Source organism: Misgurnus anguillicaudatus, chromosome 7 (assembly GCF_027580225.2).
Source record: "Misgurnus anguillicaudatus chromosome 7, ASM2758022v2, whole genome shotgun sequence".
Taxonomy (NCBI): domain Eukaryota; kingdom Metazoa; phylum Chordata; class Actinopteri; order Cypriniformes; family Cobitidae; genus Misgurnus; species Misgurnus anguillicaudatus.
Genome location: NC_073343.2, coordinates 13,908,279 through 13,980,367, shown reverse-complemented (window position 1 = coordinate 13,980,367; position 72,089 = coordinate 13,908,279).

The following is a 72,089-nucleotide window of genomic DNA, read 5'->3' as shown; positions in this document are numbered from 1 at the left end:
TTTCTAGTCAGTTTTGCAACCGTGCTGAAGAGGAAACGAGGGTTATTATGATTCTCATTTATAAGCCTGCTAAGATAGGTAGATCTGGCGGTTTTAATTGCCTGTCTGTATTGTTTAACACTCTCTTTCCATGCTGCACGCCATACCTCTAACTTTGTGCTTCTATAATTTCTTTCCATTTTCCTAGTTGCCTTTTTGAGTGCTGCGGTGTGATGATCATACCATGGAGCTGGCGGTTTTTCTTTGATTCTCTTTTTTCGAATGGGAGCAACGGCATCCAATGTGTTAGAACAGACATTGTTTAGGTTTTCTATTACAATATCTAGATCGTCACAGTTATCTGCTACATGTTTAATTTGGGACAGGTCTGGAAGAGTGCTAATAAATCTATCTTTAGTGGTGGAAATTATTGTTCTGGCTAATCTGTAGCATGTTGTGGATTGACTGATCCTATCTAGAAGTACAGTGTATGACACAAGGTAATGGTCAGAAACTGCATCACTCTGAGGTGATATTTTGATGTCATTAATATTGAGCCCGAGTGACAGAATTAAGTCTAATGTGTGCTTACGAGTATGCGTTGGCCCTGTCACGTTTTGTCTAATATTGAGAGAATTTAGAACATCCATAAATGCACGTCCTAGTGCATCTTTTGGGTTATCCACATGAATATTAAAATCACCAACGATAAGAGCTTTATCTACAGTGACTACAAGCTCAGACAGGAAATCTGCTATTTCTTTAGCTTCTTCCACCCTGAAGCTATTTTGGGGATTTTCGCCTGGATTTGGCCTACCCAATTTCAAAAGCTTCCCATACCCACATGCAGAGGTTTACATACAAATGTTTGGTATCATTTTACAGGAAACCCTTTGAAATTACATAAAACACTGTTGAAAGTGCTAAACATGGTTGTATGTGATGTCAGTCCTTTTTTTCTAAAGTTTTTATTTAAAAGTGTATAACTCTGGCCCTGAGTGCCTCAGCTCCCTGCAGACAGTTTTGTTTGATTCCAGCAATTACCAGCTTACAGAGGAAAAAATATTTTTTTCTCTATCATAATCTATGCAAAAGTTATTTTACTCCAACTGATGGAAGGAATAATACCCTTTTTGTATACAATTTCTGCCTAAAACATTTGAAGTGCTCCCATAACCACATACAGTGGAATAAATGCAATTGCTTTATATCATTTTAAAGAAAACCCGTTGAAGTTACATAAAAAGCTGCTGTTTGTGACAAATAGTGTTATTTATGTTGTTTTTCATATGATGAAACACCAAATTTTCTTTTTATATGTTGTAAATACTGCCTCTGATAGTGTATAACTCTGGTTCTGGGTGCTCTAGCAGACTGCAGACAGTTCTGGTTGTTACCAGCAGCGGACAGTAAACACCCAAAAAAAGAATGATCTCTTTAGCTTGTCGCATTTAAAAGTTATTTTCATTTTACTGAAGTGTCCGAAAATACATTTTTCATATAAATATTAATTTTTTGTTTTGGACATATAATAAATAACAAGGGATTATTCATGCACACAACCTAAGAAAATGCTGTGAATGGACTCATTTTTTAGAGTAGGACCTAAGATAAAAGATGGTGTATCATTTGTGGCTATATGTGCTATCTGAGGCAGTCCACACTCAATTTTCCCATATGTTTACAAAAGACGATTTTTTACCTTATTATTCATTCAACTATTGTTGGATATGTGTTGATAATAGAACAAAAATAACGCTGTAGCCTTATTCCTGAGAATGAGAGCTTTCATTTGATATAAGACTTGCCCATGTTTGTCATACTTGAAAAATATGAAATATGTGAATATTAAATCATATAAAAAATTATGGGGGGGGTGATAGTGTAAATTAAGTGTAAATAACTTTCTTACAGTAAAAGATTTCTCAAAGTGATGCATATCTGGAGAAAGTAGAGAGTCTAAGCTTTCAAACAGTATCTCATATGTGTTACTGGGGTCCATGATGGACCATTAAAGATTAAAAGAATATTTTATTTGAGTCAAAATACGAATTTTTGTACCCGGGACTGGGTCCTCAGGGTTTAAGAGGTTAGGGAAATCTGCATGGTGGCCCGGAGGTCTATATATTGTAGCTAAGGCAAAAGAGAGCTGTTTGTGGTTACGATCGGTTATTTCCATATTTAACAACATTAGTTCGAATGATTTAAATTTTACTTCAGATTTTTGGTTTACTTTAAAAATTTTATTGTATATTGTAGCTACACCACCCCCTCTCCCCTTTAATCGAGGTTCGTGTTTATAATAATAGTCTTGTGGGGTGGATTCGTTTAAACTAATGTAGTCGTCTGCTTTAAGCCAGGTTTCTGTTAAACAGAGTGCATCTAAGTTTTGGTCTGTAACTATTTCATTGACAATAGGTTCTTTATTGGTAAGCGATCTAATGTTAAGAAGGCCGAATTTTAATATTCGAGGTTCATCTGTTAAAGTATTGTTGTCTAATTTTATATTAATCAGATTTGTACCAGATGTGGCAAGCGGTGCTCTGTATTTATTTGTTCGGGGAACAGATACAGTTGAAATGTGTTGATATTCTGGTAAGATTGACTCGAAGTGCTGGGATATAAGTGATCTTGACATATCACGGCATCTAACAGGTGGACGGTTAAGCCGATCCGTCTGTTGTCTGACTTGTACCCTGGATAGTCAGACTGTATTCGAAGTAAGACTATTGGTCAGATTTATAGAGAGAATCGCACTTCCTTCCTGAGATGGATGGAGGCCATCTCTCTTTAGCAGGTCAGGTCTCCCCCGAAAATGCTTCCAATTGTCTATAAACCCTACGTTATGCTGAGGGCACCATTTTGACATCCAGTCGTGAAGAGACAATAATCTACTGTAAGTTTCATCCCCCCGGTAGGCGGGGAGGGGACCAGAGCATATTACATTGTCTGACATTGTTTTAGCAATTTCACATATCTCTTTAATATTATCTTTGGTGATCTCCGACTGGCGGAGTCTGGTGTCATTCGTGCCGGCGTGAATAACAATTTTAGAAAACTTACGCTTAGCATTAGCCAGCACTTTAAGTTTTGATCTAATGTCTGAAGACCTGGCTCCCGGTATACAATCGACTATGGTGGCTGGTGCCTCAATGTTTGCGTTCCTAAGTATCGAATCTCCAATGACCAAGGCACTTTTAACAGACGTCTCAGTCGGTGTGTTGCTTAGAATATCGAACCTGTTTGAAATTACCAGGGGGGTCTTGGGTGGGCACCGGAAACGACTTTGCCGCCTGACAGTCACCCAGTTAGTCGGCCCCCTTGACTCAGATGATGGAACCGAGCTATGTGTATTACGTTTAACACTAGGCGCACCCGAAACAGTGTTTGTAGCATTAGCGGTATTAGCGTTTGTAGCATTAGCGGTATTAACGTTTGTAGCATTAGCGGTATTAGCGTTTGTAGCATTAGCGGTATTAGCGTTTGTAGCATTAGCGGTATTGCTGTCATCAACTAGCGTTTGGATGCGCGCTTCTAGTTCTGCAATCTTCTCCGTCAGCCTTACTACTTTAATACACTTAGCACAAGTAAACCCCTCTGTGCTGATGGAAGAAGCTAAACTGTACATGTGGCAAGTAATGCAGGTTACAATAACAAGCGGAGTCTTACCGCTTTCATGTTGGGTGATGGCGTCTTCGGTCACCTGGACGCGGTCCGTGAAGCTACATCGCGAGGGAAGCTCACTCGCAGCACGCCCCGATCGCTTGCGGACGTCTGTAGTCAGTGTGATGTGAGGCAAGCTGAATCTGCGACGGCCGGGCAGCGGCTCCTCCACGGCTTCCCGATCGCTTTCATTCTGGGCGATGGCGTCTCCGTTCCCTCGAGCGCGGTCCGTGAAGCTGCACCGCGTAGGGTGTTCGCTTTTTGCACTTCTCGGCCGCTTGTGGATGTGTGGAGCCTGGGTGAACTGGGCGCTGTACTTCGCGTAGGATCTGCGATAACCGGGTATCAACTGCTCCACAGCTTCCCGCTCAGGTGAGGACAGGTCTGAATAGCATACAGTGGATGAGTCCGCCATTAGATCGGCTGTTTGTTGATGTTAGCGGGCTATATGCTAACACTGGGTGTTTAGCAGTGATAAATCGTTTCACGTGGTAGTACTGCTCAATAGTCGTCACGGTAAAGTATTCTTGAGATAAACGAATATGTTATATTATATAAATAGGAACAAGGTAGTCAGAAAATAGGATTTGGATGATTTGGATGATAAACTCGACGGAGCTCTGATGCACGACGCTCACTCTGACTCTCACTCTGACGTAATCCTCTGACGTGACCAACACGTAAATGTTGTGATAGACTATGTAAGAATAAGTATGAGCAATAGTAATAGTGATGCCTTGCATAAATGCATAAATGCAAGCACCACTAACTAGACAGGTACATTTCCTGAAGAAAATGTGAGTGGTGCTTGCCGTGGCAAAATTCTGGGGAACATATATGATTATACTCCAAGCCTAAAGTAAAACGATCCAACTCCCGTGTCTCTACGATGTTCTGATGCGGAGATATAAGGCTGTGTTTACTCTGTTGCTAGGGTACTGTATTTGGTTGCTAGGGGGAAAATTGGCATTCACTAGTGATTACATGCCGAGTCACAAGTAAAATGGTCCAACCCCTGTGTCTCTACGATGTTCTGCTGCGGAGATATAAGGCTTTGTTTACACTGTTGCTAGGGTACTGTATTTGGTTGCTAGGGGGAAAATTGGCATCCACTGGTGATTACCCTCTGAGTCACGAGTCAAACGGTCCAACCCCCGTGTCTCTACGATGTTCTGATGCGAAGATATAAGGCTTTGTTTACTCTGTGGCTAGGGTACTTTATTTGGTTGCTAGGGAAAAAAATGGCATCCACTAGTGATTACCCGCCGAGTCACAAGTCAAACGGTCCAACCCCCGTGTCTCTACGATGTTCTGATGCGGAGATATAAGGCTTTGTTTACTCTGTTGCTAGGGTACTGTATTTGGTTGCTAGGGGAAAAATTGGCATCCCATAGTGATTACACTCTCAGTCACGAGTCAAACGATCCAACCCCCGTGTTTCTAAGATGTTCTGATGCGGAGATATAAGGCTTTGTTTACTCTGTTGCTAGGGTACTGTATTTGGTTGCTAGGGAAAAATTGGCATCCCATAATGATTACACTCCGAGTCACAAGTAAACTGGTCCAATCCCCGTGTCTCTATGATGTTCTGATGCAGAGATATAGCTGTTTGAATTTTATGTTGCTAGGGTGCTCAAAAGTGGTTGCTAGGGGCGTGGCTTAAAAGCTTTGGGACTATACTGATAGTCTGATTGAATGTCTGAGTAAAATGAGCCCACCCCCTTGTCTCTACGACATTGTAAAGCAAAGATATCCCATCTTGAACTTTTTATTCCCTTATATGGGCATGTTTCCTGCCCCATTATAAGTCAATGGGAAATTTCGGGTGCCTCTCACACCCCAGGGGTACAACTTACACCCCATTGTGATCCATGTTCTTACATAGTCTACCACCCTCTTCAAATAATGTAACCCACATGTTTCTACAAAATCCTTGAGCGGAGGTATGCCCCGTCAAAGTTCTGCCCAATGTTAAGTCAATGGGATTTTTTCGGGTGGTTTTTCGCCCCCCTTTCGGAAATCCTGCACCCGATCCCTTATAAAAGTCATAGCACACCTCTCCTCAATAAACCGGTCAATTTGAGCCCTTATTCGTGTGTCTACGACAAACCGTGCGGGACGAGTTACGCGCCGAAAAAGTGTGCAGACATAAGAATAATAAGATACTAGATAGGTACATTTCCTAAAGAAAATGTGAGTGGTGCTTGCCGTGGCAAAATTCTGGGGAACATATATGATTATACTCCAAGCCAAAAGTAAAACGATCCAACTCCCGTGTCTCTACGATGTTCTGATGCGGAGATATAAGGCTGTGTTTATCCGGTTGCTAGGGTACTGTATTTAGTTGCTAGGGAAAAAATTGGCATCCACTAGTGATTACATGCCGAGTCACAAGTAAATGGTCCAACCCCTGTGTCTCTACAATGTTCTGATGCGGAGATATAAGGCTTTGTTTACACTGTTGCTAGGGTACTGTATTTGGTTGCTAGGGAAAAAATTGGCATCCACTAGTGATTACATGCCGAGTCACGAGTAAAACGGTCCAACCCCCGTGTCTCTACGATGTTCTGATGCGGAGATATAAGGCTTTGTTTACTCTGTTGCTAGGGAGCTGTATTTGGTTGCTAGGGGAAAAAATGGCATCCACTAGTGATTTCCCTCCGGGTCACGAGTCAAACGGTCCAATCCCCGTTTCTCTACGATGTTCTGATGCCGAGATATAAGGCTTTGTTTACTCTGTTGCTAGGGTACTGTATTTAGTTGCTAGAGAAAAAATTGGCATCCACTGGTGATTACACTCCAAGTCACAAGTCAAACGGTCCAACCCCTGTGTCTCTACGATGTTCTGATGCGGAGATATAAGGCTTTGTTTACTCTGTTGCTAGGGTACTGTATGGTTGCTAGGGATAAAAAGGGCACCCACTAGTGATTACCCTCTGAGTCACGAGTCAAACGGTCCAACCCCCGTGTCTCTACGATGTTCTGATGCAGAGATATAAGGCTTTGTTTACACTGTTGCTAGGGTACTGTATTTGGTTGCTAGGGAAAAAATTGGCATCCACTAGTGATTACATGCCGAGTCACGAGTAAAACGGTCCAACCCCCGTGTCTCTACGATGTTCTGATGCGGAGATATAAGGCTTTGTTTACTCTGTTGCTAGGGAGCTGTATTTGGTTGCTAGGGGAAAAAATGGCATCCACTAGTGATTACCCTCCGGGTCAGGAGTCAAACGGTCCAATCCCCGTGTCTCTACGATGTTCTGATGCCGAGATATAAGGCTTTGTTTACTCTGTTGCTAGGGTACTGTATTTGGTTGCTAGAGAAAAAATTGGCATCCACTGGTGATTACACTCCAAGTCACAAGTCAAACGGTCCAACCCCTGTGTCTCTACGATGTTCTGATGCGGAGATATAAGGCTTTGTTTACTCTGTTGCTAGGGTACTGTATGGTTGCTAGGGATAAAAATGGCACCCACTAGTGATTACCCTCCGAGTCACGAGTCAAACGGTCCAACCCCCGTGTCTCTACGATGTTCTGATGCGGAGATAAAAGGCTTTGTTTACTCTGTTGCTAGGGTACTGTATTTGGTTGCTAGGGAAAAAATTGGCATCCCATAATGATTACACTCTGAGTCAGGAGTCAAACGGTCCAACCCCCGTGTCTCTACGATGTTCTGATGCGGAGATATAAGGCTTTGTTTACTCTGTTGCTAGGGTACTGTATTTGGTTGCTAGGGAAAAAATTGGCATCCCATAATGATTACACTCCGAGTCACGAGTCAAACGGTCCAACCCCCGTGTCTCTACGATGTTCTGATGCGGAGATATAAGGCTTTGTTTACTCTGTTGCTAAGGTACTGTATTTCGTTGCTAGGGAAAAAATTGGCATCCCATAATGATTACACGCCGAGTCAGGAGTCAAACGGTCCAACCCCCGTGTCTCTACGATGTTCTGATGCGGAGATATAAGGCTTTGTTTACTCTGTTGCTAGGGTACTGTATTTGGTTGCTAGGGAAAAATTGGCATACCATAATGATTACACTCCGAGTCACGAGTCAAACGGTCCAACCCCTGTGTCTCTACGATGTTCTGATGCGGAGATATAAGGCTTTGTTTACTCTGTTGCTAGGGTACTGTATTTGGTTGCTAGGGAAAAAATTGGCATCCCATAATGATTACACGCCGAGTCAGGAGTCAAACGGTCCAACCCCCGTGTCTCTACGATGTTCTGATGCGGAGATATAAGGCTTTGTTTACTCTGTTGCTAGGGTACTGTATTTGGTTGCTAGGGAAAAATTGGCATACCATAATGATTACACTCCGAGTCACGAGTCAAACGGTCCAACCCCCGTGTCTCTACGATGTTCTGATGCGGAGATATAAGGCTTTGTTTACTCTGTTGCTAAGGTATTGTATTTCGTTGCTAGGGAAAAAATTGGCATCCCATAATGATTACACTCCGAGTCACGAGTCAAACGGTCCAACCCCCGTGTCTCTACGATGTTCTGATGCGGAGATATAAGGCTTTGTTTACTCTGTTGCTAGGGTACTGTATTTGGTTGCTAGGGGGAAAATTGGCATCCCATAATGATTACACACCGAGTCACGAGTCAAACGGTCCAACCCCTGTGTCTCTACGATGTTCTGATGCGGAGATATAAGGCTTTGTTTACTCTGTTGCTAGGGTACTGTATTTGGTTGCTAGGGAAAAATTGGCATCCCATAATGATTACACGCCGAGTCACGAGTCAAAGGGTCCAACCCCTGTGTCTCTACGATGTTCTGATGCTGAGATATAAGGCTTTGTTTACTCTGTTGCTAGGGTATTGTATTTGGTTGCTTGGGAAAAATTTGGCATCCCATAATGATTACACTCTGAGTCACGAGTCAAACGGTCCAACCCACGTGTCTCTACGATGTTCTGATGCGGAGATATAAGGCTTTGTTTACTCTGTTGCTAGGGTACTGTATTTGGTTGCTAGGGAAAAAATTGGCATCCCATAGTGATTACACTCTGAGTCACGAGTCAAACGATCCAACCCCCGTGTCTCTACGATGTTCTGATGCCAAAATATAACTGTTTGAATTTTATGTTGCTAGGGTGCTCAAAACTGGTTGCTAGGGGCGTGGCTTAATACCTCAATAAGGATCCTGAGAGACTGATTGGATGCCTGAGTAAAATGAGCCCACCCCCATGTCTCTATGACACTGTGGTGCAATGATATCCATCTGGGCATTTTATAATGGCAGTCTATGGTATAGGTTGCTAGGGTGCCCAAAATGGTTGCTAGGGTAACCTTACACCCCATTGTGGGGGACGTCCTGACAGAGTCTAGCACCTTCTTTAATTTTAACAACCCACATGTTTCTACGAAATCCTCGCTCGTACCTATGACCCGTCAAAGTATTTGCAATGTTAAGTCTATGGGATTTTCGCCCCATTGACTTTTCATTGGGGCACTTTTGGGCGCCTCTTACACCCCAGTGGTACAACTTACACCCCATTGTGATATATGTTCTTACAGAGTCTACCACCCTCTCCAAATGTTGTAACCTACATGTTTCTACAAAATCCTCGAGCGGAGCTATGAATCGTCAAAGTTGGGCTCAATGTTAAGTCAATGGGATTTTTCGGGTGGTTTTTCGCCCCCCTTTCGAAAATCCTGCACCCGATCGCTTATAAAAGTCATAGCAGTCGTGTCCTTAATAAGCCCGTCGATTTGAGCCCTCTTTCATGGGTCTACGACAAACCGTGCGGGACGAGTTAGGTGCCGAAAAAACGTGCAGATGTAAGAATAAAATATAACTAGATAGGTACATTTCCTGAAGAAAATGTGAAGTGGTGCTTGCCGTGGCAAATTTCGGGGGACACTATATGTTTATACTCCATACCACCAGTAAAACAATCCAACCCCCGTGTCTCTACGATGTTCTGATACGGAGTTATAAGGCTTTGTTTAGTCTGTTGCTAGGGTACTGTATTTGGTTGCTAGGGGAAAAATGGCATCCACTAATGATTACACTCCGAGTCACGAGTCAAACGGTCCAACCCCCGTGTCTCTACGATGTTCTGATGCGGAGATATAAGGGTTTGTTTACTCTGTTGCTAGGGTACTGTATTTGGTTGCTAGGGAAAATATTGGCATCCACTAGTGATTACATGCCGAGTCACGAGTAAAACGGTCCAACCCCCGTGTCTCTACGATGTTCTGATGCGGAGATATAAGGCTTTGTTTACACTGTTGCTAGGGTACTGTATTTGGTTGCTAGGGAAAAAAATGACATCCACTAGTGATTACACGCCGAGTCACGAGTCAAACGGTCCAACCCCTGTGTCTCTACGATGTTCTGATGCGGAGATATAAGGCTTTGTTTACTCTGTTGCTAGGGTACTGTATTTGGTTGCTAGGGAAAAAATTGGCATCCCATAATGATTACACGCCGAGTCAGGAGTCAAACGGTCCAACCCCCGTGTCTCTACGATGTTCTGATGCGGAGATATAAGGCTTTGTTTACTCTGTTGCTAGGGTACTGTATTTGGTTGATAGGGAAAAATTGGCATACCATAATGATTACACTGCGAGTCACGAGTCAAACGGTCCAACCCCCGTGTCTCTACGATGTTCTGATGCGGAGATATAAGGCTTTGTTTACTCTGTTGCTAAGGTATTGTATTTCGTTGCTAGGGAAAAAATTGGCATCCCATAATGATTACACTCCGAGTCACGAGTCAAACGGTCCAACCCCCGTGTCTCTACGATGTTCTGATGCGGAGATATAAGGCTTTGTTTACTCTGTTGCTAGGGTACTGTATTTGGTTGCTAGGGGGAAAATTGGCATCCCATAATGATTACACACCGAGTCACGAGTCAAACGGTCCAACCCCTGTGTCTCTACGATGTTCTGATGCGGAGATATAAGGCTTTGTTTACTCTGTTGCTAGGGTACTGTATTTGGTTGCTAGGGAAAAATTGGCATCCCATAATGATTACACGCCGAGTCACGAGTCAAAGGGTCCAACCCCTGTGTCTCTACGATGTTCTGATGCTGAGATATAAGGCTTTGTTTACTCTGTTGCTAGGGTATTGTATTTGGTTGCTTGGGAAAAATTTGGCATCCCATAATGATTACACTCTGAGTCACGAGTCAAACGGTCCAACCCACGTGTCTCTACGATGTTCTGATGCAGAGATATAAGGCTTTGTTTACTCTGTTGCTAGGGTACTGTATTTGGTTGCTAGGGAAAAAATTGGCATCCCATAGTGATTACACTCTGAGTCACGAGTCAAACGATCCAACCCCCGTGTCTCTACGATGTTCTGATGCCAAAATATAACTGTTTGAATTTTATGTTGCTAGGGTGCTCAAAACTGGTTGCTAGGGGCGTGGCTTAATACCTCAATAAGGATCCTGAGAGACTGATTGGATGCCTGAGTAAAATGAGCCCACCCCCATGTCTCTATGACACTGTGGTGCAATGATATCCATCTGGGCATTTTATAATGGCAGTCTATGGTATAGGTTGCTAGGGTGCCCAAAATGGTTGCTAGGGTAACCTTACACCCCATTGTGGGGGACGTCCTGACAGAGTCTAGCACCTTCTTTAATTTTAACAACCCACATGTTTCTACGAAATCCTCGCTCGTACCTATGACCCGTCAAAGTATTTGCAATGTTAAGTCTATGGGATTTTCGCCCCATTGACTTTTCATTGGGGCACTTTTGGGCGCCTCTTACACCCCAGTGGTACAACTTACACCCCATTGTGATATATGTTCTTACAGAGTCTACCACCCTCTCCAAATGTTGTAACCTACATGTTTCTACAAAATCCTCGAGCGGAGCTATGAATCGTCAAAGTTGGGCTCAATGTTAAGTCAATGGGATTTTTCGGGTGGTTTTTCGCCCCCCTTTCGAAAATCCTGCACCCGATCGCTTATAAAAGTCATAGCAGTCGTGTCCTTAATAAGCCCGTCGATTTGAGCCCTCTTTCATGGGTCTACGACAAACCGTGCGGGACGAGTTAGGTGCCGAAAAAACGTGCAGATGTAAGAATAAAATATAACTAGATAGGTACATTTCCTGAAGAAAATGTGAAGTGGTGCTTGCCGTGGCAAATTTCGGGGGACACTATATGTTTATACTCCATACCACAAGTAAAACAATCCAACCCCCGTGTCTCTACGATGTTCTGATACGGAGTTATAAGGCTTTGTTTAGTCTGTTGCTAGGGTACTGTATTTGGTTGCTAGGGGAAAAATGGCATCCACTAATGATTACACTCCGAGTCACGAGTCAAACGGTCCAACCCCCGTGTCTCTACGATGTTCTGATGCGGAGATATAAGGGTTTGTTTACTCTGTTGCTAGGGTACTGTATTTGGTTGCTAGGGAAAATATTGGCATCCACTAGTGATTACATGCCGAGTCACGAGTAAAACGGTCCAACCCCCGTGTCTCTACGATGTTCTGATGCGGAGATATAAGGCTTTGTTTACACTGTTGCTAGGGTACTGTATTTGGTTGCTAGGGAAAAAAATGACATCCACTAGTGATTACACGCCGAGTCACGAGTAAAACGGTCCAACCCCCGTGTCTCTACGATGTTCTGATGCGGAGATATAAGGCTTTGTTTACACTGTTGCTAGGGTACTGTATTTGGTTGCTAGGGAAAAAATTGGCATCCACTAGTGATTACATGCCGAGTCACGAGTCAAACGGTCCAACCCCCGTGTCTATGATGTTCTCATGCGGAGATATAAGGATTTGTTTACTCTGTTGCTAGGGTACTGTATTTGGTTGCTAGGGAAAAATTTGACATCCCATAGTGATTACCCGCCGAGTCACGAGTCAAACGGTCCAACCCCCGTGTCTCTACGATGTTCTGATGCGGAGATATAAGGCTTTGTTTACTCTGTTGCTAGGGTAATGTATTTGGTTGCTAGGGAAAAATTTGACATCCCATAGTGATTACAAGCCGAGTCACGAGTCAAATGGTCCAACCCCCGTGTCTCTACGATGTTCTGAAGCGGAGATATAAGGCTTTGTTTACTCTGTTGCTAGGGTACTGTATTTGGTTGCTAGGGAAAAAATTGGCATCCCATAATGATTACACTCTGAGTCACGAGTCAAACGGTCCAACCCCCGTGTCTCTACGATGTTCTGATGCGGAGATATAAGGCTTTGTTTACTCTGTTGCTAGGGTACTGTATTTGGTTGCTAGGGAAAAAATTGGCATCCCATAATGATTACACGCCGAGTCACGAGTCAAACGGTCCAACCCCCGTGTCTCTACGATGTTCCGATTCTGAGATATAAGGCTTTGTTTACTCTGTTGCTAGGGTACTGTATTTGGTTGCTAGGGAAAAAAATGGCATCCCATAATGATTACACTCTGAGTCACGAGTCAAACGGTCCAACCCCCGTGTCTCTACGATGTTCGGATGCTGAGATATAACTGTTTGAATTTTATGTTGCTAGGGTGCTGAAAAGTAGGGTTTCATCCCGAGAAACGGGATTCCCGGGAAATCTTATCAAGACTATTTCCCGATTCCCGGGAAAAGTTATGACGGGAAACGGGAAATTTATATATATATTTTTTTATATAAACGTGCGCTAGATTAGATTTGCAGCTGGCTTTTTCAATGACCACTAAGCCAGCCTCAGAGGAAATGAAAGACGGTGACTTCATGAGCATTCTAAACAAAGAGTTTTCCCTCTTCGAAGCCACCAAAAGGAGACCAACCCACCTGCAACAGCTGTTTGATGCTCTTAGCACTATTCAGGCTACATCTGTGGAGGTGGAGAGAGCGTTCTCTATTTGCGGCCAATTTGTTACAAAAATACGAAACCGCCTGAGTCCATCGACGCTCTCTGCTTTTTAAAAGCACATTTCCAAAAAAATTAAATAAATCAAGGGCAAGGTGAGAAATAAAAATGGTTTGAAATGCAATGCTGATAATGTGAGTGACACTTTCGCTTGTAATTGCCCTATTGCGGCAGTTTTACTGTTTGTGTTTATGCTTTTGTTTTAGTTTTTTAAATTATTATTTAAATTCAGTTTTAGTCTACATAGGCCTGGCCCTGTCTTTAATATTGCCGTGCACAGTTGCACATTTCTGTGGGTCGTTTGCTTTTATTTAGTTTAAATTTATGTTTAAAAGAAAAATATATGAAGAGTTTCGTTACAAAACGAGATAACCACCGTTTTTTTAATTGTTCAGAAATCACGTTTTTTGGTTGTGCATTCCAAATAATTTCAATTCAAATGCAGTTGGTTTGTTTTGATTTAAACCTTCATAACTTAACAAATACGGCTAAGTAGCACCATAAAACAAAATAATAACATGATAACATTATATTAAACATGTTTTGACAAAAATGTTAAAAATGGATTTATCTCGTTTTGCAAGAAACTCTTCATATCTGCCCTAATAAAGAAATTGTTGCTTAACTTGTGAGTGACAGTTTTGCGCGAAATTGCCCTATTGCGACAGTGTTACTGTTTGTGTTTATGCTTTTGTTGTAGTTTTTTAAATTATTATTTAAATTCAGTTTTAGTCTACATAGGCATGGCCCTTTCTTTAATTATTGCCGTGCACAGTTGCATTTTTCTGTGGGTCGTTTGCTTTATTTAGGGTAGTCAAAACTTGTAGCCTATATTTATTTAAAAGAGAAATATACCTGCCCTAATAAAGAAATTGTTGCTTAACTTCGAGTGATTATTCCTCAGTTATTCTAAATTATAGTTTTATAATTTTAAAGATTTTCAGAAGTCACAGACAATCCACCTGGCATTTCGCTATGGCAGGCTGTCACGCACGCAGCTCACTTGATCCGCAGCAGAATTGATCATTGCAAAAAACGTTGTTGATATGGACATAAACTGTGTTTCTTGCCCTAATAATGATACAAATAATATAAAACATGTTGGGAACGCATATTTGAATGATATTATTGATAAATTACTTGTGCAAAAAAACAGCTATTTCCCGGGAGTCCCGGGAAATGGGTCGTCTTTTCCCGGGATGTGATTTGATCTAATTTTTCGGGAAAATATTAAACCCTACTGAAAAGTGGTTGCTAGGGGCGTGGCTTAGTAAGTCTTTTCCAATCCTGAGAAACTGATTGGATGCCTGAGTAAAATGAGCCCACCCCCATGTCTCTATGACACTCTGGTGCAAAGATATCCATCTGGGCATTTTATAATGGCAGTCTATGGGAGATGTTGCTAGGGTGCCCAAAATTGTTGCTAGGGGCGTGGCTTAATAGCTCTGAGATGATCCTGAGAGACTGATTGGATGCCCGAGTGAAATGAGCCCACCCACTTGTCTGTAGGACATTGTAAAGCGAAGATATCCCAGCTGGAACTTTTTTATTTCCTTATATGGGCATATTTCCTGCCCCATTATAAGTCAATGGGGCACTTTTGGGCGCCTCTTACACCCCAGGGGTACAACTTACACCCCAATGTGATGTATGTTCTTACAGAGCCTACCACCCTCTTCAAATGTTGTAACCCACATGTTTCTACAAAATCCTCGAGCGGAGCTATGACTCGTCAAAGTTGGGCGCAATGTTAAGTCAATGGGATTTTTCGGGTGGTTTTTCGCCCCCCTATCGGAAATCCTGCACCCGATCGCTTATAAAAGTCATAGCACACCTCTCCTCAATAAACCGGTCGATTTGAGCCCGCTTTCATGGGACTACGGCAAAGCGTGCGGGACGAGTTACGCGCCGAAAAAGTGTGCAGACATAAGAATAAGATATAACTAGATATTAAAGTTTGAAGACAAACTTTATGTTGGCTTGAAAAAGCGTAGCTTGAACGTTTAAAACGGTTTGACAGAAGTTTAGTTTAGTAGGCTATCTGGCTGTTAGAATGTTTAAGTATGAAGGTAGCATGATTAGCATGAAGTAAGCCTGATGTTAGCATGATTAGCATGAAGCTAACATGATGCTAGCATGATTAACATGAAGCTAGCATGATGCTAGCATGATTAGCATGAAGCTAGCATGATGATAGCATGATTAGCATGAAGCTAGCATGATGCTAGCATGATTAGCATTAAGCTAACATGATGTTAGCATGATTAGCATGAAGCTAGCATGATGCTAGCATGATTAGCATGAAGCTTACATGATGCTAGCATGATTAGCATGAAGCTAGCATGATGCTAGCATGATTAGCATGAAGCTAGCATGATGCTAGCATGATTAGCATGAAGCTAGCATGATGCTAGCATGATTAGCATGAAGCTAGCATGATGCTAGCATGATTAGCATGATGCTAGCATGATTAGCATGAAGCTAGCATGATGCTAGCATGATTAGCATAAAGCTAGCATGATGCTAGCATGATTAGCATGAAGCTAGCATGATGCTAGCATGATTAGCATGAAGCTAGCATGATGCTAGCATGATTAGCATGAAGCTAGCATGATGCTAGCATGATTAGCATAAAGCTAGCATGATGCTAGCATGATTAGCATGAAGCTAGCATGATGCTAGCATGATTAGCATGAAGCTAGCATGATGCTAGCATGATTAGCATGATGCTAGCATGATTAGCATGAAGCTAGCATGATGCTAGCATGATTAGCATGAAGCTAGCATGATGCTAGCATGATTAGCATAAAGCTAGCATGATGCTAGCATGATTAGCATGAAGCTAGCATGATGCTAGCATGATTAGCATGAAGCTAGCATGATGCTAGCATGATTAGCATGAAGCTAGCATGATGCTAGCATGATTAGCATGAAGCTAGCATGATGTTAATATGATTAGCATGAAGCTATCATGATGTTAGCATGAAACTAGCATGATTCTAGCATGATTAGCATGAAGCTAGCATGATTCTAGCATGATTAGCATGAAGCTAGCATGATTCTAGCATGATTAGCATGAAGCTAGCATGATGTTAGCATGATTAGCATGAAGGTAGCATGAGGCTAGCATGATTAGCATGAAGTAAGCATGAGGTTAGCATGATTAGCATGAAGCTAGCATGATTTAACGTGAAGCTAGCATGATTAGCATGATGCTAACATGATTAGCATGACGCTAGCACTATTTAGCGTGCAGCTAACAAGATTTAACATGAAGTTAGCATGATTTAGCATGAAGTTAGCAAGATTTATTATGAAATTAGCATAAAGCTAGCATGAAACTAGCATGAAGCTAGTATGACTTAGCATGGAGCTAGCATGAACCTAGCATGACCCAAAGACCCAACCCCCATGTCTCTATGATGTTCAGACCAAGAGATATAAGGCTTTGTTTATTATGTTGCTAGGGTGCTCAAATTTGGTTGCTAGGGGCGTGGCTTAATGCCTCAATAAGAATCCTATTAAGACTGATTGGATGCCTGAGTAAAATGAGCCCACCCCTATGTCTCTATGACACTCTGGTGTAAAGATATCCATCTGGGCTTTTTATAATGGTAGTCTATGGGAGATGTTGCTAGGGTACCCAAAATTGTTGCTAGGGGCGTGGCTAAATAGCTTTGGGGCGATCCTAAGAGACTGATTGGATGACTGAGTAAAATGAGCCCACCCCCATGTCTCTACGACACTCTAAAGTAAAGATATTCCATCTGGGACGCGTTTATTCCCTTATATGGGCATGCTTCCTGCCCCATTATAAGTCAATGGGAAATTTTGGGGGCCTCTTACACCCCAGGGGTACAGCTTACACCCCATTGTGATGTATGTTCTTACAGAGCCTGTCAGCCACCTTAAATGTGGTAAGCCACAAGTTTCTACAAGTTTCTCACTCGCAGCTATGACGCGTCAAAGTTTGTCTCAATGTTAAGTCAATGGAAATTTTGGGGTGTTCGAGACCCCCGTTTAGGAATTCGGAAGGTCCCATCAGTTAGAAAAGATATAGCACACTAAGACCAGTCTGAAGGTCTGTGGAAAATTTGGTGCATGTAGCTTGAAAGCCCTAGGACGAGTTAGTTGCCGAAATTTTGGGGGGAGAAAAAGAATAATAATAACTAGATATTAAAGTTTGAAGACAAACTTTATGTTGGCTTGAAAAAGCGTGGCCTGAACAGTTTCACAGGATAAACGTAAAGTTAAGACGTTCAATTTAGTCTAGCTGGTTGTTTGCATGATTAAGAATGAATACAGCTTGATTTATCATGAAGACAACATGATTGGAATGAAGTTAGCATGATTAGCATGAAGTTAGCATGATTAGCATGAAGCTAGCATGATACGCATGAAACTAGCATGATGTTAGCATGATTAGCATGAAGCTAGCATGAAGTTAGCATGATTAGCATGAAGCTAGCATGATTAGCATAAAGCTAGCATGATTAGCATGAAGCTAGCATGATTAGCATGAAGCTAGCATGATTAGCATGAAGCTAGAATGATTAGCATGAAGCTAGCATGATTAGCATGAAGCTAGCATGATTAGCATGATGCTTTCATGATTAGCATTAAGCTAGCATGATTAACATGAAGCTAGCATGATTAGTATGAAGCTAGCAAGATGCTAGCATGATTAGCATGAAGTTAACATGATGCTAACATGATTAACATGAAGCTAACATGATTAGTATGAAGATAGCATGATGTTAACATTATTAGCATGAAGCTAACATGATGCTAAAATGATTAACATGAAGTTAGCATGATTAGCATGATTAACATGAAGCTAGCATGATTAGCATGAAGCTAGCATGATTAGCATAAAGCTAGCATGATTAGCATTAAGCTAGCATGATTAGTATGAAGGTAGCATGATGTTAGCATGATTAGCATGAAGTTAACATGATGCTAACATGATTAACATGAAGCTAACATGATTAGTATGAAGATATCATGATGCTAACATGATTAGCATGAAGCTAACATGATGCTAACATGATTAACATGAAGCTAACATGATGTTAGCATGATTAGCATGAAGCTAGCATGATGCTAACATGATTAGCATGAAGCTAGCATGATGCTTAGCATGATGCTAGCATGATTAGCATTAAGCTAGCATGAAGCTAGCATTAAGCTAGCATGAAGCTAGCATGAAGCTTACATGATTAACATGAAGCTAACATGATGCTAACATGATTAGCATGAAGCTAACATGATGCAAACATGATTAGCATGAAGCTAGCATGATGTTAGCATGATTAGCATGAACCTAGCATGATTAACATGAAGCTAGCATGATTAGCATGAAGCTAGCATGATTAGCATAAAGCTAGCATGATTAGCATTAAGCTAGCATGATTAGTATGAAGCTAGCATGATGCTAGCATGATTAGCATGAAGTTAACATGATGCTAACATGATTAACATGAAGCTAACATGATTAGTATGAAGATAGCATGATGCTAACATGATTAGCATGAAGCTAACATGATGCTAACATGATTAACATGAAGCTAACATGATGTTAGCATGATTAGCATGAAGCTAGCATGATGCTAACATGATTAGCATGAAGCTAGCATGATGCCTAGCATGATTATCATGAAGCTATCATAAAGCTAGCATGATTAGCATGAAGCTAGCATGAAGCTAGCATGAAGCTTACATGATTAACATGAAGCTAACATGATGCTAACATGATTAGCATGAAGCTAACATGATGCAAACATGATTAGCATGAAGCTAGCATGATGTTAGCATGATTAGCATGAACCTAGCATGATTAACATGAAGCTAGCATGATGTTAGCATGATTAGCATGAAGCTAGCATGATGCTAGCATGATTAGCATGAAGCTAACATGATGCTAGCATGATTAACATGAAGCTAGCATAATGCTAGCATGATTAGCATTAAGCTAACATGATGGTAGCATGATTAGCATGATGCTAGCATGATTAGCATGATGTTAGCATGATTAGCATAAAGCTAGCATGTTGCTAGCATGATTAGCATGAAGCTAGCATGATGCTAGCATGATTAACATGAAGCTAGCATGATGCTAGCATGATTAGCATGAAGCTAGCATGATTAGCATGAAGCTAGCATGATGCTAGCATGAAACTAGCATGATTAGCATGAAGCTAGCATGATTCTAGCATGATTAGCATGAAGCTAGTATGATGTTAGCATGATTAGCATGAAGCTAGCATGAGGCTAGCATGATTAGCATGAAGTAAACATGAGGTTAGCATGATTAGCATGAAGCTAGCATTATTTAACGTGAAGCTAGCATGATTAGCATGATGCTAACATGATTAGCATGACGCTAACATGATTAGCATGACGCTAGCACTATTTAGCGTGCAGCTAACAAGATTTAACATGAAGTTAGCATGATTTAGCATGAAGTTAACAAGATTTATCATGAAATTAGCATAAAGCTAGCATGAAACTAGCATAAAGCTAGTATGACTTAGCATGGAGCTAGCATGAAGCTGACATGACCCAAAGACCCAACCCCCATGTCTCTATGATGTTCAGACCAAGAGATATAAGGCTTTGTTTATTATGTTGCTAGGGTGCTCATATTTGGTTGCTAGGGGCGTGGCTTAATGCCTCAATAAGAATCCTATTAAGACTGATTGGATGCCTGAGTAAAATGAGCCCACCCCTATGTCTCTATGACACTCTGGTGTAAAGATATCCATCTGGGCTTTTTATAATGGTAGTCTATGGGAGATGTTGCTAGGGTACCCAAAATTGTTGCTAGGGGCGTGGCTAAATAGCTTTGGGGCGATCCTAAGAGACTGATTGGATGACTGAGTAAAATGAGCCCGCCCCCATGTCTCTACGACACTCTAAAGTAAAGATATTCCATCCGGGACGCTTTTATTCCCTTATATGGGCATGTTTCCTGCCCCATTATAAGTCAATGGGAAATGTTGGGGGCGTCTTACACCCCAGGGGTACGGCTTACACCCCATTGTGATGTATGTTCTTACAGAGCCTGTCAGCCTCCTTAAATGTGGTAAGCCACAAGTTTCTAAAAGTTTCTCACTCACAGCTATGACTCGTCAAAGTTTGTCTCCATGTTAAGTCAATGGGAATTTTGGGGTGTTCGAGCCCCCCGTTTAGGAATTCGGAAGGTCCCATCAGTTAGAAAAGATATAGCACACTAAGTCAGACCAGTCTGAAGGTCCGTGGAAAATTTGGTGCATGTAGCTTGAAAGCCCTAGGACGAGTTAGTGTCGGAAATTTTGGAACAGAAAAAGAATAATAATAAGATATAAGTTTAATAGCAATAACAATATATTGGCTTTTTCAAAGCCAACATAATAACTAGATATTAAAGTTTGAAGACAAACTTTATGTTGGCTTGAAAAAACGTAGCTTGAACGTTTAAAACGGTTTGACAGAAGTTTAGTTTAGTAGGCTATCTGGCTGTTAGAATGTTTAAGTATGAAGGTAGCATGATTAGCATGAAGTTAGCCTGATGCTAGCATGATTAGCATGAAGCTAGCATGATGCTAGCATGATTAGCATGAAGCTAGCATGATGCTAGCATGATTAGCATAAAGCTAGCATGATGCTAGCATGATTAGCATGAAGCTAGCATGATGTTAGCATGATAAGCATGAAGCTAGCATGATGCTAGCAGGATTAACATGAAGCTAGCATGATGCTAGCATGATTAGCATGATGCTAGCATGATTAGCATGAAGCTAGCATGATGCTAGCATGATTAGCATGAAGCTAGCATGATGCTAGCATGATTAGCATGAAGCTAGCATGATGTTAGCATGAAGCTAGCATGATGCTAGCATGATTAGCATGAAGGTAGCATGATGTTAGCATGATTAGCATGAAGCTAGCATGATGTTAGCATGATTAGCATAAAGCTAGCATGATTAGCATGAAGCTAGCATGATGTTAGCATGATTAGCATGAAGCTAGCATGATGTTAGCATGATTAGCATGAAGCTAGCATGATGCAAACATGATTAGCATGAAGCAAGCATGATGCTAGCATGATTAGCATGAAGCTAGCATGATGCTAGCATGATTAGCATGAAGCTAGCATGATGCTAGCATGATTAGCATGAAGCTAGCATGATGTTAGCATGATTAGCATGAAGCTAGCATGATGTTAATATGATTAGCATGAAGCTAGCATGATGTTAGCATGAAACTAGCATGATTCTAGCATGATTAGCATGAAGCTAGCATGATTCTAGCATGATTAGCATGAAGTTAGCATGATTCTAGCATGATTAGCATGAAGCTAACATGATCCTAGCATGATTAGCATGAAGCTAGCATGAGGCTACCATGATTAGCATGAAGTAAGCATAAGGTTAGCATGATTAGCATGAAGCTAGCATGATTAGCATGATGCTAACATGATTAGCATGACGCTAACATGATTAGCATGACGCTAGCACTATTTAGCGTGCAGCTAACAAGATTTAACATGAAGTTAGCATGATTTAGCATGAAGTTAACAAGATTTATCATGAAATTAGCATAAAGCTAGCATGAAACTAGCATAAAGCTAGTATGACTTAGCATGGAGCTAGCATGAAGCTGACATGACCCAAAGACCCAACCCCCATGTCTCTATGATGTTCAGACCAAGAGATATAAGGCTTTGTTTATTATGTTGCTAGGGTGCTCATATTTGGTTGCTAGGGGCGTGGCTTAATGCCTCAATAAGAATCCTATTAAGACTGATTGGATGCCTGAGTAAAATGAGCCCACCCCTATGTCTCTATGACACTCTGGTGTAAAGATATCCATCTGGGCTTTTTATAATGGTAGTCTATGGGAGATGTTGCTAGGGTACCCAAAATTGTTGCTAGGGGCGTGGCTAAATAGCTTTGGGGCGATCCTAAGAGACTGATTGGATGACTGAGTAAAATGAGCCCGCCCCCATGTCTCTACGACACTCTAAAGTAAAGATATTCCATCCGGGACGCTTTTATTCCCTTATATGGGCATGTTTCCTGCCCCATTATAAGTCAATGGGAAATGTTGGGGGCCTCTTACACCCCAGGGGTACGGCTTACACCCCATTGTGATGTATGTTCTTACAGAGCCTGTCAGCCTCCTTAAATGTGGTAAGCCACAAGTTTCTAAAAGTTTCTCACTCACAGCTATGACTCGTCAAAGTTTGTCTCCATGTTAAGTCAATGGGAATTTTGGGGTGTTCGAGCCCCCCGTTTAGGAATTCGGAAGGTCCCATCAGTTAGAAAAGATATAGCACACTAAGTCAGACCAGTCTGAAGGTCTGTGGAAAATTTGGTGCATGTAGCTTGAAAGTCCTTGGACGAGTTAGTGTCAGAAATTTTGGAACAGAAAAAGAATAATAATAAGATATAAGTTTAATAGCAATAACAATATATTGGCTTTTTCAAAGCCAACATAATAACTAGATATTAAAGTTTGAAGACAAACTTTATGTTGGCTTGAAAAAACGTAGCTTGAACGTTTAAAACGGTTTGACAGAAGTTTAGTTTAGTAGGCTATCTGGCTGTTAGAATGTTTAAGTATGAAGGTAGCATGATTAGCATGAAGTTAGCCTGATGCTAGCATGATTAGCATGAAGCTAGCATGATGCTAGCATGATTAGCATGAAGCTAGCATGATGCTAGCATGATTAGCATAAAGCTAGCATGATGCTAGCATGATTAGCATGAAGCTAGCATGATGTTAGCATGATAAGCATGAAGCTAGCATGATGCTAGCAGGATTAACATGAAGCTAGCATGATGCTAGCATGATTAGCATGATGCTAGCATGATTAGCATGAAGCTAGCATGATGCTAGCATGATTAGCATGAAGCTAGCATGATGCTAGCATGATTAGCATGAAGCTAGCATGATGTTAGCATGAAGCTAGCATGATGCTAGCATGATTAGCATGAAGGTAGCATGATGTTAGCATGATTAGCATGAAGCTAGCATGATGTTAGCATGATTAGCATAAAGCTAGCATGATTAGCATGAAGCTAGCATGATGTTAGCATGATTAGCATGAAGCTAGCATGATGTTAGCATGATTAGCATGAAGCTAGCATGATGCAAACATGATTAGCATGAAGCAAGCATGATGCTAGCATGATTAGCATGAAGCTAGCATGATGCTAGCATGATTAGCATGAAGCTAGCATGATGCTAGCATGATTAGCATGAAGCTAGCATGATGGTAGCATGATTAGCATGAAGCTAGCATGATGTTAATATAATTAGCATGAAGCTAGCATGATGTTAGCAGGAAACTAGAATGATTCGAGCATGATTAGCATGAAGATAGCATGATTCTAGCATGATTAGCATGAAGTTAGCATGATTCTAGCATGATTAGCATGAAGCTAACATGATCCTAGCATGATTAGCATGAAGCTAGCATGAGGCTACCATGATTAGCATGAAGTAAGCATAAGGTTAGCATGATTAGCATGAAGCTAGCATGATTTAACGTGAAGCTAGCATGATTAGCATGATGCTAACATGATTAGCATGACGCTAGCACTATTTGGCGTGCAGCTAACAAGATTTAACATGAAGCTAACATGATTTAGCATGAAGTTAGCAAGATTTATTATGAAATTAGCATAAAGCTAGCATGAAACTAGCATGAAGCTAGTATGACTTAGCATGGAGCTAGCATGAAGCTAACATGACCCAAAGACCCAACCCCCATGTCTCTATGATGTTCAGACCAAGAGATATAAGGCTTTGTTTATTATGTTGCTAGGGTGCTCATATTTGGTTGCTAGGGGCGTGGCTTAATGCCTCAATAAGAATCCTATTAAAACTGATTGGATGCCTGAGTAAAATGAGCCCACCCCTATGTCTCTATGACACTCTGGTGTAAAGATGTCGATCTGGGCTTTTTATAATGGTAGTCTATGGGAGATGTTGCTAGGGTACCCAAAATTGTTGCTAGGGGCGTGGCTAAATAGCTTTGGGGCGATCCTAAGAGACTGATTGGATGACTGAGTAAAATGAGCCCACCCCCATGTCTCTACGACACTCTAAAGTAAAGATATTCCATCTGGGACGCTTTTATTCCCTTATATGGGCATGTTTCCTGCCCCATTATAAGTCAATGGGAAATTTTGGGGGCCTCTTACACCCCAGGGGTACAGCTTACACCCCATTGTGAGGTATGTTCTTACACAGCCTGTCAGCCTCCTTAAATGTGGTAAGCCACAAGTTTCTACAAGTTTCTCACTCGCAGCTATGACCCGTCAAAGTTTGTCTCCATGTTAAGTCAATGGGAATTTTGGGGTGTTTGAGCCCCCCGTTTAGGAATTCGGAAGGTCCCATCAGTTAGAAAAGATATAGCACACTAAGTCAGACCAGTCTGAAGGTCTGTGGAAAATTTGGTGCATATAGCTTGAAAGCTCTAGGACGAGTTAGTGTCAGAAATTTTGGTCTCAGAAAAAAGCGGAATAATAATAACTAGATATTAAAGTTTGAAGACAAACTTTATGTTGGCTTGAAAAAGCGTAGCTTGAACGTTTAAAACGGTTTGACAGAAGTTTAGTTTAGTAGGCTATCTGGCTGTTAGAATGTTTAAGTATGAAGGTAGCATGATTAGCATGAAGTTAGCATGATGCTAGCATGATTAGCATGAAGCTAGCATGATGCTAGCATGATTAGCATGAAGCTAGCATGATGCTAGCATGATTAGCATGAAGCTAGCATGATGCTAGCATGATTAGCATGAAGCTAGCATGATGTTAGCATGATTAGCATGAAGCTAGCATGATGCTAGCATGATTAGCATGAAGCTAGCATGATATTAGCATGATTAGCATGAAGCTAGCATGATGCTAACATGATTAGCATGAAGCTAGCATGATGCTAGCATGATTAGCATGAAGCTAGCATGATGCTAGCATGATTAGCATGAAGCTAGCATGATGCTAGCATGATTAGCATGAAGATAGCATGATGCTAACATGATTAGCATGAAGCTAGCATGATGCTAGCATGATTAGCATGAAGCTAGCATGATGCTAGCATGATTAGCATGAAGCTAGCATGATGCTAGCATGATTAGCATGAAGCTAGCATGATGCTAGCATGATTAGCATGAAGCTAGCATGATGCTAGCATGATTAGCATGAAGCTAGCATGATGCTAGCATGATTAGCATGAAGCTAGCATGATGCTAGCATGATTAGCATGAAGCTAGCATGATGCTAACATGATTAGCATGATGCTAGCATGATTAGCATGAAGCTAGCATGATGCTAGCATGATTAGCATGAAGCTAGCATGATGTTAGCATGAAACTAGCATGATTCTAGCATGATTAGCATGAAGCTAGCATGATTAGCATGAAGCTAGCATGATGCTAACATGATTAGCATGAAGCTAGCATGATGATAGCATGATTAGCATGAAGCTAGCATGATGCTAACATGATTAGCATGAAGCTAGCATGATGCTAGCATGATTAGCATGAAGCTAGCATGATGCTAGCATGATTAGCATGAAGCTAGCATGATGCTAGCATGATTAGCATGAAGCTAGCATGATGCTAGCATGATTAGCATGAAGCTAGCATGATGCTAGAATGATTAACATGATGTTAGCATGATTAGCATGAAGCTAGCATGATGTTAGCATGATTAGCATGAAGCTAGCATGATGTTAATATGATTAGCATGAAGCTAGCATGATGTTAGCATGAAACTAGCTTGATTCTAGCATGATTAGCATGAAGCTAGCATGATTAGCATGAAGCTAGCATGATTCTAGCATGATTAGCATGAAGCTAGCATGATGCTAGCATGATTAGCATGAAGCTAGCATGAGGCTACCATGATTAACATGCAGTAAGCATAAGGTTAGCATGATTAGCATGAAGCTAGCATGATTTAACGTAAAGCTAGCATGATTAGCATGATGCTAACATGATTAGCATGACGCTAGCACTATTTAGCGTGCAGCTAACAAGATTTAACATGAAGTTAGCATGATTTAGCATGAAGTTAGCAAGATTTATTATGAAATTAGCATAAAGCTAGCATTAAACTAGCATGAAGCTAGTATGACTTAGCATGGAGCTAGCATGAAGCTAACATGACCCAAAGACCCAACCCCCATGTCTCTATGATGTTCAGACCAAGAGATATAAGGCTTTGTTTATTATGTTGCTAGGGTGCTCAAATTTGGTTGCTAGGGGCGTGGCTTAATGCCTCAATAAGAATCCTATTAAGACTGATTGGATGCCTGAGTAAAATGAGCCCACCCCTATGTCTCTATGACACTCTGGTGTAAAGATATCCATCTGGGCTTTTTATAATGGTAGTCTATGGGAGATGTTGCTAGGGTACTCAAAATTGTTGCTAGGGGCGTGGCTTAATAGCTTTGGGGCGATCCTAAGAGACTGATTGGATGACTGAGTAAAATGAGCCCACCCCCATGTCTCTACGACACTCTAAAGTAAAGATATTCCATCTGGGACGCTTTTATTCCCTTATATGGGCATGTTTCCTGCCCCATTATAAGTCAATGGGAAATTTTGGGGGCCTCTTACACCCCAGGGGTACAGCTTACACCCCATTGTGATGTATGTTCTTACAGAGCCTGTCAGCCTCCTTAAATGTGGTAAGCCACAAGTTTCTACAAGTTTCTCACTCGCAGCTATGACCCGTCAAAGTTTGTCTCAATGTTAAGTCAATGGAAATTTTGGGGTGTTCGAGCGCCCCGTTTAGGAATTCGGAAGGTCCCATCAGTTAGAAAAGATATAGCACACTAAGTCAGACCAGTCTGAAGGTCTGTGGAAAATTTGGTGCATGTAGCTTGAAAGCTCTAGGACGAGTTAGTGTCAGAAATTTTGGGAGGAGAAGAAAGAATAATAATAACTAGATATTAAAGTTTGAGGACAAACTTTATGTTGGCTTGAAAAAGTGTAGCCGGAACGTTTAAAACGGTTTGACAGAAGTTTAGTTTAGTAGGCTATCCGGCTGTTAGTATGTTTAAGTATGATGTTAGCATGATTAGCATGAAGCTAGCATGATGTAAGCATGATTAGCATGAAGCTAGCATGATGCTAGCATGATTAGCATGATGCTAGCATGATTAGCATGATGTTAGCATGATTAGCACAAAGCTAGCATGAAGCTAACATGATTAGCATGAAGCTAACATTTATTCTGTTGCTAGGGTACTAAGTTTGGTTGCTAGGGAGAAAATTGGCATCCCATAATGATTAACCTTCAAGCCACAAGTAAAACGGTCCAACCCCCGTGTCTCTAAGATGTTCTGAAGCGGAGATATAAGGCTTTGTTTATTCCGTTGCTAGGGTACTAAGTTTGGTTGCTAAGGTGAAAATTGGTATCCCATAATGATCACCCTTCAAGCCACAAGAAAAACGGTCCCACCCCCGTGTCTCTAAGATGTTCTGAAGCGAAGATATAAGGCTTTGTTTATTCCGTTGCTAGAGTACTAAGTTTGGTTGCTAGGGAGAAAATTGGCATCCCATAATGATCACCCTTCAAGCCACAAGTAAAACGGTCCAACCCTCGTGTCTCTATGATGTTCTGAAGCAGAGATATAAGGCTTTGTTTATTCCGTTGCTAGGGTACTAAGTTTGGTTGCTAGGGAGAAAATTGGCATCCCATAATGATTAACCTTCAAGCCACAAGTAAAACGGTCCAACCCCCGTGTCTCTAAGATGTTCTGAAGCGGAGATATAAGGCTTTGTTTATTCCGTTGCTAGGGTACTAAGTTTGGTTGCTAAGGAGAAAATTGGTATCCCATAATGATCACCCTTCAAGCCACAAGAAAAACGGTCCCACCCCCGTGTTTCTATGATGTTCTGAAGCAGAGATATAAGGCTTTGTTTATTCCGTTGCTAGGGTACTAAGTTTGGTTGCTAGGGAGAAAATTGGCATCCCATAATGATCAACGTTCAAGCCACAAGTAAAACGGTCCAACCCCCGTGTCTCTAAGATGTTTTGAAGCAGAGATATAAGGCTTTGTTTATTCCGTTGCTAGGGTACTAACTTTGGTTGCTAGGGAGAAAATTGGCATCCCATAATGATAACACTTCAAGCCACAAGTAAAACGGTCCAACCCCCGTGTCTCTATGATGTTCTGATACTGAGATATAAGGCTTTGTTTATTCCGTTGCTAGGGTACTAAGTTTGGTTGCTAGGCAGAAAATTGGCATCCCATAATGATAACACTTCAACCCACAAGTAAAACGGTCCAACCCCCGTGTCTCTACGATGTTCTGATGCCGAGATCTAAGGCTTTGTTTATTCCGTTGCTAGGGTACTAAGTTTGGTTGCTAGGCAGAAAATTGGCATCCCATAATGATAACACTTCAAGCCACAAGTAAAACGGTCCAACCCCCGTGTCTCTACGATGTTCTGATGCCGAGATATAAGGCTTTGTTTATTCCGTTGCTAGGGTACTAAGTTTGGTTGCTAGGCAGAAAATTGGCATCCCATAATGATAACACTTCAAGCCACAAGTAAAACGGTCCAACCCCCGTGTCTCTACGATGTTCTGATGCCGAGATATAAGGCTTTGTTTATTCCGTTGCTAGGGTACTAAGTTTGGTTGCTAGGCAGAAAATTGGCATCCCATAATGATCACTCTTCAAGCCACAAGTAAAACGGTCCAACCCCCATGTCTCTACGATGTTCTGATGCCGAGATATAAGGCTTTGTTTGTTGTGTTGCTAGGGTGCTCATATTTGGTTGCTAGGGGCGTGGCTTAATAACTCTGTAAGGATCCTGAGAGTCTGATTGGATGCCTGAGTAATATGATCCCACCCCCATGTCTCTATGACAGTGTGATGCAAAGATATCTATCTGTGCATTTTATAATGGCAGTCTATGGGAGATGTTGCTAGGGTACCCAAAATTGTTGCTAGGGGCGTGGCTTAATAGCTTTGGAGAGATACTGGAAGACTGATTGGATGCCTGAGTAAAATGAGCCCACCCCCATGTCTCTACGCCACTCTAGAATGAAGATATTCCATCTGGGACGTTTTTATTCCCTTATATGGGCGTGCCTTTTGCCCCATTATAAGTCAATGGGAAATTTTGGGGGCCTCTTACACCCCAGGGGTACAGCTTACACCCCAATGTGATGTATGTTCTTACAGAGCCTGCCAGCCTCTTCAACTGTGATAAGCCACAAGTTTCTACAAATTTTTCGTTCGCAGCTATGACCCGTCAAAGTTGGTCGTAATGTTAAGTCAATGGAAATTTTGGGGTGTTTGAGCCCCCCGTTTAGGAATTCGGTAGGTCCCATCAGTTAGAAAAGTCATAGCATAAATCTACGGACCAGTCTTAAAAGTTTTGTAAAGTTTTGTGGGTGTAGCTTGAAAGCTCTAGGAGGAGTTACAGTCAGAAAAAATGGGGATCAGAAGAATAATAATAACTAGATAGGTACATTTCCTGAAGAAAATGTGAGTGGTGCTTGCCGTGGCAAAATTCTGGGGAACATATATAATTATACTCCAAGCCTAAAGTAAAACGATCCAACTCCCGTGTCTCTATGATGTTGTGATGCGGAGATATAAGGCTTTGTTTACTCTGTTGCTAGGGTACTGTATTTGGTTGCTAGGGGAAAAATTGGCATCCCATAATGATTACACTCCGAGTCACAAGTCAAACGGTCCAACCCCCGTGTCTCTACGATGTTCTGATGCGGAGATATAAGGCTTTGTTTACTCTGTTGCTAGGGTACTGTATTTGGTTGCTAGGGAAAAAATTGGCATCCCATAATGATTACACTCCGAGTCACGAGTCAAACGGTCCCACCCCCGTGTCTCTACGATGTTCTGATTCGGAGATATAAGGCTTTGTTTACTCTGTTGCTAGGGTACTGTATTTGGTTGCTAGGGAAAAAATTGGCATCCCATAATGATTACACTCCGAGTCACAAGTCAAACGGTCCAACCCCCGTGTCTCTACGATGTTCTGATGCGGAGATATAAGGCTTTGTTTACTCTGTTGCTAGGGTACTGTATTTGGTTGCTAGGGAAAAAATTGGCATCCCATAATGATTACACTTCGAGTCACGAGTCAAACGGTCCAACCCCCGTGTCTCTATGATGTTCTGATGCGGAGATATAAGGCTTTGTTTACTCTGTTGCTAGGGTACTGTATTTGGTTGCTAGGGAAAAAATTGACATCCCATAATGATTACACTCCGAGTCACAAGTCAAACGGTCCAACCCCCGTGTCTCTACGATGTTCTGATGCGGAGATATAAGGCTTTGTTTACTCTGTTGCTAGGGTACTATATTTGGTTGCTAGGGAAAAAATTGGCATCCCATAATGATTACACTCTGAGTCACGAGTCAAACGGTCCAACCCCCATGTCTCTACGATGTTCTGATGCGGAGATATAAGGCTTTGTTTACTCTGTTGCTAGGGTCCTGTATTTGGTTGCTAGGGAAAATTTTGACATCCCATAGTGATTACCCTCCGAGTCACGAGTCAAACGGTCCAACCCCCGTGTCTCTACGATGTTCTGATGCGGAGATATAAGGCTTTGTTTACTCTGTTGCTAGGGTACTGTATTTGGTTGCTAGGGAAAAAATTGGCATCCCATAATGATTACCCTTCGAGTCACGAGTCAAACGGTCCAACCCCCGTGTCTCTACGATGTTCTGATGCGGAGATATAAGGCTTTGTTTACTCTGTTGCTAGGGTGCTCAAATTTGGTTGCTAGGGGCGTGGCTTGGGAGTGGCCATTGATGTGCCCAATTGTTACACCCCTAGTCACAAGTAAAACGGTCCAACCCCCGTGTCTCTACGATGTTCTGATGCCGAGATATAACTGTTTGAATTTTATGTTGCTAGGGTGCTCAAAAGTGGTTGCTAGGGGCGTGGCTTAGTACGTATTTAAGGATCCTGAGAGACTGATTGGATGCCTGAGTAAAATGAGCCCACCCCCATGTCTCTGTGACACTGTGATGCAAAGATATCCATCTAGGCATTTTATAATGGCAGTCTATGGGATAGGTTGCTAGGGTGCCCAAAATGGTTGCTAGGGTAACCTTACACCCCCTTGTGGGGGACGTCCTGACAGAGTCTAGCACCCTCTTCAAATTTAGTAACCCACATGTTTCTATGAAATCCTCACTCGGACCTATGACCCGTCAAAATGTTTGCAATGGTAAGTCTATGGGATTTTGCCCCATTGACTTTTCATTGGGCATTTTTGGGCACCTCTTACACCCCAGGGGTACAACTTACACCCCATTGTGATCCATGTTCTTACAGAGCCTACCACCCTCTTCAAATGTTGTAACCCACATGTTTCTACAAAATCCTCGAGCGGAGCTATGACTCGTCAAAGTTGGGCGCAATGTTAAGTCAATGGGATTTTTCGGGTGGTTTTTCGCCCCCCTTTCGAAAATTCTGCACCCAACCGCTTATAAAAGTCATAGCCACCATCTCTTCAATAAACCGGTCGATTTGAGCCCTCTTTCATGGGACTACGGCAAACCGTGCGGGACGAGTTACGCGCCGAAAAAACGTGCAGACATAAGAATAATAATAATAATAATAATAATAATAATAATATCCCTGAGCAATAGTAATAGTGATGCTTTGCATAAATGCAAGCACCACTAACTAGATATTAAAGTTTGAGGACAAACTTTATGTTGGCTTGACAAAGCCTGGTCTGAACGTTTTAAACAGTTTGACAGAAGTTTGACAGAAGTTTGGTTAAGCATGCTATCTTGTTGTTAGTATGCTTCAGTATGAAGCTTTTTAAAATAAAGCTAACATAATTTACCATTAAGCTGGCATGATTTAGCATGAAGCTAACATGATTTAGCATAAAGTCAGCATAAAGCTAACATGTTTAAAGACCCAACCCCCATGTCTCTATGATGTTCTGAAGCGGAGATATAAGGCTTTGTTTATTCCATTGCTAGGGTACTAAGTTTGGTTGCTAGGCAGAAAACTGGCATCCCATAATGATTTCACTTCAAGTCACAAGTAAAACGGTCCAACCCCCATGTCTCTATGATGTTCTGATACGGAGATATAAGGCTTTGTTTGTTCCGTTGCTAGGGTACTAAGTTTGGTTGCTAGGCAGAAAATTGGCATCCCATAATGATCACACTTCAAGCCACAAATAAAACAGTTCAACCCCTGTGTCTCTATGATGTTCTGAAGCGGAGATATAAGGGTTTGTTTATTCCGTTGCTAGGGTACTAAGTTTGGTTGCTAGGCAGAAAACTGGCATCCCATAATGATTTCACTTCAAGTCACAAGTAAAACGGTCCAACCCCCATGTCTCTATGATGTTCTGATACGGAGATATAAGGCTTTGTTTGTTCCGTTACTAGGGTATTAAGTTTGGTTGCTAGGCAGAAAATTGGCATCCCATAATGATCACACTTCAAACCACAAGTAAAAAGGTCCAACCCCAGTGACTCTATGATGTTCTCAATCGGAGATATAAGGATTTGTTTATTCAGTTGCTAGGGTACTAAGTTTGGTTGCTAGGGAGAAAATTGGCATCCCATAATGATCAACCTTCAAGCCACAAGTAAAACGGTCCAACCCCCGTGTCTCTATGATGTTCTGAAGCGGAGATATAAGGCTTTGTTTATTCCGTTGCTAGGGTACTAAGTTTGGTTGCTAGGGAGAAAATTGGCATCCCATAATGATCAACCTTCAAGCCACAAGTAAAACGGTCCAACCCCCGTGTCTCTATGATGTTCTGAAGCGGAGATATAAGGCTTTGTTTATTCCGTTGCTAGGGTACTAAGTTTGGTTGCTAGGGAGAAAATTGGCATCCCATAATGATCCCCCTTCAAGCCACAAGTAAAACGGTCCAACCCCCGTGTCTCTAAGATGTTCTGAAGCGGAGATATAAGGCTTTGTTTATTCCGTTGCTAGGGTACTAAGTTTGGTTGCTAGGGAGAAAATTGGCATCCCATAATGATCCCCCTTCAAGCCACAAGTAAAACGGTCCAACCCCCGTGTCTCTAAGATGTTCTGAAGCGGAGATATAAGGCTTTGTTTATTCCGTTGCTAGGGTACTAAGTTTGGTTGCTAGGGAGAAAATTGGCATCCCATAATGATCACACTTCAAGCCACAAGTAAAACAGCCCAACCCCCGTGTCTCTATGATGTTCTGAAGCGGAGATATAAGGCTTTGTTTATTCCGTTGCTAGGGTACTAAGTTTGGTTGCTAGGGAGAAAATTGGCATCCCATAATGATCCCCCTTCAAGCCACAAGTAAAACGGTCCAACCCCCGTGTCTCTAAGTTGTTCTGAAGCGGAGATATCCTGATTTGTTTATTCCGTTTCTAGGGTACTAAGTTTGGTTGCTAGGGAGAAAATTGGCATCCCATAATGATCACACTTCAAGCCACAAGTAAAACAGCCCAACCCCCGTGTCTCTATGATGTTCTGAAGCGGAGATATAAGGCTTTGTTTATTCCGTTGCTAGGGTACTAAGTTTGGTTGCTAGGGAGAAAATTGGCATCCCATAATGATCACCCTTCAAGCCACAAGTAAAACGGTCCAACCCCCGTGTCTCTATGATGTTCTGAAGCGGAGATATAAGGCTTTGTTTGTTCTGTTGCTAGGGTGCTCATATTTGGTTGCTAGGGGCGTGGCTTAATAACTCTGTAAGAATCCTGAGAGACTGATTGGATGCCTGAGTAAAATGAGCCCACCCCCATGTCTCTATGACAGTGTGATGCAAAGATATCCATCTGGGCATTTTATAATGGCAGTCTATGGGAGATGTTGCTAGGGTGCCCAAAATGGTTGCTAGGGGCGTGGCTTAATAGCTTTGGAGAGATCCTGAAAGACTGATTGGATGCCTGAGTAAAATGAGCCCACCCCCATGTCTCTACGACACTCTAGAATGAAGATATTCCTTCTGGGACGTTTTTATTCCCTTATATGGGCGTGTTTCCTGCCCCATTATAAGTCAATGGGGAAATTTGGGGGCCTCTTAGACCCCAGGGGTACAGCTTACACCCCAATGTGATGTATGTTTTTACAGAGCCTGCCAGCCTCTTCAACTGTGATAAGCCACAAGTTTCTACAAATTTCACGTTCGCAGCTATGACCCGTCAAAGTTGGTCGTAATGTTAAGTCAATGGAATTTTTGGGGTGTTTGAGCGCCCCGTTTAGGAATTCGGTAGGTCCCATCAGTTAGAAAAGTCATAGCATAAATCTACGGACCAGTCTTAAAAGTTTTGTTAAGTTTTGTGGGTGTAGCTTGAAAGCTCTAGGAGGAGTTACAGTCAGAAAAAGTGGGGGAGCATAAGAATAATAATAATAAGTTTAGATACAACAACAGTATGTTGGCTTTTTCAAGCCAACATAATAATAACTAGATAGGTACATTTCCTGAAGAAAATGTGAAGTGGTGCTTGCCGTGGCAAAATTCTGGGGGCAATGTATGATTATACTCCGAGTCACGAGTCAAACGGTCCAACCCCGGTGTCTCTACGATGTTCTGATGTGGAGATATAAGGCTTTGTTTATTGAAGGTAGTATGATTAGCATGATGTTAGCATAATTAACGTGAAGGTAGTATGATGTTAACATGATTAGCATGAAGCTAGCATAAAGCGAACATCATTAGCATGAAGCTAACATGATGTTAATATGATTAGCATGAAGTTAGCATGATGTTAGCATGATTATCAGGAAGTTGGCATGATGATAGCATGATTAGCATGAAGTTAGCATGAAGTTAGCATGAAGCTAGCATGATGTTAACATGAGTAGCATGAAGCTAGCATGAAGCTAACATGATTAGCATGAAGTAAGCATGAAGCTAGCATTAAGCTAGCATGATTAGCATGAAGCTAGCATGATTAGCATGAAGCTAGCATGATTAGCATGATGTTAGCATGATTAACATGATTAGCATGATGTTAGCATGATTAGCATGAAGTTAGCATGAAGCTAGCATGATGTTAACATGATTAGCATGAAGCTAGCATGAAGCTAACATGATTAGCATAAAGTTAGCATGATTAGCATGATGTTAGCATGATGTTAGCATGATTAGCATGAAGTTAGCATGAAGCTAGCATGAGGCTAGCATGATTAGCATGAAGCTAGCATGAAGCTAACATGATTAGCATGAAGTTAGCATGATGTTAGCATGATTATCAGGAAGTTGGCATGATGTTAGCATGATTAGCATGAAGTTAGCATGAAGCTAGCATGATGTTAACATGATTAGCATGAAGCTAGCATGAAGCTAACATGATTACCATGAAGTTAGCATGAAGCTAGCATTAAGCTAGCATGATTAGCATGAAGCTAGCATGAAGCTAGCATGATTAGCATGAAGCTAGCATGATTAGCATGATGTTAGCATGATTAGCATGATGTTAGCATAATTAGCATGAAGCTAGCATGAAGCTAACATGATTAGCATGAAGTTAGCATGATTAGCATGAAGCTAGCATGAAGCTAGCATGATTAGCATGAAGCTAGCATGAAGCTAACATGATTAGCATGAAGTTAGCATGATTAGCATGAAGCTAGCATGATGTTAGCATGATGTTAGCATGATTAACATGATGTTAGCATGAAGCTAACATGAAGCTAGCATGAAGCTAGCATGATTAGCATGAAGCTAACATGATTAGCATGAGGCTAGCATGATTAGCATCAAGCTAGCATGATGTTAGAATGATTAGCATAAAAATAGCATGATGTTAGCATGATTAGCATGAAGCTAGCATGATGTTAGCATGATTAGCAAGAAGTTAACATGAAGTTAGCATGAAGCTAGCATGATTTAACGTGAAGTTAGCAAGATTTATTATGAAATTAGCATTAAGCTAGCATGAAACTAGCATTAAGGTAGTATGACTTAGCATTAAGCTAGCATGAAGCTAACATGACCCAAAGACCCATTCCCCATGTCTCTATGATGTTCGGATCCAGAGATATAAGGCTTTGTTTATTATGTTGCTAGGGTGCTCTTATTTGGTTGTTAGGGGCGTGGCTTGGGAGTGGCCAATAATGTGGCCAGTTATTACACTCTGAGTCACAAGTAAAATGGTCCAACCCCCGTGCCTCTACGATGTTCTGATGCGAAGATATAAGGCTTTGTTTATTGTGTTGCTAGGGTGCTCATATTTGGTTGCTAGGGGCGTGGCTTGGGAGTGGCCAATGATGTGGCCAGTGATTACAGTCCGAGTCACAAGTAAAACGGTCCAACCCCTGTGTCTCTACGATGTTCTGATGCCGAGATATAACTGTTTCAATGTTATGTTGCTAGGGTGCTCAAAAGTGGTTGCTAGGGGCGTGGCTTAATACCTCAATAAGGATCCTGAGAGACTGATTGGATGTCTGGGTAAAATGAGCCCACCCCCAAGTCTCTATGACACTGTGCTGCAAAGATATCCATCCTGGCATTTTATAATGGCAGTCTATGGGAGATGTTGCTAGGGTGCCCAAAATTGTTGCTAGGGGCGTGGCTTAATAACTCTGGGAGGATCCTGAGAGACTGATTGGATGCCCAAGTAAAATGAGCCCACCCACGTATCTCTACGACACTGTAAAGCAAAGATATCCCATCTGGAACGGTTTTATTCCCTTATATGGGCGTGTTTCCTGGCCCATTATAAGTCAATGGGGCACTTTTGGGCACCTCTTACACCCCAGGGGTACAACTTACACCCCATTGTGATCCATGTTCTTACAGAGCCTACCACCCTCTTCAAATGTTGTAACCCGCATGTTTCTACAAAATCCTCGAGCGGAGCTATGACTCGTCAAAGTTGGGCGCAATGTTAAGTCAATGGGATTTTTCGGGTGGTTTTTCGCCCCCCTTTCGGAAATTCTGCACCCGACCGCTTATAAAAGTCATAGCCACCATCTCTTCAATAAACCGGTCGATTTGAGCCCTCTTTCATGGGACTACGGCAAACCGTGCGGGACGAGTTACGCGCCGAAAAAACGTGCAGACATAAGAATAATAATAATAATAATAATAATAATAATATCCCTGAGCAATAGTAATAGTGATGCTTTGCATAAATGCAAGCACCACTAACTAGATATTAAAGTTTGAAGACAAACTTTATGTTGGCTTGAAAAAGCGTAGCTTGAACGTTTAAAACGGTTTGACAGAAGTTTAGTTTAGTAGGCTATCTGGCTGTTAGAATGTTCAAGTATGAAGGTAACATGATTAGCATGAAGTTAGCCTGATGTTAGCATGATTAGCATGAAGCTAACATGATGCTAGCATGATTAGCATGAAGCTAGCATGATGCTAGCATGATTAGCATGAAGCTAGCATGATGCTAGCATGATTAGCATGAAGCTAGCATGATGCTAGCATGATTAGCATGAAGCTAGCATGATGCTAGCATGATTAGCATGAAGCTAGCATGATGCTAGCATGATTAGCATGAAGCTAGCATGATGCTAGCATGATTAGCATGAAGCTAGCATGATGCTAGCATGATTAACATGAAGCTAGAATGATGTTAGCATGATTAGCATGAAGCTAGCATGATGTTCATATGATTAGCATGAAGCTAGCATGATGTTAGCATGAAACTAGCATGATTCTAGCATGATTAGCATGAAGCTAGCATGATTCTAGCATGATTAGCATGAAGCTAGCATGATTCTAGCATGATTAGCATGAAGCTAGCATGATGTTAGCATGATTAGCATGAAGCTAGCATGATGTTAGCATGATTAGCATGAAGCTAGCATGATGCTAGCATGATTAGCATGAAGCTAGCATGATGCTAGCATGATTAGCATGAAGCTAGCATGATGCTAGCATGATTAGCATGAAGCTAGCATGATGCTAGCATGATTAGCATGAAGCTAGCATGATGTTAGCATGATTAGCATGAAGCTAGCATGATGTTCATATGATTAGCATGAAGCTAGCATGATGTTAGCATGAAACTAGCATGATTCTAGCATGATTAGCATGAAGCTAGCATGATTCTAGCATGATTAGCATGAAGCTAGCATGATTCTAGCATGATTAGCATGAAGCTAGCATGATGCTAGCATGATTGGCATGAAGTAAGCATAAGGTTAGCATGATTAGCATGACGCTAGCACTATTTGGCGTGCAGCTAACAAGATTTAACATGAAGCTAACATGATTTAGCATGAAGTTAGCAAGATTTATTATGAAATTAGCATAAAGCTAGCATGAAACTAGCATGAAGCTAGTATGATGTTAATATGATTAGCATGAAGCTATCATGATGTTAGCATGAAACTAGCATGATTCTAGCATGATTAGCATGAAGCTAGCATGATTCTAGCATGATTAGCATGAAGCTAGCATGATTCTAGCATGATTAGCATGAAGCTAGCATGATGTTAGCATGATTAGCATGAAGGTAGCATGAGGCTAGCATGATTAGCATGAAGTAAGCATGAGGTTAGCATGATTAGCATGAAGCTAGCATGATTTAACGTGAAGCTAGCATGATTAGCATGATGCTAACATGATTAGCATGACGCTAGCACTATTTAGCGTGCAGCTAACAAGATTTAACATGAAGTTAGCATGATTTAGCATGAAGTTAGCAAGATTTATTATGAAATTAGCATAAAGCTAGCATGAAACTAGCATGAAGCTAGTATGACTTAGCATGGAGCTAGCATGAACCTAGCATGACCCAAAGACCCAACCCCCATGTCTCTATGATGTTCAGACCAAGAGATATAAGGCTTTGTTTATTATGTTGCTAGGGTGCTCAAATTTGGTTGCTAGGGGCGTGGCTTAATGCCTCAATAAGAATCATATTAAGACTGATTGGATGCCTGAGTAAAATGAGCCCACCCCTATGTCTCTATGACACTCTGGTGTAAAGATATCCATCTGGGCTTTTTATAATGGTAGTCTATGGGAGATGTTGCTAGGGTACCCAAAATTGTTGCTAGGGGCGTGGCTAAATAGCTTTGGGGCGATCCTAAGAGACTGATTGGATGACTGAGTAAAATGAGCCCACCCCCATGTCTCTACGACACTCTAAAGTAAAGATATTCCATCTGGGACGCGTTTATTCCCTTATATGGGCATGCTTCCTGCCCCATTATAAGTCAATGGGAAATTTTGGGGGCCTCTTACACCCCAGGGGTACAGCTTACACCCCATTGTGATGTATGTTCTTACAGAGCCTGTCAGCCACCTTAAATGTGGTAAGCCACAAGTTTCTACAAGTTTCTCACTCGCAGCTATGACGCGTCAAAGTTTGTCTCAATGTTAAGTCAATGGAAATTTTGGGGTGTTCGAGACCCCCGTTTAGGAATTCGGAAGGTCCCATCAGTTAGAAAAGATATAGCACACTAAGACCAGTCTGAAGGTCTGTGGAAAATTTGGTGCATGTAGCTTGAAAGCCCTAGGACGAGTTAGTTGCCGAAATTTTGGGGGGAGAAAAAGAATAATAATAACTAGATATTAAAGTTTGAAGACAAACTTTATGTTGGCTTGAAAAAGCGTGGCCTGAACAGTTTCACAGGATAAACGTAAAGTTAAGACGTTCAATTTAGTCTAGCTGGTTGTTTGCATGATTAAGAATGAATACAGCTTGATTTATCATGAAGACAACATGATTGGAATGAAGTTAGCATGATTAGCATGAAGTTAGCATGATTAGCATGAAGCTAGCATGATACGCATGAAACTAGCATGATGTTAGCATGATTAGCATGAAGCTAGCATGAAGTTAGCATGATTAGCATGAAGCTAGCATGATTAGCATAAAGCTAGCATGATTAGCATGAAGCTAGCATGATTAGCATGAAGCTAGCATGATTAGCATGAAGCTAGCATGATTAGCATGAAGCTAGAATGATTAGCATGAAGCTAGCATGATTAGCATGAAGCTAGCATGATTAGCATGATGCTTTCATGATTAGCATTAAGCTAGCATTATTAACATGAAGCTAGCATGATTAGTATGAAGCTAGCAAGATGCTAGCATGATTAGCATGAAGTTAACATGATGCTAACATGATTAACATGAAGCTAACATGATTAGTATGAAGATAGCATGATGTTAACATTATTAGCATGAAGCTAACATGATGCTAAAATGATTAACATGAAGTTAGCATGATTAGCATGATTAACATGAAGCTAGCATGATTAGCATGAAGCTAGCATGATTAGCATAAAGCTAGCATGATTAGCATTAAGCTAGCATGATTAGTATGAAGGTAGCATGATGTTAGCATGATTAGCATGAAGTTAACATGATGCTAACATGATTAACATGAAGCTAACATGATTAGTATGAAGATATCATGATGCTAACATGATTAGCATGAAGCTAACATGATGCTAACATGATTAACATGAAGCTAACATGATGTTAGCATGATTAGCATGAAGCTAGCATGATGCTAACATGATTAGCATGAAGCTAGCATGATGCTTAGCATGATGCTAGCATGATTAGCATTAAGCTAGCATGAAGCTAGCATTAAGCTAGCATGAAGCTAGCATGAAGCTTACATGATTAACATGAAGCTAACATGATGCTAACATGATTAGCATGAAGCTAACATGATGCAAACATGATTAGCATGAAGCTAGCATGATGTTAGCATGATTAGCATGAACCTAGCATGATTAACATGAAGCTAGCATGATTAGCATGAAGCTAGCATGATTAGCATAAAGCTAGCATGATTAGCATTAAGCTAGCATGATTAGTATGAAGCTAGCATGATGCTAGCATGATTAGCATGAAGTTAACATGATGCTAACATGATTAACATGAAGCTAACATGATTAGTATGAAGATAGCATGATGCTAACATGATTAGCATGAAGCTAACATGATGCTAACATGATTAACATGAAGCTAACATGATGTTAGCATGATTAGCATGAAGCTAGCATGATGCTAACATGATTAGCATGAAGCTAGCATGATGCCTAGCATGATTATCATGAAGCTATCATAAAGCTAGCATGATTAGCATGAAGCTAGCATGAAGCTAGCATGAAGCTTACATGATTAACATGAAGCTAACATGATGCTAACATGATTAGCATGAAGCTAACATGATGCAAACATGATTAGCATGAAGCTAGCATGATGTTAGCATGATTAGCATGAACCTAGCATGATTAACATGAAGCTAGCATGATGTTAGCATGATTAGCATGAAGCTAGCATGATGCTAGCATGATTAGCATGAAGCTAACATGATGCTAGCATGATTAACATGAAGCTAGCATAATGCTAGCATGATTAGCATTAAGCTAACATGATGGTAGCATGATTAGCATGATGCTAGCATGATTAGCATGATGTTAGCATGATTAGCATAAAGCTAGCATGTTGCTAGCATGATTAGCATGAAGCTAGCATGATGCTAGCATGATTAACATGAAGCTAGCATGATGCTAGCATGATTAGCATGAAGCTAGCATGATTAGCATGAAGCTAGCATGATTCTAGCATGATTAGCATGAAGCTAGTATGATGTTAGCATGATTAGCATGAAGCTAGCATGAGGCTAGCATGATTAGCATGAAGTAAACATGAGGTTAGCATGATTAGCATGAAGCTAGCATTATTTAACGTGAAGCTAGCATGATTAGCATGATTAGCATGAAGCTAGTATGATGTTAGCATGATTAGCATGAAGCTAGCATGAGGCTAGCATGATTAGCATGAAGTAAACATGAGGTTAGCATGATTAGCATGAAGCTAGCATTATTTAACGTGAAGCTAGCATGATTAGCATGATGCTAACATGATTAGCATGACGCTAACATGATTAGCATGACGCTAGCACTATTTAGCGTGCAGCTAACAAGATTTAACATGAAGTTAGCATGATTTAGCATGAAGTTAACAAGATTTATCATGAAATTAGCATAAAGCTAGCATGAAACTAGCATAAAGCTAGTATGACTTAGCATGGAGCTAGCATGAAGCTGACATGACCCAAAGACCCAACCCCCATGTCTCTATGATGTTCAGACCAAGAGATATAAGGCTTTGTTTATTATGTTGCTAGGGTGCTCATATTTGGTTGCTAGGGGCGTGGCTTAATGCCTCAATAAGAATCCTATTAAGACTGATTGGATGCCTGAGTAAAATGAGCCCACCCCTATGTCTCTATGACACTCTGGTGTAAAGATATCCATCTGGGCTTTTTATAATGGTAGTCTATGGGAGATGTTGCTAGGGTACCCAAAATTGTTGCTAGGGGCGTGGCTAAATAGCTTTGGGGCGATCCTAAGAGACTGATTGGATGACTGAGTAAAATGAGCCCGCCCCCATGTCTCTACGACACTCTAAAGTAAAGATATTCCATCCGGGACGCTTTTATTCCCTTATATGGGCATGTTTCCTGCCCCATTATAAGTCAATGGGAAATGTTGGGGGCCTCTTACACCCCAGGGGTACGGCTTACACCCCATTGTGATGTATGTTCTTACAGAGCCTGTCAGCCTCCTTAAATGTGGTAAGCCACAAGTTTCTAAAAGTTTCTCACTCACAGCTATGACTCGTCAAAGTTTGTCTCCATGTTAAGTCAATGGGAATTTTGGGGTGTTCGAGCCCCCCGTTTAGGAATTCGGAAGGTCCCATCAGTTAGAAAAGATATAGCACACTAAGTCAGACCAGTCTGAAGGTCTGTGGAAAATTTGGTGCATGTAGCTTGAAAGCCCTTGGACGAGTTAGTGTCAGAAATTTTGGAACAGAAAAAGAATAATAATAAGATATAAGTTTAATAGCAATAACAATATATTGGCTTTTTCAAAGCCAACATAATAACTAGATATTAAAGTTTGAAGACAAACTTTATGTTGGCTTGAAAAAACGTAGCTTGAACGTTTAAAACGGTTTGACAGAAGTTTAGTTTAGTAGGCTATCTGGCTGTTAGAATGTTTAAGTATGAAGGTAGCATGATTAGCATGAAGTTAGCCTGATGCTAGCATGATTAGCATGAAGCTAGCATGATGCTAGCATGATTAGCATGAAGCTAGCATGATGCTAGCATGATTAGCATGAAGCTAGCATGATGCTAGCATGATTAGCATAAAGCTAGCATGATGCTAGCATGATTAGCATGAAGCTAGCATGATGTTAGCATGATAAGCATGAAGCTAGCATGATGCTAGCAGGATTAACATGAAGCTAGCATGATGCTAGCATGATTAGCATGATGCTAGCATGATTAGCATGAAGCTAGCATGATGCTAGCATGATTAGCATGAAGCTAGCATGATGCTAGCATGATTAGCATGAAGCTAGCATGATGTTAGCATGAAGCTAGCATGATGCTAGCATGATTAGCATGAAGGTAGCATGATGTTAGCATGATTAGCATGAAGCTAGCATGATGTTAGCATGATTAGCATAAAGCTAACATGATTAGCATGAAGCTAGCATGATGTTAGCATGATTAACATGAAGCTAGCATGATGTTAGCATTATTAGCATGAAGCTAGCATGATGCAAACATGATTAGCATGAAGCAAGCATGATGCTAGCATGATTAGCATGAAGCTAGCATGATGCTAGCATGATTAGCATGAAGCTAGCATGATGCTAGCATGATTAGCATGAAGCTAGCATGATGTTAGCATGATTAGCATGAAGCTAGCATGATGTTAATATGATTAGCATGAAGCTAGCATGATGTTAGCATGAAACTAGCATGATTCTAGCATGATTAGCATGAAGCTAGCATGATTCTAGCATGATTAGCATGAAGTTAGCATGATTCTAGCATGATTAGCATGAAGCTAACATGATCCTAGCATGATTAGCATGAAGCTAGCATGAGGCTACCATGATTAGCATGAAGTAAGCATAAGGTTAGCATGATTAGCATGAAGCTAGCATGATTTAACGTGAAGCTAGCATGATTAGCATGATGCTAACATGATTAGCATGACGCTAGCACTATTTGGCGTGCAGCTAACAAGATTTAACATGAAGCTAACATGATTTAGCATGAAGTTAGCAAGATTTATTATGAAATTAGCATAAAGCTAGCATGAAACTAGCATGAAGCTAGTATGACTTAGCATGGAGCTAGCATGAAGCTAACATGACCCAAAGACCCAACCCCCATGTCTCTATGATGTTCAGACCAAGAGATATAAGGCTTTGTTTATTATGTTGCTAGGGTGCTCATATTTGGTTGCTAGGGGCGTGGCTTAATGCCTCAATAAGAATCCTATTAAAACTGATTGGATGCCTGAGTAAAATGAGCCCACCCCTATGTCTCTATGACACTCTGGTGTAAAGATGTCGATCTGGGCTTTTTATAATGGTAGTCTATGGGAGATGTTGCTAGGGTACCCAAAATTGTTGCTAGGGGCGTGGCTAAATAGCTTTGGGGCGATCCTAAGAGACTGATTGGATGACTGAGTAAAATGAGCCCACCCCCATGTCTCTACGACACTCTAAAGTAAAGATATTCCATCTGGGACGCTTTTATTCCCTTATATGGGCATGTTTCCTGCCCCATTATAAGTCAATGGGAAATTTTGGGGGCCTCTTACACCCCAGGGGTACAGCTTACACCCCATTGTGAGGTATGTTCTTACACAGCCTGTCAGCCTCCTTAAATGTGGTAAGCCACAAGTTTCTACAAGTTTCTCACTCGCAGCTATGACCCGTCAAAGTTTGTCTCCATGTTAAGTCAATGGGAATTTTGGGGTGTTTGAGCCCCCCGTTTAGGAATTCGGAAGGTCCCATCAGTTAGAAAAGATATAGCACACTAAGTCAGACCAGTCTGAAGGTCCGTGGAAAATTTGGTGCATATAGCTTGAAAGCTCTAGGACGAGTTAGTGTCAGAAATTTTGGTCTCAGAAAAAAGCGGAATAATAATAACTAGATATTAAAGTTTGAAGACAAACTTTATGTTGGCTTGAAAAAGCGTAGCCTGAACGTTTAAAACAGTTTGACAGAAGTTTAGTTTAGTAGGCTGGCTGTTAGTATGTTTAAGTATGAAGGTAGCATGATTTAGCATGATGTTAACATGATAAGCATGGAGCTATCATGATGCTAGCATGATTAGCGTGAAGCTAGCATGATGTAAGCATGATTAGCATGATCTTAGCATGATTAGCATGAAGCTAGCATGATGTTAGCATGATTAGCATGAAACTAGCATGATGCTAGCATGATTAGCATGAAACTAGCATGATGCTAGCATGATTAGCATGAAGCTAGCATGATGCTAGCATGATTAGCATGAAGCTAGCATGATGCTAGCATGATTAGCATGAAGCTAGCATGATGCTAGCATGATTAGCATGAAGCTAGCATGATGCTAGTATGATTAGCATGAAGCTAGCATGATGCTAGCATGATTAGCATGAAGCTAGCATGATATTAGCATGAAGCTAGCATGAAGCTAACATGATTAGCATGAAGCTAGCATGATGCTAGCATGATTAGCATGAAGCTAGCACAATACTAGCATGATTAACATGAAGCTAGCACGATGTTAGCATGATTAGCATGAAGCTAGCACGATGTTAGCATGATTAGCATGAAGCTAGCACGATGCTAGCATGATTAGCATGAAGCTAGCATGATTAGCATGAAGCTAGCATGATGCTAGCATGATTAGCATGAAGCTAGCATGATGCTAACATGATTAGCATGAGGCTAGCATGAAGCTAGCATGATGAGCATGAAGTTAGCATGATTCTAGCATGATTAGCATGAAGTTAGCATGATGCTAGCATGATGCTAGCATGATTAGCATGAAGCTAACATGATGTTAGCATGATTAGCATGAAGCTAACATGATGCTAGCATGATTAGCATGAAGCTAGCATGATGCTAACATGATTAGCATGAAGTTAGCATGATTCTAGCATGATTAGCATGAAGCTAGCATGATTCTAGCATGATTAGCATGAAGTTAGCATGATTCTAGCATGATTAGCATGAAGCTACCATGATGTTAGCATGATTAGCATGAAGCTAGCATGAGGCTAGCATGATTATCATGAAGTAAACATGAGGTTAGCATGATTAGCGTGAAGCTACCATGATTTAACATGAAGCTAGCATGATTAGCATGATGCTAGCATGATTAGCATGAAGCTACCATGAGGCTAGCATGATTAGTATGAAGTAAACATGAGGTTAGCATGAAGCTAACAAGATTTAACATGAAGTTAGCATGATTTATTATGAAATTAGCATGAAGCTAGCATGAAACTAGCATGAGGCTAGTATGACTTAGCATGACGCTAGCATGAAGCTAACATGACCCAAAGACCCAACCCCCATGTCTCTATGATGTTCAGACCCAGAGATATAAGGCATTGTTTATTATGTTGCTAGGGTGCTCATATTTGGTTGCTAGGGGCGTGGCCTAATGCCTTAATAAGAATCCTATTAAGACTGATTGGATGCCTGAGTAAAATGAGCCCACCCTTATGTCTCTATGACACTCTGGTGTAAAGATATCCATCTGGGCTTTTTATAATGGTAGTCTATGGGAGATGTTGCTAGGGTACCCAAAATTGTTGCTAGGGGCGTGGCTTAATAGCTCTGGGGCGATCCTAATAGACTAATTGGATGACTGAGTAAAATGAACCCACCCCCATGTCTCTACGACACTCTAAAGTGAAGATATTGCATCTGGGACGCTTTTATTCCCTTATATGGGCATGTTTCCTGCCCCATTATAAGTCAATGGGAAATTTTGGGGGCCTCTTACACCCCAGGGGTACAGCTTACACCCCATTTTAATGTATGTTCTTATACAGCCTGTCAGCCTCCTTAAATGTGGTAAGCCACAAGTTTCTACAAGTTTCTCACTCGCAGCTAGGACCCGTCAAAGTTTGTCTCCATGTTAAGTAAATGGGAGTTTTGGGGTGTTTGAGCCCCCCGTTTAGGAATTCGGAAGGTCCCATCAGTTAGAAAAGATATAGCACACTAAGTCAGACCAGTCTTAAGGTCCGTGGAAAATTTGGTGCATGTAGCTTAAAAGCTCTAGGACGAGTTAGTGTCAGAAATTTTGGGGTGCTAAGAAGAATAATAATAATAATAAGTTTAAATACAATATCAGTATGTTGGCTTTTTCAAAGCCAACATAACTAGATATTAAAGTTTGAGGACAAACTTTATGTTGGCTTGAAAAAGTGTAGCCGGAACGTTTAAAACGGTTTGACAGAAGTTTAGTTTAGTAGGCTATCCGGCTGTTAGTATGTTTAAGTATGATGTTAGCATGATTAGCATGAAGCTAGCATGATGTAAGCATGATTAGCATGAAGCTAGCATGATGCTAGCATGATTAGCATGATGCTAGCATGATTAGCATGATGTTAGCATGATTAGCACAAAGCTAGCATGAAGCTAACATGATTAGCATGAAGCTAACATTTATTCTGTTGCTAGGGTACTAAGTTTGGTTGCTAGGGAGAAAATTGGCATCCCATAATGATTAACCTTCAAGCCACAAGTAAAACGGTCCAACCCCCGTGTCTCTAAGATGTTCTGAAGCGGAGATATAAGGCTTTGTTTATTCCGTTGCTAGGGTACTAAGTTTGGTTGCTAAGGTGAAAATTGGTATCCCATAATGATCACCCTTCAAGCCACAAGAAAAACGGTCCCACCCCCGTGTCTCTAAGATGTTCTGAAGCGAAGATATAAGGCTTTGTTTATTCCGTTGCTAGAGTACTAAGTTTGGTTGCTAGGGAGAAAATTGGCATCCCATAATGATCACCCTTCAAGCCACAAGTAAAACGGTCCAACCCTCGTGTCTCTATGATGTTCTGAAGCAGAGATATAAGGCTTTGTTTATTCCGTTGCTAGGGTACTAAGTTTGGTTGCTAGGGAGAAAATTGGCATCCCATAATGATTAACCTTCAAGCCACAAGTAAAACGGTCCAACCCCCGTGTCTCTAAGATGTTCTGAAGCGGAGATATAAGGCTTTGTTTATTCCGTTGCTAGGGTACTAAGTTTGGTTGCTAAGGAGAAAATTGGTATCCCATAATGATCACCCTTCAAGCCACAAGAAAAACGGTCCCACCCCCGTGTTTCTATGATGTTCTGAAGCAGAGATATAAGGCTTTGTTTATTCCGTTGCTAGGGTACTAAGTTTGGTTGCTAGGGAGAAAATTGGCATCCCATAATGATCAACGTTCAAGCCACAAGTAAAACGGTCCAACCCCCGTGTCTCTAAGATGTTTTGAAGCAGAGATATAAGGCTTTGTTTATTCCGTTGCTAGGGTACTAACTTTGGTTGCTAGGGAGAAAATTGGCATCCCATAATGATAACACTTCAAGCCACAAGTAAAACTGTCCAACCCCCGTGTCTCTATGATGTTCTGATACAGAGATATAAGGCTTTGTTTATTCCGTTGCTAGGGTACTAAGTTTGGTTGCTAGGCAGAAAATTGGCATCCCATAATGATAACACTTCAACCCACAAGTAAAACGGTCCAACCCCCGTGTCTCTACGATGTTCTGATGCCGAGATATAAGGCTTTGTTTATTCCGTTGCTAGGGTACTAAGTTTGGTTGCTAGGCAGAAAATTGGCATCCCATAATGATAACACTTCAAGCCACAAGTAAAACGGTCCAACCCCCGTGTCTCTACGATGTTCTGATGCCGAGATATAAGGCTTTGTTTATTCCGTTGCTAGGGTACTAAGTTTGGTTGCTAGGCAGAAAATTGGCATCCCATAATGATAACACTTCAAGCCACAAGTAAAACGGTCCAACCCCCGTGTCTCTACGATGTTCTGATGCCGAGATATAAGGCTTTGTTTATTCCGTTGCTAGGGTACTAAGTTTGGTTGCTAGGCAGAAAATTGGCATCCCATAATGATCACTCTTCAAGCCACAAGTAAAACGGTCCAACCCCCATGTCTCTACGATGTTCTGATGCCGAGATATAAGGCTTTGTTTGTTGTGTTGCTAGGGTGCTCATATTTGGTTGCTAGGGGCGTGGCTTAATAACTCTGTAAGGATCCTGAGAGTCTGATTGGATGCCTGAGTAATATGATCCCACCCCCATGTCTCTATGACAGTGTGATGCAAAGATATCTATCTGTGCATTTTATAATGGCAGTCTATGGGAGATGTTGCTAGGGTACCCAAAATTGTTGCTAGGGGCGTGGCTTAATAGCTTTGGAGAGATACTGGAAGACTGATTGGATGCCTGAGTAAAATGAGCCCACCCCCATGTCTCTACGCCACTCTAGAATGAAGATATTCCATCTGGGACGTTTTTATTCCCTTATATGGGCGTGCTTCCTGCCCCATTATAAGTCAATGGGAAATTTTGGGGGCCTCTTACACCCCAGGGGTACAGCTTACACCCCAATGTCATGTATGTTCTTACAGAGCCTGCCAGCCTCTTCAACTGTGATAAGCCACAAGTTTCTACAAATTTTTCGTTCGCAGCTATGACCCGTCAAAGTTGGTCGTAATGTTAAGTCAATGGAAATTTTGGGGTGTTTGAGCCCCCCGTTTAGGAATTCGGTAGGTCCCATCAGTTAGAAAAGTCATAGCATAAATCTACGGACCAGTCTTAAAAGTTTTGTAAAGTTTTGTGGGTGTAGCTTGAAAGCTCTAGGAGGAGTTACAGTCAGAAAAAATGGGGATCAGAAGAATAATAATAACTAGATATTAAAGTTTGAGGACAAACTTTATGTTGGCTTGACAAAGCCTGGTCTGAACTTTTAAGACAGTTTGACAGAAGTTTGACAGAAGTTTGGTTTAGTAGGCTATCTTGTTGTTGGTATGCTTAAGTATGAAGCTTTTTAAAATAAAGCTAACATAATTTAGCATAAAGCTAGCCTGATTTAGCATGAAGCTAACATGATTTAGCATAAAGTCAGCATAAAGCTAACATGTTTAAAGACCCAACCCCCATGTTTCTATGATGTTCTGATGCGGAGATATAAGGCTTTGTTTGTTCCGTTGCTAGGGTACTAAGTTTGGTTGCTAGGGAGAAAATAGGCATCCCATAATGATAACACTTCAAGCCACAAGTAAAACGGTCCAACCCCAGGGTCTCTATGATGTTCTGATGTGGAGATATAAGGCTTTGTTTGTTCAGTTGCTAGGGTACTAAGTTTGGTTGCTAGGGCGAAAATTGGCATCCCATAATGATCACACTTCAAGCCACAAGTAAAACGGTCCAACCCCCGTGTCTCTAAGATGTTCTGAAGCGAAGATATAAGGCTTTGTTTATTCCGTTGCTAGGGTACTAAGTTTGGTTGCTAGGGAGAAAATCGGCATCCCATAATGATTACACTTCAAGCCACAAGTAAAACGGTCCAACCCCCGTGTCTCTATGATGTTCTGAAGCGGAGATATAAGGCTTTGTTTGTTCCGTTGCTAGGGTACTAAGTTTGGTTGCTAGGGAGAAAATTGGCATCCCATAATGATCACCCTTCAAGCCACAAGTAAAACGGTCAAACCCCCGGGTCTCTAAGATGTTCTGATGCGGAGATATAAGGCTTTGTTTCTTCCGTTGCTAGGGTACTAAGTTTGGTTGCTAGGGAGAAAATTGGCATCCCATAATGATCACCCTTCAAGCCACAAGTAAAACGGTCCAACCCCCGGGTCTCTAAGATGTTCTGAAGCGGAGATATAAGGCTTTGTTTATTCCGTTGCTAGGGTACTAAGTTTGGTTGCTAGGGAGAAAATTGGCATCCCATAATGTTCACCCTTCAAGCCACAAGTAAAACGGTCCAACCCCCGTGTCTCTATGATGTTCTGATGCGGAGATATAAGGCTTTGTTTATTCCGTTGCTAGGGTACTAAGTTTGGTTGCTAGGGAGAAAATTGGCATCCCATAATGATCACACTTCAAGTCAAAAGTAAAACGGTCCAACCCCCGTGTCTCTATGATGTTCTGAAGCGGAGATATAAGGCTTTGTTTATTCCGTTGCTAGGGTACTAAGTTTGGTTGCTAAGGAGAAAATTGGCATCCCATAATGATCCCCCTTCAAGCCACAAGTAAAACGGTCCAACCCCCGTGTCTCTACAATGTTCTGATGCGGAGATATACGGCTTTGTTTAATCCGTTGCTAGGGTACTAAGTTTGGTTGCTAGGGAGAAAATTGGCATCCCATAATGATCACCCTTCAAGCCACAAGTAAAACGGTCCAACCCCCGTGTCTCTATGATGTTCTGAAGCGGAGATATAAGGCTTTGTTTATTCCGTTGCTAGGGTACTAAGTTTGGTTGCTAGGGAGAAAATTGGCATCCCATAATGATCACCCTTCAAGCCACAAGTAAAACGGTCCAACCCCCGTGTCTCTACGATGTTCTGAAGCGGAGATATAAGGCTTTGTTTATTCCGTTGCTAGGGTACTAAGTTTGGTTGCTAGGGAGAAAATTGGCATCCCATAATGATCACCCTTTAAGCCACAAGTAAAACGGTCCAACCCCCGTGTCTCTATGATGTTCTGAAGCGGAGATATAAGGCTTTGTTTATTCCGTTGCTAGGGTACTAAGTTTGGTTGCTAGGGAGAAAATTTGCATCCCATAATGATCACCCTTCAAGCCACAAGTCAAACGGTCCAACCCCCGTGTCTCTACGATGTTCGGATGCCGAGATATAACTGTTTGAATTTTATGTTGCTAGGGTGCTAAAAAGTGGTTGCTAGGGGCGTGGCTTAATAACTCTGTAAGAATCCTGAGAGACTGATTGGATGCCTGAGTAAAATGAGCCCACCCCCATGTCTCTATGACAGTGTGATGCAAAGATATCCATCTGGGCATTTTATAATGACAGTCTATGGGAGATGTTGCTAGGGTGCCCAAAATGGTTGCTAGGGGCGTGGCTTAATAGCTTTGGAGAGATCCTGAAAGACTGATTGGATGCCTGAGTAAAATGAGCCCACCCCCATGTCTCTACGACACTCTAGAATGAAGATATTCCTTCTGGGACGTTTTTATTCCCTTATATGGGCGTGTTTCCTGCCCCATTATAAGTCAATGGAGAAATTTGGGTGCCTCTTACACCCCAGGGGTACAGCTTACACCCCATTGTGATGTATGTTCTTACAGTGCCTGCCAGCCTCTTCAACTGTGATAAGCTACAAGTTTCTACAAATTTCTCGTTCGCAGCTATGACCCGTCAAAGTTGGTCGTAATGTTAAGTCAATGGAAATTTTGGGGTGTTTGAGCGCCCCGTTTAGGAATTCGGTAGGTCTCATCAGTTAGAAAAGTCATAGCATAAATCTACGTACCAGTCTTAAAAGTTTTGTAAAGTTTTGTGGGTGTAGCTTGAAAGCTCTAGGAGGAGTTACAGTCAGAAAAAGTGGGGATCAGAAGAATAATAATAATAATAATAAGACTAGATATTAAAGTTTGAGGACAAACTTTATGTTGGCTTGAAAAAGCGTAGCATGAACGTTTAAAACGGTTTGACAGAAGTTTAGTTTAGTAGACTATCTGGCTGTTAATATGTTTAAGTATGAAGGTAACATGATTTAGCATGATGTTAACATGATAAGCATGAAGCTAGCATGAGGCTAGCATGATTAGCATGAAGCTAGCACGATTAGCATGAAGCTAGCATGATGCTAGCATGATTAGCATGAAGCTAGCATGATGCTAGCATGATTAGCATGAAGCTAGCACGATGCTAGCATGATTAGCATGAAGCTAGCACGATGCTAGCATGATTAGCATGAAGCTAGCACGATGCTAGCATGATTAGCATGAAGCTAGCACGATGCTAGCATGATTAGCATGAAGCTAGCACGATGCTAGCATGATTAGCATGAAGCTAGCACGATGCTAGCATGATTAGCATGAAGCTAGCACGATGCTAGCATGATTAGCATGAAGCTAGCACGATGCTAGCATGATTAGCATGAAGCTAGCACGATGCTAGCATGATTAGCATGAAGCTAGCATGATGCTAACATGATTAGCATGAAGCTAGCATGATGTTAGCATGATTAGCATGAAGCTAGCATGATGCTAGCATGATTAGCATGAAGCTAGCATGATTAGCATGAAGCTAGCATGATGCTAGCATGATTAGCATGAAGCTAGCATGATGCTAGCATGATTAGCATGATGTTAGCATGATTAGCATGAAGCTAGCATGATGCTAGCATAATTAGCATGAAGCTACCATGATGGTAGCATGATTAGCATGAAGCTAGCATGAAGCTAGCATGAAACTAGCATGATTAGCATGAAGCTAGCATGATTAGCATGAAGCTAGCATGATTAGCATGAAGCTAGCATGATGCTAGCATGATTAGCATGAAGTAAACATGAGGTTAGCATGATTAGCGTGAAGCTAACATGATTTAACGTGAAGTTAGCATGATTAGCATGATGCTAGCATGATTAGCATGAAGCTAACACAATTTAACGTGAAGCTAACAAGATTTAACATGAAGCTAGCATGATTTAGCATGAAGTTCGCAAGCTATATTATGAAATTAGCATAAAGCTAGCATGAAACTAGCATGAAGCTAGTATGACTTAGCATGGAGCTAGCATGAAGCTAACATGACCCAAAGACCCAACCCCCATGTCTCTATGATGTTCAGATCCAAAGATATAAGGCTTTGTTTATTATGTTGCTAGGGTGCTCATATTTGGTTGCTAGGGGCGTGGCTTAACACCTCAATAAGAATCCTATTAAGACTGATTGGATGCCTGAGTAAAATGAGCCCACCCCTATGTCTCTATGACACTCTGGTCCAAAGATATCCATGTGGGCTTTTTATAATGGTAGTCTATGGGAGATGTTGCTAGGGTACCCAAAATTGTTGCTAGGGGCGTGGCAAAATAGCTTTGGGGCGATCCTAAGAGACTGATTGGATGTCTGAGTAAAATGAGCCCACCCCCATGTCTCTACGACACTCTAAAGTAAAGATATTCCATCTGGGACGCTTTTATTCCCTTATATGGGCATGTTTCCTGCCCCATTATAAGTCAATGGGAAATTTTGGGAACCTCTTACACCCCAGGGGTATAGCTTACACCCCATTGTGAGGTATGTTCTTACACAGCCTGTCAGCCTCCTTAAATGTGGTAAGCCACAAGTTTCTACAAGTTTCTCACTCGCAGCTAGGACCCGTCAAAGTTTGTCTCAATGTTAAGTCAATGGAAATTTTGGGGTGTTCGAGCCCCCCGTTTAGGAATTTGGAAGGTCCCATCAGTTAGAAAAGATATAGCACACTCCGTCAGACCAGTCTGAAGGTCCGTGGAAAATTTGGTGCATGTAGCTTGAAAGCTCTAGGACGAGTTACTGTTCGTAATTTTGGTCTCAGAAAAAGAATAATAATAACTAGATAGAAAAGTTTGAAGACAAACTTTATGTTGGCTTGACAAAGCCTGGCCTAAAAGTTTAAAACAGTTTGAGAGAAACTTAAAACAAGTTTAGTTTAGTAGTCTAACTTTCCATAAACATGATTTAACAAAAAGTTAGCATGTTAACATGATTTAACATGAAGTTGGCATGATGCTAACATGAATTAGCATGAAGCTAACATGATGTTAACATGAATTCGCATGAGTTAGCATGATGCTAACATGAAGTAGCATGAAGCTAGCATGATGCTAACATGAATTAGCATGAAGCTAGCATGATGCTAACATGAATTAGCATGAAGCTAGCATGAAGCTAACATGATGTTAACATGAATTCGCATGAGTTAGCATGATGCTAACATGAAGTAGCATGAAGCTAGCATGATGCTAACAAGAATTAGCATGAAGCTAACATGAATTAGCATGAAGCTAACATGAATTAGCATGAAGCTAACATGAATTACCATGAAGCTAGCATGAAGCTAGCATGAAGCTAACATGAATTAGCATGAAGTTAGCATGATGCTAACATGAATTAGCATGAAGTTAACATGATGCTAACATGAATTAGCATGAAGCTAGCATGATGCTAACTTGAATTAGCATGAAGCTAGCATGATGCTAACACAAATTAGCATGAAGCTAGCATGATGCTAACATAAATTAGCATGAAGCTAGCATGAAGCTAACACGAATTAACATGAAGCTAGCATGAAGCTAACACGAATTAGCATGAAGCTAGCATGAAGCTAACACGAATTAGCATGAAGCTAGCATGAAGCTAACACGAATTAGCATGAAGCTAGCATGAAGCTAACACGAATTAGCATGAAGCTAGCATGATGTTAACACGAATTAGCATGAAGCTAGCATGATGTTAACACGAATTAGCATGAAGCTAGCATGATGCTAACACGAATTAGCATGAAGCTAGCATGATGCTAACATGAATTAGCATGAAGCTAACATGATGCTAACATGAATTAGCATGAAGCTAGCATGAAGCTAACATGAATTAGCATGAAGCTAGCATGATGCTAACATGAATTAGCATGAAGCTAGCATGATGTTTAAATGAATTAGCAAGTTAACATAATGCTAACATGAATTAGCATGAAGCTAGCATGATGCTAACATGAATTAGCATGAAGCTAGCATGATTTAGCATGAAGTTAGCAAGATTTGTTATGAAATTAGCATAAAAGCTAGCATGAAACTAGCATGAAGCTAGTATGACTTAGCATGAAGCTAGCATAAGGCTAACATGACCAAAAGACCCAACCCCCATGCCTCTATGATGTTCGGATACAGAGATATAAGGCTTTGTTTATTATGTTGCTAGGGTGCTCATATTTGGTTGCTAGGGGCGTGGCTTAATACCTCAATAAGAATCCTCAGAGACTGATTGGATGCCTGAGTAAAATGAGCCCACCCCTATGTCTCTGTGACACTGTGCTGCAGAGATATCCATCTGGGCATTTTATAATGGCAGTCTATGGAAGATGTTGCTAGGGTGCCCAAAAATGGTTGCTAGGGGCGTGGCTTAATAGCTATGGAACGATCCTGAGAGACTGATTGGATGCCTGAGTAAAATGAGCCCACCCCCATGTCTCTACGACACTCTAAAGTGAAGATATTCCATCTGGGACGCTTTTATTCCCTTATATGGGCATGTTTCCTGCCCCATTATAAGTCAATGGGGAAATTTGGGTGCCTCTTACACCCCAGGGGTGAAACTTACATCCCAATATGATGTATGTTCTTACAGAACCTGCCAGCCTCTTCAAATGTGGTAACCCACAAGTTTCTACAAATTCCTCGCTTGCAGCTATGACCCGTCAAAGTTGGTCGTAATGTTAAGTCAATGGAAAATTTGGGGTGTTTGAGCGCCCCGTTTAGGAATTCGGTAGGTCCCATCAGTTAGAAAAGATATAGCATAAATCTACGTACCAGTCTTAAAAGTTTTGTAAAGTTTTGTGGGTGTAGCTTGAAAGCTCTAGGAGGAGTTACTGTTAGAAAAAAGTGTGAACAGAAGAATAATAACTAGATAGAAAAGTTTGTTGACAAACTTTATGTTGGCTTGACAAAGCGTAGCCTGTACGTTTAAAAAGGTTTGACAGATGTATAGTTTAGTAGGCTATCTGGCTGTTAGTATGTTTAAGTATGAAGCTAGCCTGATTTAGCATGAAGCTAGCATGATTAGCCTGAAGCTAGCATGAAGCTAACATGATTAACATGAAGCTAGCATCAAGTTAGCATGATTAGCATGAAGATAGCATGATGCTAACATGAAATAGCATGAAGCTAGCATGATGCTAACATGAATTAGCATGAAGCTAGCGTGATGCTAACATGAATTAGCATGAAGCTAGCATGATGCTAACATGAATGAACATGAAGCTAGCATGATGCTAACATGAATTAGCATGAAGCTAGCATGATGCTAACATGAATTAGCATGAAGTTAGCATGATGCTAATATGAATTAGCATGAAGCTAGCATGATGCTAACATGAATTAGCATGAAGCTAACATGATGCTAACATGAATTAGCATGAAGCTAGCATGATGCTAATATGAATTACCATGAAGCTAGCATGATGCTAACATGAATTAGCATGAAGTTAGCATGAAGCTAGCATGATGCTAACATGAATTAGCATGAAGCTAGCATGATGCTAACATGAATTAGCATGAAGCTAGCATGATGCTAATATGAATTAACATGAAGTTAGCATTATGCTAATATGAATTAGCATGATGCTAACATGAATTAGCATGATGCTAACATGAATTAGCATGAAGCTAGCATGATGCTAACATGAATTAGCATGATGCTAACATGAATTAGCATGATGTAAACATTAATTAGCATGAAGCTAGCATGATGTTAACATTAATTAGCATGAAGCTAGCATGATGCTAACATGAATTAGCATGAAGCTAGCATGATGCTAACATGAAATAGCATGAAGCTAACATGATGCTAACATGAATTAGCATGAAGCTAGCATGATGCTAATATGAATTAGCATGAAGGTAGCATGATGTTAACATGAATTAGCATGAAGCTAGCATGATGCTAACATGAATTAACATGAAGCTAACGTGATGCTAACATAAGCTAACATGATGCTAACATGAATTAGCATGAAGTTAGCATGTTGCTAACATTAATTAGCATGAAGCTAACATGATGCTAACATGAATTAGCATTAAGCTAGCATGATGCTAAAATGAATTAGCATCAAGTTAGTATGATGCTAACATGAATTTGCATGAAGCTAACATGATGCTAACATGAATAAGCATGAAGTTAGCAAGATTTATTATGAAATTAGCATGAAGCTAGCATGAAACTAGCATTAAGCTAGTATGACTTAACATGAAACTAGCATAAGGCTAACATGACCAAAAGACCCAACCCCCATGTCTCTATGATGTTCGGATCCAGAGATATAAGGCTTTGTTTATTATGTTGCTAGGGTGCTCATATTTGGTTGCTAGGGGCGTGGCTTAATACCTCAATAAGAATCCTTAGAGACTGATTGGATGCCTGAGTAAAATGAGCCCACCCCCATGTCTCTGTGACACTGTGCTGCAAAGATATCCATCTGGGCATTTTATAATGGCAGTCTATGGGAGATGTTGCTAGGGTACCCAAAAATGGTTGCTAGGGGCGTGGCTTAACAGCTATGAGACGATCCAGAGAGACTGATTGGATGCCTGAGTAAAATGAGCCCACCCCCATGTCTCTACGACACTCTAAAGTGAAGATATTCCATCTGGGACGCTTTTATTCCCTTATATGGACACGTTCCTTGCCCCATTATAAGTCAATGGGGAAATTTGGGTGCCTCTTACACCCCAGGGGTGAGACTTACACCCCAATGTGATGTATGTTCTTACAGAGCCTGCCAGCCTCTTCAAATGTGGTAACCCACAAGTTTCTACAAATTTCTCGCTTGCAGCTATGACCCGTCAAAGTTTGTCGCAATGTTAAGTCAATGGAAAATTTGGGGTGTTTGAGCGCCCCGTTTAGGAATTCGGTAGGTCCCATCAGTTAGAAAAGATATAGCATAAATCTACGTACCAGTCTTAAAAGTTTTGTAAAGTTTTGTGGGTGTAGCTTGAAAGCTCTAGGAGGAGTTACTGTTAGAAAAAGTGTGGACCAGAAGAATAATAATAATAACTAGATATTAAAGTTTGAGGACAAACTTTATGTTGGCTTGAAAAAGCGTAGCTTGAACGTTTGAAACGGTTTGACAGAAGTTTAGTTTAGTAGGCTATCTGGCTGTTAATATGTTTAAGTATGAAGGTAACATGATTTAGCATGAGGCTAACATGATTAGCATGAAGCTAGCATGATGCTAGCATGATTAGCATGAAGCTAACATGAAACTAGCATGATTAGCATGAAGCTAACATAATGGTAGCATGATTAGCATGAAGCTAGCATGATGCTAACATGATTAGCATGAAGCTAGCATGATGTTAGCATGATTAGCATGAAGCTAGCATGATGCTAGCATGATTAGCATGAAGCTAGCATGATGCTAGCATGATTAGCATGAAGCTAGCATGATGCTAGCATGATTAGCATGAAGCTAGCATGATGTTAGCATGATTAGCATGAAGCTAGCATGATGCTAGCATGATTAGCATGAAGCTAGCATGATTAGCATGAAGCTAGCATGATGCTAACATGATTAGCATGAAGCTAGCATGATGCTAGCATTATTAGCATGAAGTTAGCATGATGCTAACATTATTAGCATGAAGCTAGCATGATGCTAGCATGATTAGCATGAAGCTAGCATGATGCTAGCATGATTAGCATGAAGCTAGCATGATGCTAGCATGATTAGCATGAAGCTAGCATGATGTTAGCATGATTAGCATGAAGCTAACATGATTAGCATGAAGCTAACATGATTAGCATGAAGCTAGCATGATTGTAACATGATTAGCATGAAGCTAGCATGATGCTAGCATGATTAGCATGAAGCTAGCATGAAGCTAGCATGATTAGCATGAAGCTAGCATGATTAGCATGAAGCTAGCATGAAGCTAGCATGATTAGCATGAAGCTAGCATGATGCTAGCATGATTAGCATGAAGCTAGCATGATTAGCATGAAGCTAGCATTATGCTAGCATGATTAGCATGAAGCTAGCATGAAGCTAGCATGATTAGCATGAAGCTGCCATGCTGCTAACATGATTAACATGAAGCTAGCATAATGCTAGCATGATTAGCATGAAGCTAGCATGATGCTAGCATGATTAGCGTGAAGTAAACATGAGGTTAGCATGATTAGCGTGAAGCTAACATGATTTAACGTGAAGTTAGCATGATAAGCATGATGCTAGCATGATTAGCATGAAGCTAGCACTATTTAGCGTGAAGCTAACAAGATTTAACATGAAGCTAGCATGATTTAGCATGAAGTTAGCAAGCTATATTATGAAATTAGCATAAAGCTAGCATGAAACTAGCATGAAGCTAGTATGACTTAGCATGGAGCTAGCATGAAGCTAACATGACCCAAAGACCCAACCCCCATGTCTCTATGATGTTCACATCCAAAGATATAAGGCTTTGTTTATTATGTTGCTAGGGTGCTCATATTTGGTTGCTAGGGGCGTGGCTTAACACCTCAATAAGAATCCTATTAAGACTGATTGGATGCCTGAGTAAAATGAGCCCACCCCTATGTCTCTATGACACTCTGGTGCAAAGATATCCATCTGGGCTTTTTATAATGGTAGTCTATGGGAGATGTTGCTAGGGTACCCAAAATTGTTACTAGGGGCGTGGCTAAATAGCTTTGGGGCGATCCTAAGAGACTGATTGGATGACTGAGTAAGATGAACCCACCCCCATGTCTCTACGACACTCTAAAGTAAAGATATTCCATCTGTGACGCTTTTATTCCCTTATATGGGCATGTTTCCTGCCCCATTATAAGTCAATGGGAAATTTTGGGGGCCTCTTACACCCCAGGGGTACAGCTTACACCCCATTGTGATGTATGTTCTTACACAGCCTGTCAGCCTCCTTAAATGTGGTAAGCCACAAGTTTCTACAAGTTTCTCACTCACAGCTATGACCCGTCAAAGTTTGTCTCAATGTTAAGTCAATGGAAATTTTAGGGTGTTCGAGCCCCCCGTTTAGGAATTCGGAAGGTCCCATCAGTTAGAAAAGATATAGCACACTCCGTCAGACCAGTCTGAAGGTCCGTCGAAAATTTGGTGCATGTAGCTTGAAAGCTCTAGGACGAGTTACTGTTCGTAATTTTGGTCTCAGAAAAAGAATAATAATAACTAGATATGAAAGTTTGAAGACAAACTTTATGTTGGCTTGAAAAAGCGTAGCTTGAACGTTTAAAACGGTTTGACAGAAGTTTAGTTTAGTAGGCTATCTGGCTGTTAGAATGTTTAAGTATGAAGGTAGCATGATTTAGCATGATGCTAGCATGATTAGCATGAAGCTGGCATGATGCTAGCATGATTAGCATGAAGCTAGCATGATGGTAGCATGATTAGCATGATGTTAGCATGATGCTAGCATGATTAGCATGAAGCTAGCATAATGCTAGCATGATTAGCATGAAGCTAGCATGATGCTAGCATGATTAGCATGAAGCTAGCATGATGCTAGCATGATTAGCATGAAGCTAGCATGATGCTAGCATGATTAGCATGAAGCTAGCATGATGCTAGCATGATTAGCATGAAGCTAGCATGATGCTAGCATGATTAGCATGAAGCTAGCATGATGCTAGCATGATTAGCATGAAGCTAGCATGATGCTAGCATGATTAGCATGAAGCTAGCATGATGCTAGCATGATTAGCATGAAGCTAGCATTATGCTAGCATGATTAGCATGAAGCTAACATTATGTTAGCATGAAGCTAGCATGATGCTAGCATGATTAGCATGAAGCTAGCATGATGCTAGCATGAAGCTAGCATGATGCTAGCATGATTAGCATGAAGCTAGCATGATGCTAGCATGATTAGCATGACGCTAGCATGATGCTAGCATGATTAGCATGAAGCTAGCATGATGCTAGCATGATTAGCATGAAGCTAGCATGATGCTAGCATGATTAGAATGAAGCTAGCATGAAGCTAGCATGATGCTAGCATGATTAGCATGAAGCTAGCATGATGCTAGCATGATTAGCATGAAGCTAGCATGATGCTAGCATGATTAGCATGAAGCTAGCATGATGCTAGCATGATTAGCATGAAGCTAGCATGATGCTAACATGATTAGCATGAAGCTAGCATGATGCTAACATGATTAGCATGAAGCTAGCATGATGTTAGCATGATTAGCATGAAGTTAGCATGATTCTAGCATGATTAGCATGAAGCTACCATGATGTTAGCATGATTAGAATGAAGTTAGCATGATGCTAGCATGATTAGCATGAAGCTAGCATGAGGCTAGCATGATTAGCATGAAGTAAACATGAGGTTAGCATGATTAGCGTGAAGCTACCATGATTTAACATGAAGCTAGAATGATTAGCATGAAGCTAGCATGATTAGCATGAGGCTACCATGAGGCTAGCATGATTAGTATGAAGTAAACATGAGGTTAGCATGAAGCTAACAAGATTTAACATGAAGTTAGCATGATTTATTATGAAATTAGCATAAAGCTAGCATGAAACTAGCATGAAGCTAGTATGACTTAGCATGAAGCTAGCATGAAGCTAACACGACCCAAAGACCCAACCCCCATGTCTCTATGATGTTCAGACCCAGAGATATAAGGCTTTGTTTATTATGTTGCTAGGGTGCTCATATTTGGTTGCTAGGGGCGTGGCTTAATGCCTTAATAAGAATCCTATTAAGACTGATTGGATGCCTGAGTAAAATGAGCCCACCCCTATGTCTCTATGACACTCTGGTGTAAAGATATCCATCTGGGCTTTTTATAATGGTAGTCTATGGGAGATGTTGCTAGGGTACCCAAAATTGTTGCTAGGGGCGTGGCTTAATAGCTCTGGGGCGATCCTAAGAGACTAATTGGATGACTGAGTAAAATGAACCCACCCCCATGTCTCTACGACACTCTAAAGTAAAGATATTCCATCTGGGACGCTTTTATTCCCTTATATGGGCATGTTTCCTGCCCCGTTATAAGTCAATGGGAAATTTTGGGGGCCTCTTACACCCCAGGGGTATAGCTTACACCCCATTTTGATGTATGTTCTTACAGAGCCTGTCACCCTCCTTAAATGTGGTAAGCCACAAGTTTCTACAAGTTTCTCACTCGTAGCTATGACCCGTCAAAGTTTGTCTCCATGTTAAGTAAATGGGAGTTTTGGGGTGTTTGAGCCCCCCGTTTAGGAATTCGGAAGGTCCCATCAGTTAGAAAAGATATAGCACACTAAGTCAGACCAGTCTTAAGGTCCGTGGAAAATTTGGTGCATGTAGCTTGAAAGCTCTAGGACGAGTTAGTGTCGATAATTTTGGGGTGCTAAGAAGAATAATAATAACTAGATAGAAAAGTTTGTTGACAAACTTTATGTTGGCTTGACAAAGCCTGGCCTGAACGTTAAAAACGGTTTGACAGAAGTTTAGTTTAGTAGGCTATCTGGCTGTTAGTATGTTTAAGTATGAAGCTAGCCTGATTTAACATAAAGTTAGCATGATTAGCCTGAAGCTAGCATGATTAGCATGAAGCTAGCATCAAGCTAGCATGATAAGCATGAAGCTAGCATGATGCTAACATGAATTAGCATGAAGTTAGCATGAAGCTAGCATGATGCTAACATGAATTAGCATGAAGCTAGCATGATGCTAACATGAATTAGCATGAAGCTAGCATGAAGCTAACATGATTAGCATGAAGCTAACATCAAGTTAGCATGATTAGCATGAAGCTAACATGATGCTAACATGAATTAGCATGAAGCTAGCATGATGCTAACATGATTAGCATGAAGCTAGCATCAAGTTAGCATGATTAGCATGAAGCTAACATGATGCTAACATGAATTAGCATGAAGCTAGCATGATGCTAACATGAATTAGCATGTAGCTAGCATGATGATAACATGAATTAGCATGAAGTTAGCATGAAGCTAGCATGATGCTAACATGAATTAGCATGAAGCTAGCATGATGCTAACATGAATTAGCATGAAGCTAGCATGATGCTAACATGAATTAGCATGAAGCTAGCATGATGCTAACATGAATTAGCATGAAGCTAGCATGATGCTAACATGAATTAGCATGAAGCTAGCATTAAGCTAACATGAATTAGCATGAAGCTAGCATGATGCTAACATGAATTAGCATGAAGCTAGCATGATGCTAACATGAATTAGCATGAAGCTAGCATGATGCTAACATGAATTAGCATGAAGCTAGCATGATGCTAACATGAATTAGCATGAAGCTAGCATGATGCTAACATGAATTAGCATGAAGCTAGCATGAAGCTAACATGAATTAGCATGAAGCTAGCATGATGCTAACATGAATTAGCATGAAGCTAGCATGATGCTAACATGAATTAGCATGAAGGTAGCATGATGCTAACATGAATTAGCATGAAGTTATCATAATGCTAACATGAATTACCATGAAGCTAGCATGATGCTAACATGAATTAGCATGAAGCTAGCATGATGCTAACATGAATTAGCATGATGCTAACATGAATTAGCATGAAGCTAGCATGATGCTAACATGAATTAGCATGAAGCTAGCATGATGCTAACATGAATTAGCATGAAGCTAGCATGATGCTAACATGAATTAGCATGAAGCTAGCATAATGCTAACATGAATTAGCATTTAGCTAACATGATGGTAACATGAATTAGCATGAAGCTAGCATGATGCTAACATAAATTAGCATGAAGCTAGCATGATGCTAACATGAATAAGCATGAAGTTAGCAAGATTTATTATGAAATTAGCATAAAGCTAGCATGAAACTAGCATGAAGCTAGTATGACTTACATGAAGCTAGCATAAGGCTAACATGACCAAAAGACCCAACCCCCATGTCTCTATGATGTTCGGATCCAGAGATATAAGGCTTTGTTTATTATGTTGCTAGGGTGCTCATATTTGGTTGCTAGGGGCGTGGCTTAATACCTCAATAAGTATCCTTAGAGACTGATTGGATGCCTGAGTAAAATGAGCCCACCCCCATGTCTCTGTGACACTGTGCTGCAAAGATATCCATCTGGGCATTTTATAATGGCAGTCTATGGGAGATGTTGCTAGGGTACCAAAAAATGGTTGCTAGGGGCGTGGCTGAATAGCTATGGGACGATCCAGAGAGACTGATTGGATGCCTGAGTAAAATCAGCCCACCCCCATGTCTTTATGACACTGTAAAGCGAAGATATTCCATCTGGAACGTTTTTATTCCCTTATATGGGCGGGTTTCCTGCCCCGTTATAAGTCAATGGGGAATTTTGGGGGCCTCTTACACCCCAGGGGTGGAACTTACACCCCAATGTGAGGTATGTTCTCACAGTGCCTGCCAGCCTCTTCAAATGTGGTAACCCACAAGTTTCTACAAATTTCTCGCTCGCAGCTATGACCCGTCAAAATTTGTCGCAATGTTAAGTAAATGGGACTTTTCGGAAGTTTTATGTCCCGTTTTAGGAATTCTGTAAGTCGGATCCCGTCAAAAAGATATAGCACACTTCTTTAGACCAGTCAGAATGTCCGTGGAAAATTTCGTGGATGTAGCTTGAAAGCTGTCGGACGAGTTACGCGCAGAAATTTTAGTCTCAGAAGAAGAAGAATAACTAGATGAGGTTAAAGTTTGTGAACAAACTTTATGTTGGCTTGAGAAAGCCTAGTCTGAGAGTAATAGATGGAGCTGCAGTTGGGGCAGTTAAGTTAGTTGGGGTAGATGGGTTAGTTGGGGCAGAATTGAGCAGGTGGGGCAGATGGGGCATTTGTGGCAGATGGGGCATTTAGGGTAGTTGGGGCATTTGGGGCAGAATTGGGGCAGACGGGGCAGATGGGGCATTTAGGGCAGATGGGGCATTTATGGCAGTTGGGGCAGAATGGGGCAGATGAGGCAGTTGGGGCATTTGAGGCATTTAGGGCAGTTGAGGCATTTAGGGCAGTTGGGGCATTTAGGGCAGATGGGGCAGAATGGGGCAGTTGGGGCAGAATGGGGCAGAATGGGGCAGTTGGGGCAGATGAGGCATTTGGGGCAGAATTGGGTAGTTGGGGCCGACAGGGCATTTGGGGCAGATGGGGCATTTAGGGCAGTTGGGGCAGAATTGGGTGTTTGGGGCAGAATTGGGTGTTTGGGGAAGACGGGGCAGAATTGGGTAGTTGGGGCAGAATTGGGTAGTTGGGGCAGACAGGGCATTTGGGGCAGATGGGGCATTTAGGGCAGTTGGGGCATTTAGGGCAGAATGGGGCAGATGGGGCATTTAGGGCAGAATGGGGCAGATGAGGCATTTGGGGCAGTTGGGGCAGATGAGGCATTTGGGGCAGATGAGGCATTTGGAGCAGAATTGGCCAGTTGGGGCAAATGGGGCAAAATGGGGCGGTTGGGGCAGATGAGGCATTTGGGGCAGAATGGGGCAGACGGGGCATTTAGGGCAGTTGGGACATTTATGTGTGTGTTTGTGTGACTATGATTGGGTGTGTAATATTGTGTTTGTGTGTGTAATATTATGTTTGTGTGTAATTTTGTGGTTGTGTGTCTGTGTGTGTGTAGTTGTGTGTGGTTGTGGGTTGTGTGTGTGTGTGTGTGTGTGTGTGTGTGTGTGTGTGCGTGTGTGAGTCTGGAGTCTGTGTTTTTGTGACAGTATGTTATATATAATTTTGTGTTTGTGTGTGTAATTGTGTGTCTGTGTAGTTGTGTGTAGTTGTGTGTGGTTGTGTATGATTGTGTCTGTGTGCATGTCTGTGTTTTTGTGGCAGTATGTTATATATAACTTTGTGTTTGTGTGTGTAATTGTGTGTCTGTGTGTAGTTGTGTGTCTGTGTGTGGTTGTGTGTGTGTGTGTGTTTGTGTGTGTGTGTGTGTGTGTGTGTGTGTGTGTGTGTGTGTGTGTGTGTGTGTGTGTGTGTGTGTGTGTGTGTGCGTGCATGTTTGTGTTTTTGTGACAGTATGTTATATATAATTTTGTGTTTGTGTGTGTAATTGTGTGTCTGTGTGTAGTTGTGTGTGGTTGTGTGTCTGTCTGTGTGTGTGTGTGTGTGTGTGTGTGTGTGTGTGTGTGTGTGTGTGTGTGTGTGTGTGTAGTTGTGTTTGTCTGTCCTATTGAGTGAGTTTTGTGAGACAGAGATAGACTGAGAGAGGTTGAGAGATGATGTAATGTATTTGTATGAATGAGAGTTGACAGTTAGAATTTGAAAATAAACACTCAGCCTAAACATTCTATGAATGTAAGTCTATGGGACTTTTTTGGGATGTTTGATCGGACGGTTTAGGAGAACCGTAAGTCCGATCCCTTAGAAAAGATATAGCACACCTCCTCAGATCAGACTGAAGGTCTGTGCAAAGTTTGGTGGCTGTAGCTTGAAAGCTCTAGGAGGAGTTAGAGTTAGAAATTTTTAGGTCAGAAGAAAAAGAATAATAATAATAATAATAATAATAAGTTTAAGTGCAACAACAGTATGTTGGCTTTCTCAAGCCAACATAATAATAATAAGTTTAAATACAATATCAGTATGTTGGCTTTGTCAAGCCAACATAATAAGAATAATAAGTTTAAAAGCAATAACAGTATGTTGGCTTTTTCAAAGCCAACATAACTAGATATTAAAGTTTGAGGACAAACTTTATGTTGGCTTGAAAAAGCGTAGCATGAACGTTTAAAACGGTTTGACAGAAGTTTAGTTTAGTAGGCTATCTGGCTGTTAATATGTTTAAGTATGAAGGTAACATGATTTAGCATGATGCTAACATGATAAGCATGAAGCTAGCATGAGGCTAGCATGATTAGCATGAAGCTAGCATGAGGCTAGCATGATTAGCATGATTAGCATGAAGCTAGCATGATGCTAGCATGATTAGCATGAAGCTAGCATGATGCTAGCATGATTAGCATGAAGTTAGCATGATGTTAACATGATTAGCATGAAGCTAGCATGATGCTAGCATGATTAGCATGAAGCTAGCATGATGTTAGCATGATTAGCATGAAGCTGGCATGATGCTTGCATGATTAGCATGAAGCTGGCATGATTAGCATGATGCTAACATGAAGCTAGTATGATGCTAGCATGATGCTAACATGTTTACCATGATGCTAGCATGATTAGCATAAAGCTAGCATGAAGCTAGCATGATTAGCATGAAGCTAGCATGATGTTAGCATGATTAGCATGAAGCTAGCATGATGCTAGCATGATTAGCATGAAGCTAGCATGATTAGCATGAAGCTAGCATGATTAGCATGATGCTAACATGAAGCTAGAATATTGCTAACATGAAGCTAGCATGATGCTAACATGTTTAGCATGATGCTAGCATGATTAGCATGAAGCTAGCATGATTAGCATGAAGCTAGCATGATGCTAGCATGATTAGCATGAAGCTGGCATGATGCTAACATGATTAGCATGAAGCTAGCATGATTAGCATAAAGCTAGCATGATTAGCATGAAGCTAACATGATGCTAGCATGATTAGCATGAAGCTAACATGATGCTAGCATGATGAGCATGAAGCTAGCATGATGCTAGCATGATTAGCTTAAAGCTAGCATGATTTGCATGAAGCTAACATGATGGTAGCATGATTAGCATGAAGCTAGCATGATGCTAGCATGATGAGCATGAAGCTAACATGATGTTAGCATGATTAGCATGAAGCTAGCATGATGCTAACATGATTAGCATGAAGCTAGCATGATGTTAACATGATTAGCATGAAGCTAACATGATGTTAGCATGAAGCTAGCATGAAACTAGCATGATTCTAACATGATTAGCATGAAGCTAGCATGATTCTAACATGATTAGCATGAAGCTAGCATGATTCTAGCATGATTAGCATGAAGTTAGCATGATGCTAGCATGATTAGCATGACGCTAGCATGAGGCTAGCATGATTAGCATGAAGTAAGCATGAAGTTAGCATGATTTAGCATGAAGTTAGCAAGATTTATTATGAAATTAGCATAAAGCTAGCATGAAACTAGCATGAAGCTAGTATGACTTAGCATGAAGCTAACATGACCCAAAGACCCAACCCCCATGTCTCTATGATGTTCAGACCAAGAGATATAAGGCTTTGTTTATTATGTTGCTAGGGTGCTCATATTTGGTTGCTAGGGGCGTGGCTTAATGCCTCAATAAGAATCCTATTAAGACTGATTGGATGCCTGAGTAAAATGAGCCCACCCCTATGTCTCTATGACACTCTGGTGTAAAGATATCCATCTGGGCTTTTTATAATGGTAGTCTATGGGAGATGTTGCTAGGGTACCCAAAATTGTTGCTAGGGGCGTGGCTAACTAGCTTTGGGGCAATCCTAAGAGACTGATAGGATGACTGAGTAAAATGAGCCCACCCCCATGTCTCTACGACACTCTAAAGTAAAGATATTCCATCTGGGACGCTTTTATTCCCTTATATGGGCATGTTTCCTGCCCCATTATAGTCAATGGGAAATTTTGGGGGCCTCTTACACCCCAGGGGTACAGCTTATACCCCATTGTGAGGTATGTTCTTACAGAGCCTGTCAGCCTCCTTAAATGTGGTAAGCCACAAGTTTCTACAAGTTTCTCACTCGCAGCTATGACCCGTCAAAGTTTGTCTCAATGTTAAGTCAATGGAAATTTTGGGGTGTTCGAGCCCCCCGTTTAGGAATTCGGAAGGTCCCATCAGTTAGAAAAGATATAGCACACTAAGTCAGACCAGTCTGAAGGTCTGTGGAAAATTTGGTTCATGTAGCTTGAAAGCCCTAGGACGAGTTAGTGTTTATAATTTTGGGGGGAGAAAAAGAATAATAATAATAATAAGTTTAATAGCAATAACAATATATTGGCTTTTTCAAAGCCAACATAATAAGTTTAAATGCAATAACAGTATGTTGGCTTTTTCAAAGCCAACATAATAACTAGATAGGTACATTTCCTGAAGAAAATGTGAAGTGGTGCTTGCCGTGGCAAAATTCTGGGGGCAATGTATGATTATACTCCAAGTCACGAGTCAAACGGTCCAACCCCGGTGTCTCTACGATGTTCTGATGTGGAGATATAAGGCTTTGTTTATTGAAGGTAGTATGATTAGCATGATGTTAGCATAATTAACGTGAAGGTAGTATGATGTTAACATGATTAGCATGAAGCTAGCATAAAGCGAACATCATTAGCATGAAGCTAACATGATGTTAATATGATTAGCATGAAGTTAGCATGATGTTAGCATGATTATCAGGAAGTTGGCATGATGATAGCATGATTAGCATGAAGTTAGCATGAAGTTAGCATGAAGCTAGCATGATGTTAACATGAGTAGCATGAAGCTAGCATGAAGCTAACATGATTAGCATGAAGTAAGCATGAAGCTAGCATTAAGCTAGCATGATTAGCATGAAGCTAGCATGATTAGCATGAAGCTAGCATGATTAGCATGATGTTAGCATGATTAGCATGATTAGCATGATGTTAGCATGATTAGCATGAAGTTAGCATGAAGCTAGCATGATGTTAACATGATTAGCATGAAGCTAGCATGAAGCTAACATGATTAGCATAAAGTTAGCATGATTAGCATGATGTTAGCATGATGTTAGCATGATTAGCATGAAGTTAGCATGAAGCTAGCATGAGGCTAGCATGATTAGCATGAAGCTAGCATGAAGCTAATGAAGTGGTTTGTTTTAATCCGAATATGTGTATCAAATACTTTACCATTATGTTTATATGTTTCTTCTATAATGTTTATATGTTTTTTCTATATGGATATAACCAGTTACTTTACCATTAGGTTTTTAGGTCTTTCTATATGAATATAACCAGTTCAGTTATATACATTGCAGTTTGTTCAAAAAGTACATAGGGAAGGGTCGCTACATGGGGAGGGTAGGAACAAAGGACCTACAGTCCCGGGAATGTGTTTCTATATAATATGAACCATATGTTGCTTCATGTCACAAACCCATGGGAATAGGATTGCGTGCGAAGGCAGACTTAAATACTCTAGCACAGGGGAAAGTTTTTCAGCGAGTCTTGGTGATTGTGCAAGACTGCTCGGCTTTTATTCTGTCTGGTTAATAAAAGTCTATCTTTTGAAAATGAAACCTACGGTTTGAGTATTTTATTCTTAAAGAACCCAAGAGGAAAACCACAACAATTGGCGCCCAACGTGGGGCTGGAAAAGAGCACAACAATTGGCAACCCAGATGGAACATGAAAAGAGCACAGAACCAGAGACCACAGCTGGCTTCTCGATGGGCAATACAATCAGGTGGCCACCTAAAAGAGGTAAGCGTTTTGCTTATTCAAAGATTGTATTGTTCACCTGAGATTGCTCGTGGTGGTAAGATTAATCACAACTGCTCTTCCAAATTTAAGAATAAAAAGAAGAAATGAATGATTATTAGACTAAATTATAAGAATAAAGGGTTTCATTTTCAGAGGAAACATGTGCATGCACTCATCTGTTGTGTTACTAACAGGACTTGGTAGTAGTAGAACAGATGATTATTTTTATTTTTGAAATGGCTTTGATGATCGAAGTAAATCGAAGCGAATTTTTATTTTAAGTGAAGAAAACGCGTAAGAGTTTATGCAGTGTTGGACAGGAAGTGGATCTGCATGTCTATTGTCTGTTGAGGAGGTGAATGACAATAGAGGCCTATTGTCTGGTGAATGACAATAGAAGTCTGTGCCTGTCGAGGAAGTGTAGGGCACAGAGGTCAATTTTGTGTATCAAAATTGACGGTATACCACCTTAAAGTGGTATATTTTATTGTTTTAGTTGTATAACCACGTTGAGGAAGTGTAGTGGTTGTGTTGTTTTATTTAGCAAGGTACTTTAGGTAAAGTACAGTTTTATTTTGTTTAATTGTATTTGTTTCTGTGTGTGTATGTGTCTGTGCTAGCTAGCCTGAGTCTGTGAGAGCAAGTCTGAAATGAGAAAAGGTGGGGGCCGAGTGAGCAGTGGGTGTGTCTTTCTTCTGTGCCTCTGCAGAGGCCACAGAGAGGTGTTGTGTTACACTAAGTGGAGTGAAGGATTGTTTAAAACTGTGGAAAGGGAATACAGTTTGAAAGTAGATATAAGTATATATGTATGAATATGATTACGATAGAATA